Source organism: Marmota flaviventris, chromosome 1 (genome assembly GCF_047511675.1).
Source record: "Marmota flaviventris isolate mMarFla1 chromosome 1, mMarFla1.hap1, whole genome shotgun sequence".
Classification (NCBI taxonomy): Eukaryota; Metazoa; Chordata; class Mammalia; order Rodentia; family Sciuridae; genus Marmota; species Marmota flaviventris.
Window position 1 is genome coordinate 220,479,802 of NC_092498.1, and position 66,715 is coordinate 220,546,516.

The window sequence follows — 66,715 nt, forward strand, 5'->3', positions numbered from 1 at the left end:
AGGCGGCCCCCCGCCACCAGCTGACCCTCTGGGTGAGGTACTCTTGTGCTCTGGCAGGCCTGGTTGGTGTGTGTGGCCCTCTGGTGGTAGTGGAGGGAAGGGCCAGGTGCATCCCAGAGCACCCTGGGCTCTAGGGCCCATCCCAGGGCTGCCCATTTGCCTCGGGAACGGGCCATGGGCCAGGGTTTTCCTGTTTCTCTGAACCTACCCCAGCCCCTGGGAGATGCCAATTTCCTAACTGACCGGGCTCCTGCTTCTCTGGGAACCTGAGAAGGGTGTCGCCCCGCTGGCCCAGCTGAAGGGCGGAGCTGTGCTCTGGGGTCCCAGCCAGGCACGGATCTCCCCAGAACTGCTCACCGGCCTGCTGTGGCTGCTGGGGCAGGCAACCCCTTCTTTGCTAAAGCTTTTTAGCTGTAGATGGACAGATGCCTGTATCGGGTTCATCGTTAGGTGGTGTGAAGGGCCAAACCCAGTGTCTCCACACATTCCAGGAAAGCGCTCTGCCGTCGGGCTCCACTTCCAGCCCAGGCACCCCTTCTTGAGGTCAGGGCCCCTCACTGTGGGTACTTTGTCCTTGGCAGCCTTTGGGGCCTTGGCTTGTGTGAGGCAGGAGGCAGAACACACCCTGGCCTTTTCCTCTTGAGTGGGTCTAAGCTGCCCGGGCTGGCCCCAAACTTGCGATCCTCCTGCCTGTTTCCTGAGGTAGGAATGCACCCATCAAGGCTCCTTTTCTGGGTGGGAGCACATTCAGGTGCCGTGGGCTTGTGCAGGAACTGGCAGGCAGACTGCCCCACAGGGAGCGGGAGGGAGGCCCAGCCAGGTCGCCCCTGAACAGAGTGCTGCCCCTCCTAGACCACACGGGCCTCACCACTGCGCAGGTGGCACCAGGCTCAGAGCACTTAGAGGAGACAGCAAGAGGGCTGTCCAGAGCAGCCATCAGCAGGAAACCTGCAGTTTTATTTTGTGGTTATGGGGACTGGACCCAGGGGCTTCACCACCGAGCTGCACCTCCAGACCTTTTGATTCTCAATTTTGAGATGAGGCCTCAATAAGTTGCTGAGACAGGTACAACCACTGCCCAGCTCCCAAGGTTGACCTGGCTTCTGGGTTGTTGTGCCCACACTCTCAGTACCTGGAGACTTGCAGCCCTACTACCTGCCCTCCCTGTTCCCTGGCCCTGCCCTGATAATTGAGCTGCCCATCGGCCTCCCTCACCTGTGACCCCTGCTCGATGCCCTGGGTTCCACCCACAGGCTCCTGTCACCTGCAGTCATCACAGCCAAGGTGAGCACGAGGCGGGGTGGGGTCAGTCTTTATTGTAGGGTTCCCACCCAGCCCAACACTGGAAAGGGTGCTGCTATCCTCCGCTGGAGCTGGGGAGTTCTGGAGTCCCATCCTCTGGCACACAGACATTGGGAGGGGGTAGGGGTCACTTGGGAGAGTGAAGGGGTCACTGTGCAGGTGAGTGGGTAGGTAGGCAGGCCCCCTGCACCATCAAGAGGTCTGAGCTGCCACTGAGCCACAGACCTGCAAACTTCATGAAGAAATCTCCACAAAGCCCAGGGCAAACACAGAGCACTGGCCTCAGAGAGGCAGGAGACTGGACTGGGGGCTAGGGAGGTCCACCCACCCACCCACACGCCCAGGCGTGGCCAGGGGGAGGCGGACACTCCAGGGTTCCAGTGACACAGTTAAATGGTGGACACCTAACAGAATTCTACGCACAGAACCTACTGCGTCTCAACTAAACGGGGCACGCTGCAACCTGTGACAGGCTCGCTCTGGCCGAGGGTTCTCTCAGAGCTGAGAATCTGGGATCTTGCAGACACGGGGATGGACTCCTGCTGGAGGCAGAGACGCAGACACGGGGCTCCAGCACACGGCTCCAGTCCTGGGGCGCCTGGAGAGGCAGGGGTCCCTCAAATACCAGCCCCGCCCTCACCCCGGGGGGTCCCTGGGGCCCCAGGGTCGGCGTGCACCTGCTCAGGTGGCGTTCCTCTGGCGGACATTCTTGCCCTTGTCGTTCACGTGGTGACTGCTGCTCTTCCTGGGGAAACAGGGCAGGGCCTCAGCCCATGGCGCCTGGCTGGAGACCGAGCCCTCCCCAGCCCACCCCTCTCAGAGCAGCACCCTGACTGCCTGGGAGGCACCCACCAAGGACCCGGGCAGGTCTGGGTACACACCTCGGAGCCCCCAACACTCCCCCAGTGAGCTAGCACTTACAGCGGTGCCGCGCCTGCGTCGTCATCTGTAGGCACAGCCAACGTGGGAGAGAGGAGACGGGCATCAGGAGAGGTCTGCACAGCACACCTGCAGCTTCCCTCGGGGCTCACCAGAGGGGCCAGCCACCCAGGGTCCCTCCCAGGCAGTGGCCGTGCAAGAAAGCTGGCACTCCTCACCTTGGCCAAGCACCTCAAAAGCACTGTGGCCTGGGCCTTGCCCGCACCCCGGCTAAGGACAGCAGCACAGCCGAGGCCCCTGTGGCAAGCATGCAGGCCCACACCTGGGGTAGGGTGTGCAGGGGCCACTCCCAGGTGGCAATCAGGGCGCCTGAGGCTACGCCATGCAGTCAAAGGCTCACCAGGGCCAAGATCCTCAAGGCCCCCAGCGGTCAGAGGTACCTGAGGCACCACTTACCGTGGAGGATGCCAGCTTGAGGCCGAGGGAGGAGAGAGGGGCAGTGAGGTGTGGCAGACCCTCCCCAGGAGCTCCCTGACCCCCAGGCTCCTGGGGCTGCAGCTCACCATCCAGGGGCTCATCGGGCTTCCGCCGCTTCTCGTAGATGAAGATGATGGTGACGAGCACCAGCACCTCAGCCACGATGCCCAGGAAGGGCCAGAGGGCGGCCAGGCGGCTGCGCACCCGCAGGGTGATCTCGGCCTTCTCTTGGCCCTCCAGGCTGGTGCCATTGCACACATAGGTGCCAGGGTCGGTACCCATGTCCAGGTCCTTGATGCGCAGCTCCGACTTGGCTTCTGAAGAACTCACGTAGAATTTGCTCTGGGAGCCGTTGGTGATGACCTAGGGGGACCTTGTCAGACTGGAGGGAGAGCTCTGGGTTCCCACCCGTGGTCCTGCAGCCCTGGGTCCCAGTTTGGGCCCTCACCTGGTAATGGGAGTTGACCATCTTGTACCAGGCCCAGTCGGTGACAGGCGGGTAAGACTCTGACTTACAGACCAGAGTGACCGCTTCCCCCTCATTGGCATGCTCAGACTTCTTTGCAGCCTTGATATGGGGAGGCCCTGGAGAGAACAAGGAGAGTCCGACACCCAGGCCCTGCAGAACTGTTCCTGGGCTCCTGACCCTGCTAACCCCCGCCCCCCCCCCGCCCCCACCGAAGGGCATGGCAGACTACCCTGGCCCAGGCCCCATACAGGATGCCCTGTGCCGAGCACTTACCCCTCACTGTGATCTCAGCCCTGCCCACGGGCTCAGGGAGGAAGACACAGAAGTACCTGCCAGAGCTGTCCTCCATGTTCACCCTGCAATTAGGTAGGAGTGAGTTTGGTCTTCATGGCCAGGCAGCCCTGCCCCCAGGAACTGGGGCCTTAGGGTGCCTGTGGCTCACAGAGGGTTGTCCTAACCCAACCACCACAGTCCTGTCAAGACTGTGTGCAGTGACCCGCCAGGGAGGCCCTCAGGAGGGGACGCAGACCAGAGGCAGTCAGGGACCCACTTAAAGAGCCTGCTGTAGCTGCCAGCCCTGCCTGCACTCATGGTCCGTCCGCCCCAGTAAGCCTGACACAAAAGGCCCAATTAGGGTAATGCCCAGCCATGGGGCAGGCAGAGAGGGGCCCCAGTGCTTGGCTTCTGAGGCCTCCACTTGTGCACAGGGCCCCCAAGAGCACCCTGAGGACACAGTGGCATCTGTATCCCCAGTGTTGGGGTGGTCGGCCTGCACTGCCCCCACACCTCCGAGGACACTCTGGGATCCCGGACCCTCTGGACCCCGCTGGGCACAGGATTGCTGGCAGCAGCCCCTTACTCACTCAAACACTGTCTGCAGGTCAGGCAGGACGTCCTCTTTCAGCACCTTGTCACCCTTCACCCACTGGTGGCCAGTGACCTGGGTGGTGCTGTGATTCAAGGCACAGGTGAGACGCATCTTAGAACCAATGTCCTCCACAGTTGTCATGATGGTGCCCGCTAGGAAGCCAAGTAAGCTGGTCAGCACACGACGCAAGGACCATACAAGCCACCAGTGTCCTCACTGCAGACCAAGGCCACTGCCCGATCCAAGGAGCCTCTCCTGCTGCTGCAGCGCTGACCCGAGGCACCTCTGCAGGCATCTGACTAGCTGAGCCGATGATACCCCCAACAAAGGCCTGGCCTTCGCAAATGAGGAAAGCACGGCTGTCCAGGGCACCTGCCCCGCTCTGGGGCACTGCTGGGACCCTCACCCCAGCAGAGCAGACCTCCTGGCTGGCTGCGACACACCCTTCAGGAATCGAACCTGAAAGCATCTAGAACTAGAAGCTGAGAAGCCCCCAGAGGTTCTGGAAGTCCCGCTCCTGGGCTGAGCACGGCCGTGTGGATGCTCAGTGTGGCCACGCAGTGGCAGGTCCCGACCCACTGGTCAGACGCACAAGGGAGACAGGCCAGCCAGGGTGCAGGGGGCCGGGCAGGCACTGGAGAGCAGGGCAGGCAGATGGATGGGACAAAACAGGGTGCAGAGACCGCAGGGCAAAGGGCAGGCCTGCCTACTCCTGCAGGCCACCCCAGGCCCGCGGAACAGCAAGCCCACCGTAACCGGAGAGTCCTGGGTCCAGGTAGGAAAGGCCTTGGTGGGGAGTGGGACGGAGAGCTGGGTGGGGGGCATCTGGATGCTACGGAGCAGGACCCAGGGACCGGGTGGCACAGAAGGACAACTGAGGCAGGCACCCCGGCCACTCACGTTCGAGGACCACCACGCTCGCCTGGGCACGGACCCACTTGACCCTGGGTGCCCGGGTCAGGTGGTTGCGGTCGGGGTCGTTGCTGGCCCGGCACTCGTAGGTGCCTGCATCCTCCGTGGTCAGCTTCTCGATGGACACGCTGCTGGCCGCATGCTGGCGGTAGGTGGCGTGGATGTGGACGCGGTCCAGCCGAGCGCCATCCCAGAGCTGGGAGCAGGTGTCATTGGGACCGTTCCCTTCAAACCACCACTGGATCTCGGGGACGGGGCTGCCCACAGCCTGGCAGTGCAGTTCCACACGGCCCCCCGCCCACCCCTCTTGGGACAGTGGAGACTTGATGAAGCCAGCTATGGGGAGAGGGTGAGTGCCGCTATTACTATGAGGGAGGAGAATCGAGGGCACAGGTCAGCGCTGGCTGGGACACCCACATCACAAGCCTGGATGCACAGCGGCCAGGGCCTTCTGCAGCGAGCCCTGCTTCCCTCCAGCTTGTGCAGGAGCTGGGCACAGCTGGGTGGAGAAGAGGACACCACAGGCCCTAGAGCCACCGGGGCTCAGCCTGGCACGTGCCCACCTGGGCCAGGTCCTCACCAGAGACAGCACAACGGCGAGGCCACAGATAGCTTCAGACTAGACCCGAGACTGGGAAGCCAGAGGCTGTGACTGAGGCCTGTCAGAACCCTTCTTATGGCCCTCCTAATGGGGTCCCACAGGCAGCACCCCACTTCAGCCTGGTACCCTCCATGGAGAACACCTGCACTACAGAGCCTCCCAAGCGTGCACAGGTCCTCTGCCCCTGCGCTCTGTTTGGCCTGCCGCGGAAGGCAGGCACTCCTTCCCAAGGACACACTCAGGATCTCGGCGGGGCAACCACAGCCAGGCAGGCATGGAGAACAGCCCGCCTGGTGGAGGGCGCGGGGCTCAGGACCAGCCACGCTGGCAGGAAGGGGCCTCAGTCCCCCCCCACTGGTCACCTGCAGGTTCTTTCTCTGAAATGGGACAAAGGGTCTCAGAACTGTAGAGTGGCAGGACACCGATGCAGGCTCTGATACTGCCTAGGGCAAGACTTCTGCAGACGCACAGGCAGGCCCTCTGCTCTGGGGCAAGGCAGGCAGCTGCCCCACAGCTCCAGGGACTGGGCAAGATGCCTGTCCACCTGAGTGGTTTCAAGGCCCGCAGGGCAGCAGATGCAGAGTCAGCAACTGTTGGCACTGCCTCTATTGTGAGAAGATCACCTCCGGGTAACCTACGTTCTGTGGGAGACGAGATTTCCCTGATTGCAGAACCAGCAGCTTGGGGCAGAGTGGGAGCAGTGAGCCAGGGCAGGAAACTCTGCCTTCCCGCCTGCGGGCAGGGGGTTCCTTGGCCTGGGACTGCTTCAGGGCTCAGCCTTCCTTCACCAAGGGCTTCAGGGCAGTGGCTCCCAAGCTACCACCTTGGCTCTTGGGCCTTACTCTTCCCTACCCTAGCCCCACCTCTCCACCAGGTGCTGTGGATGTCTGCAGGACTGGGCATGGCTGCCTGGTCTCTGGGGACACCTGGGCCTGACAGTCATGCAGGGAACCAGAGGGAACCAGAACATCTGCCCTGAGGGGCCTCTCTGCTTCAGTCTTGGAAATGTCGGTGTCTCTTGGGAAATGAAGCCAGGATTCATGCACAGTCCTGTCCACATTCCCTCCAAGTGGCCTCAGACACAAGGACAGTGCACCCTATGGCTGCCTTTCACTGGGCAGAGCTTTGGGGGTGATGCCAGCACCCAAGAGAGAAGCCAAGGGGAGCTTCTGTTCCTCCACTACCCGCCCGGAGAAGGCAAGTCTAGATCCTGCCATGTGATCTGCAACCCACTCCAGCACTCACCTTCATCTAAAAACAGCCACCCTCTCCCTGCCCACTTGCAATCGGGCAGGGCATAAGGCCAGGCCACTGCAGGGTAAGCCGTATATGGTAGAGGGCCCCTCCCAGAGAGCACAGAGTGGCGGCCCACGCCCAGCTTCCCTCCTCCCCCACAGCAGAGCTGCCAGGACTGGGGAGAACGTGCTGGGAGGCTGGCTGTGGGCATCAAATGGCTAGCATATCCCACCCCAGGTGCCCATCTTGGGAGGGTCCCAGTGCCAGCTTCTGAGGAGCAGGCTGGCCAGGAAAAGCTAGCATGGTCACTCAGAGGAAACGGGTGGAACCCCCAGCACCACAAAATGTAGGAGCATCCACTCTGTGCAGGGGGGTGCTCTGCACCCTGACCCTCAGGCTCTGAGTCACTTCAAGGGCAAAGCCTGAAAGTCAGATAAGCAAGCACAGACACATCCCAGGTGTCCCTGCACACCTCCCACACCACAGAGACTGCCGGGGCACAACAGCTCCCTGTGCCACTCAAGGGAGAGCAGGGGGTCTGCCAGCTGTTCAGCCTTCTGCTGGCATAAACCTGCTTAGGCTCTGGGCAAGGCGAAGGTCCTCTACCCACTTAGCCACCGTGGCAGAGCACTGAACCAATCCAGGCAGGGCCAGTGGGGCTTCAGCCCCTCCCCACCGCAGTTTATCTTCTGCATTCACCTTGTGGGGGCTCCTATCTGTATCACCCAGAGAGCCAGCCTCACTGGGGGACTAAGGCTTTTGCCTGGGAGGAGGCCAATAAAGGGCCTTTTTGATTACAGACAAGGAAACGCTAAAGTGGGTCAGAAGCACTGGTGAAGCTTCTGCTATTGGCAGCCCCCTTCCTGGCCCCTATCCAATGCCCTGTCATCTACTGCTCAGGCACTGCTGCCTGGCTACAGCCCTGACCCCCTTGCAGCAGACCTTGGGTTTTGCCTTCATTTCCTGTGCAATGGATCTTAATCTAGTGCCAAATAGGGGTCTCAAAAAAAGGAAGAAAATTCCCCCCATGAAGCAAGAATGCTGTCTTGCTCTTCTGGAAAACACCCCTTGGCCCTCTTCCCAGAAGGCCCCCGTGTGCAGCACTGAGCACCAATGCCACCAAGTCTACCAAAACAGCACTTTCTGCTTTAACCGGGGAGGCTGAGGCCATGTCCCTGCTGCCTTGAACACCTGACTCCCCTCCTAGGCCTCCATTTGCCCACTCGTCAAGGAGGAAAAGGACTAGACACCGTCTCACTCTACCTCAGGTCAGACAGCATTTGAGAAGGCAGTACAACCAGACTCAGGAAGCATGCATGTGTGCCAGATGGAGACAGGGTCCAAATCCCACCAAGAATGATAATTCCTCCAGGCCCAGAGCCGACAGTTCCAGGGCCATTCCTTGCACGTGGTCCCAGCAGCACAGGTCACAGAGGTGCCAGGGCTGTATGCATACCCAGGCAGGATGGGCCACCATGGATGTGCCCCACAGCGTCCAATCTGTGCACATGGGTTGGGCAGGCACTGGACCAGCCTGAAGCCCTGATTCCAATCCAGAGGGGCTCCTCAAAAGCCCTGAGTTGGGGGGCAGGGATGGTGGCTCAGCAGTAGAGCGCCTGCCACACAGGAGCAAGACCCTGAGTTCAATCCTCAGCACCACATAAAAATAAATAAGTGAAACAAAGATACTGTGTCCAACTACAACTAAAAAATAAATATAAAACAAACAAAAAACCCCGAGTCGGGTCTCCCTCCCCTTGCCAAAGGCAAGGCAGGTGGCCACCGCCAATGCCTGAGGCACTCTTCCAGGACTGATCCTTCCCCTACCGGGTCAGACAGGAGAGCTCACCTCCAAAACGTGGTGAGAGGTTTTGCACCCACACATCCAGGCAGGGATACTGGGGAGAGCGCTAATGGCACTGTTACCCCCAGGAACTTCCCAGGGTCTTTTCCTGCTTCCAAGCACCAGCAGGATCAGGGGCTTCTCATCTTGGCAGCACCCCTCCATTTTGTCCCCCTTTTGTTGAGGCTCCCTGAGGCACGAGGCCGCCCTTAGCCCAGGGCCCCCAAACCTCGCGACGTCACCCCTGAGCGCTGCTGTCCCTAGGGGTGCGGACCCCCAGCTGGAGACCTCCTTCACTCCATCTCCCCCAAATCCTGGGTTGCTGCCCCGGTACTACTGTCCCGTGAGGATCTCCAGCAGCACTTCTCCAGCCCCATCCACGGGGCCCAGGGCCCCCCACAATACCCCCTCCACTCCCATTCCCCGAAGGACCCCCTGAGAACCCCCAAGGTCACCCCCGGCGGGGGCCACTCCACTCTCGTCCCCCAAGGGCCCCATCAAACCTCGGGGACATCGCCCGAGGCACGGCAGTACCGCGAGAAACCCCAGGGTCACCTCTCCCCCGGGTCCTCGGGGTGGGGACTCCAGGCGGCGTCCCTCCTCCAGTCCCAGCCCCTCCACACCCCCCCCCCCGCCCCGGGACCCGCGGACCCGCCTGCTCCTCACCCGCCGCGGAGGCGCCCTGAACGCCCAGCAGCGCGAAGCCCAGCACCAGCAGCACCGCCGCCATGTCGCCCGTCGTCCCCGCTCCCGACCCTGCCCTGGCGCTATAAGTAGAGCGGGGAAAGCTGCCGGGCGCGCGCACGCCAGTGGCGTCACAGGGCGGGGCACGCCGGACGCCACGCCCTGCGCACGCGCGCACACGCACGTATGCCGGAGCCAGTCCGGCGGGCACCAGCTACGGAAGCCGGCGGCAGAGCAGCAGCACGTGACCCTGGGGGGCCGCCGGGGACTTGGGGGTGGGGCCCAGGGTGCCCGGAGGTGGGGCGCGGCTGCTCGCTTCCTGCTGCGTGTTTTCCTTACTTACTTATTTCTGGTACTGGGGGTTGAGCCCCGGGTGCTTAACCACTGAGAAACACCCCCAGCCCTTATTGTTATTATTTTTTGAGACAGAGCCTCACTTGCTGAGATTGGCTGTGAACTCACTGCCCCAGCCTCCCAAACCTCTGGGGTTATAAATATGCAGAGCTGTTCCTCAATAAATGGGCATTTTCTCCTACCAGGAGCCTTGTTCTTCTTTTGAAGCCAGATTTAAAATTAGGTAGTCAGTGTAGTTAGGTAAATCGGGTCTAATATCGAGTGAAATCTAAAATGGAGGCCATGCTGACCATGATTCCGGGAAACACAGGACAACTCATGGAATTTTAATGAAGTCCCGGAAAGGCCCTAGGCCAAAGTCCACCCCAGAGAAACCCAGGAAACAGCCCCCAACAGATTTGGAGATAGCCCATCCCAGAGAACTGATAAACCCATCCCCAAAAGTGATAATGAAGTCCTTCCTGCCCAGATTACTTGTTTGGCCCACCTGTGTCCTAACCCTTCCCCCTCGCATTCCATCATCAAAACTATAAAAATGGGAGACAACGGCACTTCCACGGGTTCCACCTCTTGGGTCCCCTGCTTCCTCCGGGAGAAGTCTTTTCTGCTGTCCTTTAATAAACTTCTGATTTCTACTCTGACCTTGCCTGGGCGTGCCTCTGGTGTTATTCTTCAACATTGGGGAAGCAAGGACTCGTCACGTCACCGGTCAACAGCGGTAACACTTTCAACAGGGATGCTCCATACCATGCTTGCTCCGTTATTTCTAAAGGTTTCAGGTTGAAATTGGTGAAAATGGCACATTTTTTTGATATAAGATAGAAGTACAGCTTTTGTGAATAATTTAAAAAGGTAAATTTTAGCTTATTTTTGTTTTTCTTGCCTTTTTTGGAGGTATAATTTATATCGTGTAAATTGCATCGAAAAAAAAAAAAGAAAAAGAAAGAAAGGCCGGTGCTAAGTTCAGTGAGAGGAAGGTCCCTTGCCTCAGCAGTAGCCGATTGGCCCTCAGATTAGACCCAGAGGGAGAGCAAATTGTTTCTCGGCGTGTTTCCTGTACAGGTTTTGGGCCATCACACAAAGGAAATTTAGATCTAACTGGCTTCCAGTTCTGTGTTTTCTTTGGGAACCCAACCCTGGGGACACCACGTGCAGGAATAACAACAGATGACAGAACTTCAGACAGCCATTAGGGTGGGCTCTACCTGGCCTTGTGGGAGTAGCTGCTGGTCCCCAGAGAGGACAGATGGCTGCAAGAGAAGGGACCCTGCATCAGAACTAAAACCCTTCTTTTTCTTTCTCTTCCTCCTCCTCCCCCCCCCCTTTTTTTTATGTGCTGGAATAATCCCAGGGCCTCTCACAGTCTCAAAAGCAAAAACTTCTGTTCTTCCAGGACACCAAGAAAGTGAAAGACAGTCCATAGAAAGAGGAATTATTTGCAAATCCTGCATCTGATAAGGGACATATCTAGAGCATATAAGGAATGTGATTCAAGGGGCTGGGGCCGGGGCTCAGTGGCAGAGTGTTTGCCTGGCATGTGTGAGGCACTGGGTCTGATCCTCAGCACCACATAAAAACGAATAAAATAAAGGGTTTGTGTCCATTAAACACACGCCCCGTGCAACACCGCCCCCCTCCATTCAATGGTGATTTAAAAATGGGCCAAGGGGCTGGGTGTGGCTCAGTGGTAGAGCCCTGGCCTAGCAGGCCCCAGGCCCGGGTTCCTCTGCAGCACTGTGAAGAATGCATAAGATAAAGGGCGCCAAGGATCTGGATCCCAAGGAACCCTACAGATGCCAGAAGGCACCGTGTGTGTGTGTGTGTGTGTGTGTGTGTGTGTGTGTGTGTGTCTGACTCAACACGGTCAGCCCACAGGGAAACTCCCTCAGGACTGTAGCCAGGTGGGATGGGGCTCACTGGCCACTCCCAGGAGGGCCGGGGTCTGAAAACCAGATGGTAGATCTGGTGAGAATTCAAAGCTGGGACTTTCACACTGCTGCCAGGGACACAGGCTGGCACAGCCACCGGGAGGCAGCCCAGAGGAGCCTAAATGCACTTCTGTTTAACCCATGTTTGTTTTTTTTTCTTTTCTTTTTCTTTCTTTGTGATGTTAGGGATGGAATCTGGGGTCTCCTGAGTGCTAGGCAAGTGCTAGCCACAGACCCCCACCCTCAGCCCCTGCTCAGCAATTCTCCTAGGCATGTACCCAAGAGCAGCGAAGGCCCGGTTCACACCCAGACTCCGGCACCCACATACACAGCAGGCAGCACCCAGCGGCCTGGAGCATCCCTGGGTGGGCGGAGGGACACTCTCAGGGCGGCCGTGTGGCACCTGGCCCGGCAGGCCATGTCAGAGGTCAAGGCCATGCATCCTGGGACCGACCGGGCCAGGATGTCAGAGGAGCAGGCCTGAGTTTATTAGAAGAGGTCGGAAAAGGGGGAGTGGGATTCTGGGGGAAGGGAGACCGTGGACCCTCTGGGGAGGAGAGGGACAGAAGGTGCCTCCAGCCCTCCTGTAGCAGGGCCCATCAGACCTTTGGGTCCCTGTGCCCAGAGCCTTACCCCAGGGAGGGAACTGGACTCTGAGGACAGGCAGACCTGGGTCACTTGCCTGTGCTGACCTGGTCTGATTGAAACTTGTCCTTACAGATTTGACAGCTGGGGGCTTGGGGTCTCATTCCCTGGCTGAGTCCTGGAGTCTGGTAAGATCCTGAGAGTCCCCTTTGGGGACTTTGTGCTCTTGCAGGCAGGTGCTTTGCTAAGGAATGTGGCTCCCAGGCAGGGCCAGAGTCGCCCCAGGCAGATGGCTTCCAGAGCACGTGTGTAGACTCACACCTTTAACTTCCTGTCCCACCATCCAGGTCTGTGTCACCTGCAGGTGGACCTTGAGGGTGAGAACCAGGCACTTAATGGGAAATGACCAGAACAGACCAGTTCAGAGATGGGACATGGGTTCGTGGGTGCCAGGGGATGGGATGGGGGTTGGGGGCAGCTCATGGGAACAGGCTTCCTGTTGGGGTGATGGGATGTTGTGAAGCCAGGTAGAGCTGAGCTGCCCAGCTGCCCTCGAACTTGCCACCCTCCTGCGTGGCCCCCAGGTCACCGGAACCACAGGTGTGGCCTCTGTGCCTGGCTGCGGGGTGAATCGGTGAGATACAGCTCGGATAGAAAGCTGGGAGAAGCCCGGGGGCAGAGGCCATGTCGGTGGCACTGACCCTGGAGGCCACGGCAGGAGGGTGGCAAGTTTGAAGTCAGCCTGGGCAACTTCGACCCTGTCTCAGACAGACAAACAATTAAAAAGGGCTGGGGGAGTAGGTCGGCGGTGGGGCACCCCTGGGCTCCATCCCCTGTACCAAGAAACAGCGGGAGATGTAATGAGGTATCGGTGCCGGCTCTTGCCAAGAGGTGGGCGACTCCTTGGAGGGGCACGTGAATTTGCTCAGGAGTGGCAGGGAAGGGCATGTCCACGGGAAGGGGAAGGCAGCACAGGCAGAGGCCCCTGGGGAGCAGTTGCTTCCAGGAGGAGGCTAGGCAGGGTGCGGGGTCTAGGGGCCCCGACTCAGGGCGGGGACTGTGGAGGTTCCCTGCACACAGTGAGGTGCAGCTCAGGAGCCTGGGAGCCTTGAGCTGCCCAGAGCCCAGGCAGGAAGCCTTCAGGCTGGAGAATCACAGGGGGTCCGGAGCTACGTGCAGGACGGGGAGGCCAGCTGGCATCAGAGCCCTGCAGGTCACAAACAAGGCTGGGCTGCGGAATTCCTGCCCTACCCAGCCTCCGGCAAGTCCAGCCCTGGGAGGTTTCAGGGCTGCCAAGAAGCCTTGGCCTTTGTTCTCCAAACAAAGCCCACACCAGGCCACCTCCAGGGCTTGCTCTGGCCCCTCCCTGGAGCCACTGCCCTGAGCCACTGCCCCGAGCCCTGCTCAGCAGGCCAGCACCTGAGTCCCTGCTCTGCTCTGTCCTGGCCCCTCTGCCTACCAGGGACAGACGGCATGGCAAGGGTTTTTAAGATACAAACGGGGACACCCAGTTAAACTTGAAATTCAAATTAAAAAAAAAATAAATAAATGAAGGTTGCATTTTGTTTTTTTACTCATTCCCTCCAGGGGCTGGGGGGCCCTGCCCGCTGAGCAGTGTGCTGCCCCTGGACTGCGGCCCGGGTCCAGGCCACTGGTGTCCAGGGCACTGGTGTCCAGGGCACACGTGCAGGGGCACCACCACAAGTCGTGGCTGCTTTTATTTCTTTATCTGTTCATGTGCGGGTCCTGGTCTGTGCTGAGGACAGTACAGTGGAGGGCAGCCCTCGCACTTTGCCCTTTCACTCCTGGCCTCCTGGCCATCGGGCTCCTGCTTCCTCCAGTGCCCTCAACCCTCTGTGGGAGAGCCAAGGGCCAGATCTGCTCTCTGGGGCCCACACCCTCCCTGGAGAGACGGGACCCCAGGTCTGGGTGTCCTCCCCGTCTCTGGCTTTGGGTGCAGCCTGTGAGGACTAGCAGGACTTCCTGGACTGGCCTCGAGAGGGGAAGGGCGCTCGCCTAGAGAGGCCCCTTTCTGCTTCCCTGTCTCAGGGCTGGGACACCATGGGACACCTGTTCCTGGTGGGTCCTTCTGCATTCAGTCACCTGCCTCCAGGGAGGGAGCTGGCCACGTGCTGCTGGACTTCCCCCACCCCCCTGCACATCTGCAGCCAGCCCCTGGCTCCTGGGCTTCTGTGTTCTGTGGTGCTGGGGACGGAGCGTGCCCGCCAGGGTGACTTTGAGACAGGGCCTTGCTGAGTTGCCCAGGCTGCCCTGGCGCTCAGACCCTCCCCCTCAGCCTCAGGCCTGGGTGGGCTTGGCGTCCCCCCTCGTGCCCCCTGTGGTGGGTTTTTTACTACCAACATGGAGCTTTTCATTTGTTTATTTATTCATCAGGTTTTTGCGTAGTGGTCGGTGGACAGCATGCCTTTATTTCATGTATTGCTATGTGGTGCTGAGGATCAGTGCTCAGCCCCAGCCCCAGCCCCAGCCCCAGCCCGGAACTTTTATTTCCAACTGATTTCTGTACAGGAAAGCGAGGAGCCAGGAGATGGGGAGCGGGAAATGAAAGGCCAGGCAGAGACACACGAGAGTGTATTGTCAGAGCTGACAAATCAAGGCCATCTCTGCATCCAGGGGGGGCGGCGCAGAACAGGCTGGGGTTCCTGACTTTCATGGGGCAGCTCAGGGATGGGAGGGAGCCGGGCGGGTCCCAAGGAGGCAATGTGAGGGAGGCTGAGACGCCCTTGGGCAGGAAAGAGTGCCAGCAGTGAAGGGTGGGTGGCCACTTCAGATGGCCCTGCAGATGCTGAGCAAGGGCCTTAAAAAGAGTATGAGAGTGACCCTTCTATAAATGGAAACACTGCGACTAGAAGAAATGAGGATGAAACCAGACCAGTGTTTTTTTTTTTTAGTTGTAGCTGGAACACAATATCTTTATTTTTATTTGTTTGTTTATTTATTTATTTTAGAGAGAGAGAGAGAGAGAGAGAATTTTTTAATATTTATTTTTTAGTTTTCAGCGGACACAACATCTTTATTTGTATGTGGTGCTGAGGATGGAACCCAGGGCCTCGCGCATGCCAGGCGAGCGTGCTACCACTGACCGCTGGAGCCACATCCCCAGCCCAATTTTTATTTATTTTTTTAATGTGGTGGTGCTGAGGATCAAACAAGTGCTCTACCAATGAGCCACAATCCCAGCCCCCAAACCAGTATTTGATGTGAATCCATACTTTACGCGAGGAATCCGGCCAAGAAGTTTTTAGCTTTGCATCTGACCCTTCTGAGATCTTTCCATCAGCCCTGATATTGCCCAAGAGGGCTTGGCGTGGACTGATCCCATGAGACATGAAAGCATTCTCTGACTGTCATCTCACTGGGCTCCAGTTTATCAAGGTAGGCCCTCACACCCGCGCCGACTGCGGCCGCTTCTTCTTCAGTAGACACAGGACAACACTGTGCCTGCTTCAGCCTCTCGGTCAGACCCACACCACACTCAAGAGTCAGTGAGTGTCAGCACCAAGATCAGAGCCAACTGGGCAAAAGCAGCCACCTCACACTATGGAGCCCACTCCAGCGCATGGTACCTGCCACGTGCTTCACAGCCCTGACAGGCGGAGCAGACCCAACCCGGGTCCCAGCAGGCAGACACCTTCACAGAACAGCTCCGTGTCCGAGAAGATCTGTCCCTCCGTGACGGAAACGACGTGGGTAGGAATATAAGCAGACACATCACCAGCCTGTTTCTGTGACTGGTGAAGCAGTCAAGAAGCTGCCACCAAAAGACCCATCATCACCAGGACTGGCCTCCGGCCAGACCCGGCATCCACGGAGCAATCGCAGCCTGTTGGGTAAGTCTCAGAGATGGGCAGAGCCTGCCTGGCCTCATCTCTGGGACATGCTCTCACAGAACAGCCAGAGGGAGGGCCGTGTACTGAAGAGGGGCAGCTCAGGAGCAGCAGTGAACACCTCCGTGATGCACCTTCACAGTGTCTGCTTCTGAGCCTCCTCACCAGCGGGCAATGGTGGTTTGCAGCCTGGGTACGATACCGCTGCTTCTTCCTATCAGAGCCATCGTTGAGACCTTTCTGGCTGATGACCGTCAGTGGCACACAGTGCTCTCCCGGTCTGCCCATCACCAGTCATCAGCTCAGGTTGACCATGGCCAGCTAGGGCCAAGCTAGGCCAGTCTGCCTGGTTCCCCTGCAGAGATCTGAGGGATGATTCCGGGTGTTTTCGGCCCCTTGCCTACAGGTCTGGAACCATCTGGGCCCTTTCCATCTGTGGGCTTCCCAACGGCACCTCCAACAGGACCCAGGGGCTCCTCACCAGCTAGAACACCCAGAATGGCTCCTGCCCTCTCTACAGTGTCTCCTTCAGTGAGCTCGTCATCCCGAGCACATCTCCACCAGCAGTGCCTGTTTCCAACTGGAGAGACACACCCTGGAAGCCTGAGGAAAGGTCTACCATGTCTTCTGCTTAAGCAGTCTTCACTTGAGAACCCCGAGCAATACAATACCCCGACACCAATACTTCAGATGCGCCCAGTTTCTTCAAGGTCAACAGAGGTGTGGGCTCAATGACAGAGACTTCTCAGCAGTGCCAATCTTGGAGGCAGAAATGAAGGAGGATCCCAAAGCATTTTGGGAGACCAGCCTGGCCCGCCAAGGGAGGGTGCAGGCCACAGCCATGAGGACATGCATGGGCAGCGTCTTTGGTTTCTCCTCAGGTGGTTCCTCTGCAGCCGTGGCCTCTGGACTGACTCTTCTGTGTGCATTTGCAATAGAGTGGGGGGCTTTGAATCCCAAGCAATTTCCAGAGGTTCTAGAGGATTTTCAGTGATTGTGGGGAGGAGTATGGATTTTATTCTGAGGGCACTGGGGAGCCCTGGCAGGTCTTGGAGCAGGGCAGGATCCTTGCCTGATGTATGTTGTGACTAGACGGCTCAGTTGTCAGGGGCCTGCGAGAGGCAGGAGTCAAAGCAGGGAGAATCAAGCAGAAGAGAGAAGGACCTGGTGGGCTGCATGGGGCCCCCAGACACCTGTTCCTAGAGCCTGAGCCCATGAGTCTGTTTTGCAGATGTAGTTAAGTGAAGGGTGAGATCCTCCCAGATTGAGATGGCCCCAAATGTAATGACAGCTCGAGAGGAGACACACACACCAAGGAGAAGGCACAGGAGGACCCAGGCAGAGGCTGGAGCAGGGCAGCCATTGGGAGCCCTGGAGAGCCAGGAGCCGGGAGGGAGGTGAGCCTCTGGGGGCGCCAGCCCAGCCCCAGCCGCACCTCCTCGAGGGGCCTCTAGGACTGACAGGGAAACCCAGAACCTGAGGCCCCGTCCGACACTGGGGCTGGCAAAGGAAGCTGAAGGCCGGGACCCCACCTCGGTGCACCTCGCAGAGGGGAGCAGAGGCGGCTGGCTCTGCAGGGGCCAGCTGTGTCTGACACACTGCCTGCCGGTCACCTCTCCAGCCAGCCGGGCCCAGGCAGGCCCCTGGGCCAGGCTGCCTGTAATAAGGGCCCGAGTCTGTGGTCTGGAGTCAGCAGCATGAGGCTACTTGAGACGGCAGCTTTGGGACACCCATTGCATCTCCTCCCAGGTGAGGTCCTCCGGTCCAGGTGGAGGCTGGGTGTCCTCTGTGTGCCCTGGGAAACAACTGGGAGGGTCTGGGTCCCAGGTGGGGTGGGGCCAGCACCTTCCTGTCCCCAGGGCAACAGCCCGGGGAGCAGCTGCACAGTGGCTCACCTCTCTCTAAGCTCCAGGCCTTGAGCTGGGGGAGGAGGCCAGAGATAAGCAGCCTCTTGGGCGGTGGCAGGCGCAGGCCTGGCCCCACTGATCTGAGTCCAGCTGGCGCTGTCCCAGACTGGGGGACAGGAGGCTGTGAGGAAGCCTTTCCTGCTGCTGGTCTCCCGCCTCCACCTCCCAGGCTCTCGAGGGCCCTGCCTGAGCATATCCTGAGCAGGCCAGGGCCACCCGAGCCTGGCTCCCTGGGGCAGGGGGGCGGGGGGGGGGGGGTGCAGGTGCAGGGGAGAGAAGCACAGGGAGGGCTGGCCGGCGGGCAGTCCAGGGGAAGCACCTGAGTCCCAGAAGCCAGGTAGGCTCAGGACAGGCTGCTCCAGATGTGACTGCAGGAGACAGGAATCTGTGAAGCCAAAGGCACAGACAGACCTGCTGACTCTAGGGAGGGGCCCAGGGGAGGTCCCGGGGACACAGCTGAACGTCCACTGCAGCTGGATTCCTGACCAGCCGAGTCCTGCCAGCACGGCACCAAAGTCCCTCTCCTTTCACAGAAGCAGGCCTGAGATCAGCTGGCGCCAGCTAGCCCCCTGCTCCCCCGGGCCAGCCCTGCCTGTCCCACTGGGCGGCCCACGTCTGTTTCTGCTTTTTTGAGCCTTTTTCCATGAAGCCAGCTTCAGGACCTGGGTGAGGACCTGGGTTCCAGCCCCAGCACCAACCGCTGCAAACAAGATCAGCTTCCTGCGCTTGGCCTTCAGAGCCTGCTTTATGGCTCCTGATGTGGCCACAAGCCAGAGAGGCCTGGAGCCTGGGAGAGAGTAAGTCCTGCCCATGCCTGGACCTCTGGGGTGAAGTGCCCAACCCACAGATAAGGCCATCAGGCTAGGCGCAGGGGCCACACCTGTCATCCCAGCAACTTGGGAAGCCAAAACAGGAGAAGCCAAGTTGGAGGCCAGCCTCAGCAAGTTAGCCAGACCAAAACTGGGGTTAGGTGTGGCTCAGGGTTAACTACCTGCCTAGCCGGTCAGAGGCCCTGGGTTCCAGCCCTAGCACCAAAACGAGACAAAACCCGTAGAGCATGAAGCACTGTAGTTTCGACCCTCGACACTTTGGCATGTTTCCGGTGGTTCTGCCGAGACCTCAAACGGAGGAGCAGCTCTGAAGAGCTGCTTCTGTGAAAGGCACACGTGCCTCCGAGGAACAGCAGCGCCAGGTGCTCAGAGGAAGCTGCTGTGGAGATGGCCCTGAACTCCTGGCCCAGGGGACCCTGGGCCTCAGCCTCCCACACATGCGCACATGACCCCTGAGGCCTGCATGCCCCCCACCCTCAAATGCCCCAATCTTTCCTGTAGCTCAGGGTGGCACAAAGCTGGGTCTGTGCCTTCGTGGACCCTTGTGTTTCGGTGGGACTTAGGCATGTGCACATGGAATGGCTTTTCTCCTGTTAACGCACTTTACGGAAATTTGATTCATAGCCCAAAGAGCCAGGAAGAGGAGGAGAAAGTGTGTTTCTCTCCTGGAGTGGAGTGAGGCTCCAACATTGCTGCAGCGTGGATGGACTGAGGACTGTGCTCAGTGAGAAGCAGACGCACAAGGCCACAGTGTGTGAGCCAGTGACAGGAGATGTCTGGGACAGGGGAGTCCAGAGATGGACGTGGCTGGAGGGATGGGGGGGCCGCTCCTGGGACCAGGCTTCCTTCTGGGGTGAAGAGTGTTCTGACCAGATGAGCTGCAGCTGCACCCCGAGAGGGTGTGCAGGCTGCATGGCTGGGCAGCAGGGCCTGTGACTTGTACACAATCACGGCGTGTGAGTCAAGTGCAAGTGCAAGACTCCGGGGAACACCTGCCCAGACTCCCTACCCGCAGTGCACACAGCGTGCTGGCCGGTCAGCACTGCCCCCTGCTGGCTCAGGTGCCCCCACCCTCACGCCCTCCTGGGAGAGGCTTGGGAGGTACCCCTCCCTTCCCAGGTTGCAGCTGCGGTGGGGTGGGCCTTTGTCTCCCTACCCACTTTCCTGGTGCTGGAGTGCACCCAGGGCTCACACGCGCAGGGAGGTGCTCTACTGCTGAGCTGCACCCCTGCCCTTGATTTATGTATTTATTTATTTTTGTGGAGCTGGGAATTGAACCCAGGGCCTTGTGAATGTGAGTTGTATCCCCACCCCCTCTTTTATCTTTTGAGACCCGGCCTTGTTAAGTGGCCCAGGCTGACCTTGAACTCCCATCCTCCTGCGATGACAGTGTGGCCCCTGCACCTTGCATACCCAGTTCAGTTGGAATGAAGAATCACTGTGAATCAGTCCTGGTCCTGCAGATGTGCCCAGTCTCCAACTGCTACGTCCCTCCCTGAACCCTAAGGGGAGGGTCTGCCACCGAGAGATCTGGTCAACTGGAGTGCCACATCAGAGGCCAGGATGGCCAGTGGCTGATGACCCTCCTGATCCAGGACACATAGGGGGCCATGGCAGTAGCCACATGAGGCTTGAAGATGTTGGTTCAGGTCTTAGAGCTAAAGGACAGGATTCAATCCACCCAGCCTTGACCTCACACCAGAGACCCACCAGTCACCCTGCTGGAGGTGACAGAGCCCATGTTAGCATCTGCACCTCTGTCGGGGAGCAAGGTCCAGTGGGGCTTGAGAGGCACCAAGGGGCCACTCCCAAGCCAGGAGCATTCTTCTCCCCTTCTTTCCTGCCCCATGGTCTTGCACATGCCCTGGCCTGTGCCCTGGTCCCCTTTGCTGCTCCCTAATATGTGACCCCGGCCAGCTCGTTTAACCCCTCTGGGCCTCAGTTTCTGCATCTGAGAAATGGGGTCAATGCTAGTCCCACTTCCAGGATCCCCAGAGAACAGGCTAGGGGCTGGCCCAGCTGCTTCCCTGGCCACAGGCCGAGGTGGGTGCAGTCAGGAGCCTGTGGGCCTTCTGTCAGGCTGAGCTGCCCCTGCCCGCTACATGGTCACCTTGCAGTAGGCTTGGTTCAGAGAGCCGGCCACTGAGCAGAGGACGCGGGGCAGGGGTGAAGCTGCCATGCCAGAGAGGCTCCTGTTGCACATCCAGGCACACAGCAGACAGGGCTCCAGCTCCTGCAGTGTGTGTCTGGGCCAGGTGCCCACCCTGGTGGTCAGCCTCCAGCTGGTCACACTGCACAGCACTCCTGCTCTCACCGCCTGGTGCTCTCTGGCAAGGCCAGGGGCTGGACAACACTGCTGGGCCGCACCTCCCTGTCCAGCAGTGGGGAAGAGGAGCAGGTGAGTGGGGCCACAGGCAGACGAGCTGTGTCAGGCCTGCCACCCCAGCACTTCAGCAGCACGAGGGCATTCTCCAGCTGGAGCCGGCACACAGGCAGGGTGCTGGCGGCCACCTTGGTGTGGAAGGTGAGGCGTGGGCTACAAAGGTCATGCAGCCCCAGCACAGCCTCAGTAGCTGCATCCTGAGGCAGCAGGAGCCAGAGTGTGGATGACAGGCCCGCCTTGTCCGTCCCCAGCAGGTCCTGCGAGGGTCCTACCTGTCTCCACAGCATCCAGGAAGCCGTTCCCCACTCCTGAGCATCCAGAAGTGCCACCCTCCATGCCCCAGACCACCCCGGGAACTCCCTCGCCCAGGACTGCACCTCTACAGTTATTTGTTCCAAGGTGAATGTGTGCCAATCCTCATAAATCTGCCTAAATTAGAGAAACAAGCTTTTTTCTGCAGGACTTGCAGGTGCATCCTTGGTGCTACATGAAAGAATGTGGCCAGTGGGAAAGGGCAGCACTGAGACCAGGGGCTCCCATGAGCAACTGGATCAAGTTGCACCTGGATCAAGCCACACCTGAAGTTAGACCTCCTCATTGACTTGTCAGTTACATGAGCCAACAGATCCTCTTTTGCACTTGAGTTTGGGGATTTTTATTACTGGCTACTCCAGAGGCAGGGCAGCACCAGGAGGGGTTTATTTAGTGGCTTCTCAATGGCAACAGGGACCAGTTTCTTGTGTTTTGCCACTAGGCAGGTAGGTCAGCTCTATCCTGGTGGCCACAGGTGTCAAACACATTCCTAAACTTGACAGGTGGCCCAATTCAATCCAGTTGGAAGGCCCAGACCTTCCTGTGCTTCTTGTTCCAGCTGAAACACCCCAGGAACCTGCAGCCCAAGCTGTCTCTAGGGAGGGGAAGGGGCACCCTGGTTTGCTTGTGTCTCAGGATGCCCTGCAACTGGATATTGGGACTCTGGGATGTCTAGGGTGGCAGAGAGGTGGGGTACACAAGGACCCCCCCAACACAGGTGGGTGCCAGCTTTCTGCAGTGAAGCCATGTGTAGGCATGACTGGGGGTGGTGGCCTCTCAATTCCCAGTAATTTTGGTGTCAAATGTGTTGCCTACGGGCAAGGGGAACAGATATGGTCAGGTTAAGGCTAGATGTACCCTGCCCCACCCAAAGCTTGGAGGCCTCAGACCCCAAATTTACCATTCTAATGAAATTCCCAGTGTCCCTTGAAACTGCAGCAGAACACACAGGGGTCGCCCGGTCCCCCATTCCCCATCACAGGCTCCACTGCCCAGACCCCATCAGTGGCCATGTGTAGTGGAGCACGCCTGTAATCCCAATGACCCGGGAAGCCGAGGCTGGCCTCAACAGCTGAGCAAGACTCTATCTGAAAATAGAAGATAAAAAGGGCTGGGGTGTAGCTCCGTTCTAGAGCACCCCTGGATCCAATCCCCAGTACTGCTCTAAATATCCAACCTCCTCATGACCCCTCAGGCCCATGTGGCCCCTTCTTCGGGCCCACTGAGGTCCTGCTGCTCCTTCTCCCACAAGGGACTCGGCCCTGCTGGAGGGCTCCCCTGGATGCCCGAGGTCTGGCCTCCTTACCTGGGGTCTCCTGAACCTTCTCGTGGAGTTCCCCAACACCAGGTGTCACGCTCCACCCCTACTTGGCTCTCTTCCTTCCCAGGACTGGTGCAGACACTGTGTCACACAGGAGTGCGAACAGTAGCCCCTTGTCCTAGAGTCAACATGAGGGTCGGCCCCGGTCCATCCTGTTTCCATCAGGCCTAGAGAAGTACGCACTCAAGGAGCACGCAGCAAAGGGTGGGTGGTGGGTGGGTGGACGGGTGGACGGACGGTGGACGGGTGATGGGTGGGTGGACAGATGACTTATAGAAGGATGGTGGGTGCTAGATGAAAGGATCCCTGTGTGCACCCATCCAGTAGGTCTCCAGCTCATTTAAGAGCCACTCTCCTCCAGCCACCCTGCTCCGCTCAGCCCTGGCAGCACCAGGTGTTGGCCCAGCCTGTGGTGTGGAAGCAGCTCTGCCCTTCCTGCAGGGTTGCTTCATTCCGAGCCTGCCTCCCAGGCCTGTGGGGAGGGTGCAGAGACAGCCTGGTCTCCCAGGACAGGTGGTTGGCAGCTCTTGGGGCCCAGCCCCCTTCAGACAATGAAGATGCTGTGGTTCTCACCATGGAGAAAGCCAGTGGGCATCCTGTCACCAAGTGGCCAAGCAGAAGCACCAACCCCTGCCACATGCATGGCAAGAACACGGGGCCTCGGTGCCTTCCTGCCCAACACAGCCTGGGCGTGGGGAGACTGGAAGGATGGTGTATCACCCAGATCCCAGGGGAGGTGAGAGGCCCTCGACTTCTTGCAGCAGCAAGCCCTGAGCAGGGGCTGAGTTCATAGCATCATGCAGCCATGTTGGCTGGTGCCAAGACCGCGGTGTCCTGGAGCAAACACTGAAGCACAGCAGCAGGAGCCGCCGGAGCCGCCGATGCTGCAGAGACCCAGGTTCCTGCACAGCCCTGGAGGGCAGCACGCCTCGGGGCGGGCTGTGGACACTGAGAGCAGGCCTGAGCTCCAGGCGGCCCTGCAGCAGGTCAGGAAGGGAGGATGCCTCTCCACAGTGGCTCTGCTGGGTGCAGAATCCCCACCCAGGGGGCCAGGCCTTTCATCATCCAGAGCTCTGCAGCCCCCCAACATGAGACTCCTACTCAGGTCCTCGGGAGCCCCTCAAGGAAGTTGGAGAAGGCACTCTCCAGCACGGCCTGCTTTGACGTCTCCGGACGGGCCGTTCCAAATCAGGACCTGCTGCGGCATCCCTTCTAGAGCAACCCAGGGCCTCGAGCATGCGAGGTGAGCGCCCCAGCCCATTCTGAGACAGGGCCTCACCATGTTGCTATGGGTCTGGCCAAGTTGCCTACTGCCCTGGGACCTTTGATGCCTGGGCTTCCCATCTGGAAACCCAAGCTCTTTCCAATCTTCGGCACCCCCTCTACCCACTACCCCCTTTGGAGTGCCAGCACCAGGCCTGTCTCCCATCTCACCTGCCACAGCCCTGCCCTGCCCTTGCACACAGCAGACATCTCTCTACCTCCAGCCTCACCTCACCCAGAACATTTTAGAAGGGGTTTCTAAAGGACAGGAACTCAAAGACAAAACGGTGAGACTACCAAACTTCCTTATGGTTTAATCCAGTGCTCCAATCCCCACCTCGAATGTGCCGTCAGGCTTCAGTGCGACTCCTCCTTAGTGCTGGGGATGGAGCCCAGGGCCTGGTGCAGCTGCACCAAGGAGCACTCTGCCTGAGCCGCACCCCAGGCCTCTCCTTTCTCTTGTGGTAACACACACAGTTCACCATCTTAGCCGTTTTGTAGGGGAAAGCTCTGCAGTGTGCCCACCACCCACCTCCAAGGCTTCTGCCCAAACCCAAACTGTCCTCTTGTTAACACCCACCCCCAACCCCTCCAGCCCCTCCCTTGTGACTGGCTCCCAGTGGTAGGGGCAGCAGGCAGGGGAGGCAGCAGGCAGGGGAGGCAGCAGGCAGGGGCTGTGCCTGGCTGCAGCACACCACAGGGTCAGATGCGGCAGGGCCTGTACCTGCCTGTCACTCAGCCACTCAGAAGGCTTGAGGACTATGTTCTAGACCAGCCTGGGCAACGGGGTGAGACCCAGCTTCACATGATTAAAAAGTGCTGGGGACACAGCTTTATGGTAAAGTGCCCCGATTCAATGCCCAGTACCAAAAAAAAAAAAAAAGAAAGTTTTGAACAGGAAATTCATAGGCACAGTGGCCACCTCCATCACCCTAGCAACTCAAGAGGCTGAGGCAGAAGGACTAAGTTTGAGACGGCTTGGGCCACTTAGTGAGACACCCTGCCCCATTTTGTGCAGTATTAGGGACTGAACCCAGGACCGAGAGCATGCTATGAAGCACGAGGCCCTGGGCCACCCCCAGTACTGTCCAAAATAAAACCCAAGCAAACAAAAGAGCTGAGGGCTCAAGTGGCAAAGCTGCACCCACCAGCAGTGTGGTCCAGGGCCTACCGCACTGTGCCCACTTGGCTTGGGCCCTCCTGGGAAAGAGCCAGTGTAGCCCAGTTTGGTCCAGGCATATACCCTTGACCTTGGGCATCCAAGCAATTCCAAGGTCAGCGAGTCCAACTCCTGAGTCCAGCCATTCTGGATCTTTCAGTTGCACAGACACAAGACCAGCAGTGTCCCACTTGCCACCAGTGTGAGGCACCCTTGGGAAGCACCAGAGTCCACCCCGGGCCCTGAGCATCCAGGAAGGGCCATTTCATAAGTGCAGAGGAAACTGGCTTCTGTGGATGGGGCCCTTTCCCTTAAATGCAACTAGGGGGTTCCCTGGCTACCCCATTTCCTGGGCTGCAGAGGTGACCATCAAGCCCAGGGACATGGCTCTGCCCAACCCCACCTTGGCCCACTGTGGAGGCACAAGGGACCAGCAGTGTGATGACCTTGGCCCTGGTGCCTCCCTGAAGGAGGAGTGGTCTGCCTTCTCACAGGCAGTTTTATTTAGATTTCAAACAAACCACAGCAGAAAGGAGGTGACCTCAAAGCAGTCCGTCCATTCAGGAGCTAGGACCCCAGCCTCGAAGCTGCTGGATGGGGCCCGCCCAGGACCCTGGCTGCTGCGGCTCTGCTGGCTCTGCCATCCCAGGAGGGGGCCGGCAAGCCGAAGCCCGCTGCTCTTCTCTGAAGGAGGAAAACCCAGAACCGCACGGGGAAGGAAGGACACCCAAACGCGACGCCCAGAGCAGGGCAAGGCAGTGCCGTGAGGTAGCCTGTCGAGAGAGCCAGCGTCCGTCCCATGAGGTAAAATCTGAGAGTTTATTCGGTGGACGAGGTGTCAGGACTCCTCGGTGCCCGAGTCGTCCTCGTCGTCCCCGAAGCAGCTGTCTGCCTCCTCCACCTCCCCGTCCTCGTAGTAGTCCTCGTAGAACAGGTCCGCGCCCTCCTCGGGCGCCGGCGCCTTGGTCTTCACACAGTACTCGGCCAGCGTGGTGGGCACCTTCACGCCATCGCGCTCTGCGTCCACCTTGGTCCCCAGGACCTGCTTCCTGGGGGGACAGGATGGATGAGGGGCTGCTCTGATCCTGGCCCACCCCCCATGGCACATCAGGGCTACACTGCAGAATAGGAAGCCAGCGGGAGCAATGCCAGGGACACCGGGCACAGCACGCAGCCTCTGCCCACAGAAGCTGGCTTCAGGGCCACAGCCACAGGGAGACTCGGTGGCCAGCCTCAGCTCTGTGCTGTGCTCACGCCAGGCCACACCCCGGGTTCTGCACGCCCTGCACTACACACCACCCAACCCACCCGACCCCAGGACGTGGTGCCAGGCAGGAGCATGGCTGCAGTGCCAATAGTGGGACTGGACACCCTGGCCATCAGGAAGTGCCAGGGCTGCTCGGGGTGCAGGTTCACACAGGGAACGGTGTGGCACAGCAGATGCTGACCCCAGCCTCTGGCCTACAGCTCGCAGAGAAGACGCAGACGCACAGGAACAGGGACCATGGGGGAGGAACTGAGCCCGGTCTTGGCCACCTGTGTCTGCATGTTGGGACAGACATCGCACCTGGCTCAGGCCTCTCCCGTGGGCATTGCAGGAGGGTGGGAGGGCACTGTGCCAGCTGCTCTGGGCCTTCCCGGCACCAGCCAGGGCTCTCCTGCCTGTCCTGCAGAACCCAGCAGGACACAAGCTCTTCTGAGGCCTAAAGACGTAGTTAGAGCCAGCAGTAGGCACAGAGCAGCGACTACAGTCCCAGGTGGGCATGAGTGACCCACGGGGTTCTGAGGGATGAAAACAGACTGGCTCTCATCTCTGCTCTGGGACTGTGTGGGAGGTGGCAGGGAAGAGGTGCCAAGAGTACGGGCACCTCTGAGGGCAGGTGTTGCAGGGGTGCCTCTCAGACTGCCAGGAGAGGTTGGTGGCTACCACAGCAACAACTGTCCAGTTCATAAGGAGCACGTGGCAGCACGTGGCACCCATGCGAAACACCATGGGTGCAGCATTTCAAGTTCAAGGCATTCTGCTCACAGGAAGTGCCAGGGCAGCGGAGAGGACAGACCGAGCACTGGGAAGAAGGGGACAGAAAGGAGGAGCCCTTGTTGTCTCCTTGTGTGTGTGTGACCACCCGGGGCCAGCTACAAGCGCAGAGTGTGGCGTCTTGCCTGGCTAAGGGCAGCAGCAGTGCTGGGGTCAGGTGGGCAGGCAGCTCTGTGTGGACTGTGGGGCAGCAGGCCTCTGCAGAGGAGCAGGTCCAAGTGCCAGCCCACCAAGGGTCAGTGTGTTTGAGATGGTGCCTCACTGAGCCAGACCACTCCTGGTCAGTGGGGACAGGTGTACATACACCTGGCTCCAAAGAGTCTCATCACATGAAAGTGGCACCTCACAACCACACCAACCAAGGTGCCTCCCTGCACAGCGCCAGCTTGTTTTCTGTTCTGGCAGCATTGGGAATAGAAGCCAGGGGTGCTCCACTACTGAGCTGCACGCCCAGCCTTTTTAGACAGGATCTCCTGAGTTGCTTAGGGCCTCACTAAGCTGCCCAGGATGACCTGGAATTTACAATCCTCGAGTCTTGGCCTCATGTGCCTCTGGGATTACAGGCGTAGGCACTGTGCCAAGCCATTTTTTTGGTGGTGCTGGGGCTTGAACCCAGGGCCTTGTGCATGAAAGGCAAGCACTTTACCAACTGGGCTGTATCCCCAGCCCCAAGCTACTATTTTAAATTAAAAAGCAAATTACGTGTTTGCCCAGCAAAAGTGAGGACCCTGGTTCAATCTCCAGCTCCATAAAACACAAAGATAAATAACGAGTTGAGGGCTGGAGCTGTGGCTCACTGGCAGAGTTCCTGCCTGGCATATATTAGACACCGGGTTCAATCCTTAGCACAGCATAAAGATAGATAAAATAATTACTAAAAAGAATAAGTTGAAAAGTGTTTCAAGTGCTTTCTTTGGCAGCAATGTACAATAAAAATGGAACGACAGAGGAAATTAGCACACTTCTTGTGCAAGGATGACACACAAGGGAGGCATTCCATATTCCATTTTTTTTTTTTTGGTAGTGCTGGAGACTGAACTCAAAGCCTTGTGCATACAAGGAAAGCACTCTACCAACTGAGCTGTAGCCCCAGCCCCGCACTCCATATTTCTGAGAAAAGAAAAAAGTATTTGGAAAAGACACAGAAAAGGATTAAGTCAATCAAAAAATGAGCCAGTAGGGCTGGGGCAGCTTGGTGGCAGAGCACCTGGCCAGGACGTGAGGACCCATGTTCCACGAACACCAAAGCAAGGACTGAGAAACCGTGCTGAAGAGTGACAACAGACAGCAAGAAAACAGACAGAGAGGAGGCCCCGCGCCCCATTCACCTGACAGGTCCCCACAACTCCCCAAGAAACTACTTCTTTTGCAGAGTCACCTCTTGACTCAGAGGAAATCGGAGCAGGCAGAGAGCCACTGGGACACAGCCCCACATGGCAAGCTGTCCGGGGCTGTAAGTGCCAGCGAGCAGCAGACCGTAGGCCTGCTTGGCCTTCAGCGAGTACGCAGCACCAGGCTTGCCTGGCGGACCCACCCACAAGGACCACAGCAGCAGAGGCCACTGTCCCAGGGAGAGTGCTGCCCTGGGAGGCTGCAGGAAGGACCAGGCACATCAGGGCTGAGTCACAAAGCAATGAGACACTAGGAACTCTTGAATGCTGGGGATGGGGCCTTCCCACTGTATGCCACAGCGCACACAGAGACACACACGCTATGTGGACCACGTGTACATGTGTGTTCACACGCCACACTTTTCTGGGACACAAAGAAGGAAAAAATACCACCATGTTTTCAAAAACAAAGAAGAGGCCAGAAATTGGGCTGAACTGGCTGGGCACTTCTGACTGGGGTTGGTGTCCCCATCTGCAACTGCTGCCCCTGGGCAGAGGTGGCCTCCAACAGGCTAGAAGGCAGGAAGCACTTGTCAGCCTTGTTAGCAGAAGCAGGTGGCCCTACTCTGGGGTTCAGAGCCCCGTGCTCACCGGATGATGTCCGTGTACTCCCGGTCCTTCCCCTTACTCTCTTTCCACTTTCTGTACATCACAGAGGCATCCACATTGGCCGGTGAGAAGGTGTTGGGCTCGTTGAGCAGGGAGATCACACTCAGGAGGATGGTCCTAGGGGGACGAGTGGACTGGAGTGCGGTGGCTGCAGAACCCAGACTTCCATCTCTCTCAGGCCCCAACTACTGAGGCCTCAACCCAGGAGCCCCTAGAGGCCCCCGTGGGCACTGTCTGATCTGCTCACACTTCAGGGCACCACCAGGCAGCAGGAGCTGGAGTGGATAGGGGCTGCTTCCAGACTGAGGGCTGCCCTCAGAGACACACAGCATCAGGAGCCCACCCTCAAGCTGGGGCTCCCAGGGTGAGCAGCAGATGCCTTGGGATCTCCCCAGGGTCTGGTTTCTGGGTGGACAGCACAGTGCCACAGGCACTAGAGACACAGACGCCTCTTCCCACGTGTCCCCAGGGCCAGTCCAGGGCACAGGTGCCACCAGACTTGCATGGTGGGCCTAGCCTCACCTGACGTTCTGTGTGGGGTTCCACCGCTCCGAGGGCAGCTCCCCACTCTGTGGGTCATCAACAGGTGGGTGGAGAATGGAGATGCATACGTCCCCTGTCTGAGTGAGGGAGATAGCGGGTTAGCCCTGGCCAGGCTCCCACTGCCTGCTCCACCGGAGGCGTGACCACGGGGAGGCAGAGGCCTGTGCGAGGCTTGTGTGCGCTCACCTCATAGATGTTTGGGTGCCACATCTTGGTCAGGAACCGAAAGGCTGGTGGAGAGTAAGGGTAGTCAATGGGGAACTTGAGGCGAGCCTGTGGGGTGGGAACAGCAGGGGTGGCTCAGTGCGGGCTAGGCCCTGGCAGAGTTCCATTTCAGAGGACACTCTCTGGGTGTCTGGGGAGTGTGTCCCATGATGGACAAGTGACTATCTAGGCCAAGGAGGAACAGGGCTCACTGTCCAGTCTCTTGTGGGCCTAGGGTCAAGCCAAAGGCCATTGTCCACGATAGGCTGCCTCAAGCCTTTCTGAGGTTGCCTGGGTGGATCCAGCCCCACGACGTGCAGGTGAGAACGTGGGAACGCCAGAGGCTGGCAGGGCGCCAGGTACCCGGAGACTCGCGGCCCCAGCCCAGCATGGCTCGTCTGTCCTCTGGGAGACTTATTCCTCGTCACTGCCTCTCTGAGGGCTACTCAGGCCAAGGGTCTGAGCCACCGGCACCAGTGCCAGAGCTGCTCACCTGTGGCCAGAGCCCTGATGCTGCTCCTGCCTCTGGTTCTCAGCAGGTAAGAAAGGAATCGTTGATGTTTGTTTGGGGGGGGCCAGCATCTTGGGGGTGCTGTGAGCTCCAAGAGGTGGACACTAGGCCCCTAGAAATCTTATGGAGAGGGACGCCTCCATGTCCAGGGAAAACATGCTGAGGCCAGAGTGACCTTGGAACCTGGGTCTGACACCTGCCCAACAGTTGCTCAAGACTTCAAGGCACCCCTAGACTCCTGCCAGGTTTCTACGCCTGGATTTTGAGCCTCACCCAACTCATCCCCTGCACCTGTTACTCTCAGCATCTCTAGAGATCCCTTTTACCATTTCACACATCAAGGGTCACAGAAGGAGAGACCCTGCCTAAGGGAGGAGCCCCCCCTCCTGGTGCTAGAGCTTTGCCTGCAGCACGCTGAGAGGAACGCCCCACAGGAAGCCACTGGGAAGCAATGGTGGCCCCCTACGACTTCCACATCCCCTTGACAAGTCTTTGCCCACACCGCAGCCAACCATGCCCAAGACAGGGGCGCCAACCTTAGTCCCACACTGGCTTCTGAGGACAGACCTGTGGCAAACATGATCCTAGCCTGACACCTCTTTCTCTAGAAATGGGACGATCCCCCTAAAGCCAACCCTGGAGGCTCTGCCCACCAGGCCCTGCAGCCATTTGGTGGGTAGGGCCAGAGACCCAAAACCTTTGCTTCCTGACTGCAGCCTTGCCTAGAAGCCTGGCCTGGCCTCAGGGCGGGGGAGTTACCCCATTCTGGGTGCTGCCATAACTATGAAGTGCTCTTGGAGACTTTTCAAACTGGACTGCTCCATGGGTGGGGATGCAGGAACACTCAAACCTGTTCCCCTACCCACCCCTGCCCTAAGACCTGGGACCCCAACTCAGCAACTGCCCCCAAGTAGACAAGGCAGGTGCCCTCACTCACTGGAAACAGACCTGTCTTGGCCTCACCCGGCAACTGGGACCTGGGCTTTGGTTTCTCTCTGTTTGTATGTGACAGTGGGGACGGATCCTGGGGCCCTGAGAATACCAGAGCAAGCATTTTACCACTGACCTACGTCCCCGCTCTTGCTAAGCTGCCCGGGCTGATCTTCCCCTTGCCCTTCTCCTGCCTCAGGCTCCATCCTGAGGAGCTGGGAAGACAACCGTGCACCACCACTCCCGGTTTCTGCTCCCACCTTAGGTAGGGAGACCCCAGTCTTGCTCCGCTGGCTCCAGAACAAGGTCCTGTGACCCTTAGAGGAATCCAAAGCTATGACTGGGCTCAGATCGGTTCGGTGGAGAAAACCGCCCTGACTGTGGCCCATGTTCTTGTCACATAAGGCAGAATCTGACAGTCTGGGGGACAGCCCTCGGCTCCCTGCTCCCAGCAGCAAAAGCACCCGCTCATCCTTAAACCACCAGAGGGCAAAAAAAAATGCCCGGAGAGCAGCCCGAGAGCGCAGAAGCCGCCCGCTCGGCGGGACCTGCGAGGCTGGCGGCGTGCAGCAGCCCCGGCTTCGCAGCTCGCCTGGGCCCGGCCGGGCCTGCGGGCGCAGCACGGGGGGCGCGCCGCCGAGACCCGGTTACATAAGGCAGGGCGGGGCGCCGAGCCGGCCGCCGCTCACCTTGAAGTAGCCGCCCTCGTAGTAGGTGTTGGGAGGCCCGAAGATGGCCACCTCCCAGTTGTACAGGTCGCCCTCGTCCACCAGCGTCACCCGGAAGCCCTCCACCGGCTCCTCCTGCAGCCCCTTGAGCTCCAGCAGCAGCGCCTTCTGCGAGCTGGGCACCAGTGGCCGGGCCATGGCGGCGGCGGAGGCGGCGGAGGGTCCCGGGGCCGGGGGCGCGCCGGGACGCGGGGCCGCCGCGAGCTCGCGGGACGGACCGGTCTGCGCGCTGGCCGGGGGGGAGCCGCCGCCTTCCTCCGCTACGCCGCCGCCGCCGCCGCCCGTGGCCCCCGAGCGCTCCACCCGCGCCGCCGCCGGCGCCGCCGCCGCCCGCCTCGGCCTGACCCGTGCGCCCCACCCGCCGCGCCTGCGCGCCGACGCCGGGCCCCGACTGCGCCTGCGCGCCCGCCCGCGGGGCACGCCGGGAAGCGCAGTCCGCCGCCCGCCGCGCAGGCGCTCGCGCTGCCGCCCGGAGCAGAGACGCCCCGCCGCCGAGCTCCGCGGACGCCTGTGCGCGGGAGGCGGGCTGCTCCTTCTGGCGCGGTCGTCGCGGCTCTCGGGGCCTTTTTTGTGACGTCCTGGCGGGGGTGGGGCCGGGGGGCGGGGGCGACCCTCCTGCTTTTCGGGGCTGGAGGAGGCGGGGTGCGCGGAGAGGGCAGGCGATCCGCGGGCTTCCTGCGAAGCCGGGCCGAGGGTTCTGGACCACCTTCCCATTGGGCATCCTCTTGGCAGCTTTGGTTCTGCACTCGGTTCACGCCAGGGCCCACCTGGTGGACCCCGGCTCCCGACCGTGACGGAGCCTGGCCTTTCCTTACCCCGTCAATGGAGTCTGAGCCCCAACCTGATGGAGCCTGACCCCCTGACCCCTCGATGGAGTCTGAGCCCCCACCCTGATCCCCCACCTTGAGGGTCTCCCCTAAAACCCCCGTGGAGCCTAGGCTCCACCCTGACACCCCACCTTGGCCTCCACCCAACCTGGTGGAGCCTGGACCATGATTGGTGGTGCTCTCCTCTTTGAGCCCACCCGAGTCTTGCGTGAGACGACGACCAGAGGCAGCAAGGAGGTACCTGGAGGAAGTGCGCATGAGGGGAAACAGCCTTGCAAAGACCCTGAGGTGGGGCAAACCGGGCTCAAGAGGCCAGCAGACCCCTGACCCTGGGCTCCACTGACCCTGAGCTCTGGCCTGCTGGGTCCTCTTCAGATACCTCCTGGCTACCTGGACTTTGGTCTGGCCATGGCAGCTTAGCAAGCCTCTGGCAGGGAGGACCTGCTGCCTGGGGCCTCTCATGACGTGGCTGGCACAAGTGCTGCGCATTGGGCAGCTGTGGCAAGCCTCAGGCCGGGTGGGGGCGGCTCCCTCGTGTCCTGTCCCTGCCCTCTGAAGCTGCCATGTCAGCTGGAAATGGGAAAGGAAACATCAGAGGTGAGGTAGGCAGAGGAATCTAAGGAAGCCCTGGTCAGTGACAGCTCCACGTGCTGCTCAGAGCTGCCCTTGGCCCTCCTCCCAGGCCCTTCTGCCCCACAACCTGGGAGGTGGGGGGTGCCCAGTCAGTGCTGCCTGCCTGGTGTGCCCTCTTGGGCGTGGAGTGTTCACGGATCCCATTCTCTGAGGTAGGCTGTCCTTGTTGTCACAGAGTTGGTGTGAGGCAGCTCATCAGTAGACAATAGTTGGAGTTGACCCTGGCTCTTCCTTTGAGTTGTCCAAATCTCCCCACACCCCTTGCCCCAGGGCAGGCAGGGGACCCCTGGAAAGACTGCTCCTGGCCCTGGAACATCCTGGAGTGATGAGGGGGGGGGGGGCATTTTTTGCCACAGCACTCTTCCCTTGGGGTGGGCACTCGAGGTTTAGACTGACACCAAGCCCGGGCTGCAGGGCCAGGTTGTCCAATCAGTGTCCCAGCTCCCAGTTGCAGGGACTGGCTTGGGCATCTGATGAGATGCAGCTTGGGGACCTGCCTTGGGAACAGAGAGCCAAGTTGGAGGGCTTCTTCACCATGTGGCCTGTGAACAAGGTGAGCTGCAGGAAAGCTGAGCCCATGGGCAGATGATGCGAAGAACCCCCTTGGTGTTCCTGGATTTGCCATGCAGGGGCAGCAGGGGTTCTGAGGTGGCGTCAGCGAAGGACCCTGAGCTGGGTCACCCTGGTCATTGGGACCCAGGGTCACCACAGGGTCCTCATGAGAGGAGGCAGGAGGGCCAGAGTCAGAGGTGCTGCACCACTTGTGTGAATTTGTGGTAATTTAACTCCCTTCCTCCTTCCCTTCTTCTCCTCTTGTGTACAAAACTTAGGTGCTGAGGATCCCTGCCTCAGGGGGCTCTGGACAGAGGGTGAGCAAGCTCGTGAACAAACCGCTTGGGGTAATAGTATTTCCTGTGTGTAAAAAAGCAGAGCTGACACAGTGGCCACACCTGTCACCTTTGACCCTGGAGGCTGAGGCAGGAGGGTTGCAAGTTCCAGGTCAACTTAGCAACTTAGGGAGACCTTGTCTCAAAAAAGGCCTGGGGATGTGGCTCAATGGCAGAGCACCCACCTGTCACAAACCCTGGCCCAGGTGGCTCTGTCCCTGTGGGCAGTGACACAGTAGGCACTTTTCCCTGAGACGCAGGGTTCAATACCACACATCCACAAGGGCAGGGGCAGCAAAGGCAAGAAATAGCAGGAAAGAAGTGGGAGAGGGAGGAACAGCAGGCCAGGGCTGGAGAGCAGGGGCAGCAGCGGGAGGTGTGGCCGGGGCTCAGGTAGGCGCCTCCTGGCAGGTGACCCTGGGGTGGACCAGCATGGGGGTGAGTAAGAGCCCTGTGGGTCTGAAGTCCTGTGTTGCACAGCAAGGTGGAGACAGGCTAGGGCAGAGGGCGGGAGGGGACAGGCTAGGGCAGAGGGCGGGAGGGGACAGGCTAGGGCAGAGGGCGGGAGGGGACAGGCTAGGGCAGAGGGCGGGAGGGGACAGGCTAGGGCAGAGGGCGGGAGGGGACAGGCTAGGGCAGAGGGCGGGAGGGGACTGAGGCAAATAGCAGCTGGGCTCTCTCAGCAACTTCTGGTGACACAGTGGCTGAAGAGTCCCACCAGCTGCTCCCAGATCAGTGCCCTAGCACTGTGTTCCCAGATGACTGTGTCATGCTGTGTCACACACCTGCCCCAAGCCAATCATGGAAGCCAGGGGACACTGGAATGCTCTACTTGGCCAGTGGTGCCCAGGTGGCAGGGGAGGGGTGGGCTGGTGGGACAGGAAGCATGGGGCCACCTCTCATGCCCAGGATCCTGGGGCAGTCCCAGGGTGTCCCTATGCAGACACCAAGGAGGTGCTTGACTCTGGGGCTGTTAGAAGTCATATCCACGTGGGGCACTCCCGAGGACAAGAGAGGCCCCTCTTGCAGGACACCACAATGCCTTGGAGATGGCTGGATGGCAGGGAGGCTGGCCTCAGTGTAGTCTCCTGGGTGGGCAAGCCATGCTTGCCTCTGGGCGTCCCAGTCCTCTGAGAGCTCACGCTTGGCTGCCCTCTCTGCTTGGCTGGGGGTTCAAGTGGCTGCAAGTGCTTGAGCCCAGGCGGCTCCGTCCCTAACATGGGGGCACAGATTGCCCCAAAGCCTCCTGCTATGGAGTTTGCTGGGAGCATAGGCTTCAGAGCCCGAGTGGGAACAGGACCCTGGTGCTGCTCTGCTTGGCAGCAGGGCTGCCACCACTCCCGACACACTACTCACCCGCCATCCAACCTACACTAAACTTGGACTGGGGAGCGGCTGGGGCCACCCGCCAGTCTGAGAAGACAGATTCAACAGACCCACTGCGTAGGCCTCTCTCAGGCAGAGTGGGGTTGTCAGTCCTAGGTAGGAGGGAGGTGGAGGCCAGGCTCTGGGTGTGTGGGGTACAGATGCCTGAAGTCATGAAGTCTTACAGGGAGCTGGGGGGACCGCTGGTGGAGGTGGCACGGTGTGACTCTGGAGGGCCCCAGCCTGTTGGCCCTTGGTCTCCTCTCGCAGCCGCCTTCCTCCAGGCAGTGAGGGATAAGGAGGGGTGGAGATCCCACTGCCATCCCTCGGTGTCGCTGCCAGCTGCCCTCTTTGCTGGATGGCTAGGGAAACTGAGGCCCAAGAGGAGCCACTGGAGTGGGCAGGGCTGTGGAAGGAGACTCAGGCTCCAGAGGAATGGGCTGGCTGGGCGGCCGGGTGGTGGGCCCACTTGGCGCACGCACGCACGCACATGTGCATGCACACAGGCCTCCACAGACTTTATTTCAGCTGAGCAGGGCTTGTGAGTGTGGGTGCACAGCTGTGGGGGTGCAGTGTCCTGGTGGCCATGTCTTAGTGCAGGGGTGGGAATGCTCTGTCCTGGGCCAGTCCCACGCCTGTCCCAGGAGCAGGGCAGCCATGCAGCAGGCTCAGCCCACTGGCTTGACCTTGGCGATGAAGAGGGTGGCTGCCTTCTCCAGGAACTCCTCTCGGGACATGGGGGAGCTGGGCCTCCGGCCGGTCGCTGCACGGTCCAGGGCCAGCGCCAGGCTGTCGGGTCCCAGGCGTGAGCCGGCCTCCAGGTAGCATGCAGGCCCAGCAGTGTGGTCACCAGCCCCCAGGGCCCCCTCAAGGGTGTCCAGAACGGCCTGGCCCACACGGCGGTCAGCCACTGCCAGGCCTGGGGCCTCAAGAAGCCGGAAGAGGGCTCCTGCCCGGGCCACGAAGTCCAGCAGCACAAAGCAGGTAAGCATGCCTGCACGGAAGACGCCCCGCGGCACCGCCTCATGGTCGCGGCACTGGATCTTGCGCAGCAGTGGGGCCACCACCTCCTCCGGGGCCTCGCCGTCCCTGCAGATGCGCTTCAGCAGCTCGCTGTAGGTGCGGCCATCCAGCCCCGGCCTCTTCCTGCGGCCGCCGGCACTCAGGCACTCGTAGGCCACGCTGACATTGTTGTTGAAGGCTGTCCTGTGGGTGGGACAAGGTTGGGAGCTGTGGCCACTGCCTCCTGGGCCGATGCTGGCCTGCCCAGATCCCTCGCCTCTCCCAGGTCCCCTCTCCCCAGGGGTGGCCGCCTAACTCACCCTGTGAGATCCTCCTTGGTCCCCTGTTTCCCACCAGGGCAGGTGCCTGCCACTGCTCAAGCCCTGGTGTTCAGAGCACAGCCTTCTGCTGGATGACTGGCAGGCAAGCCATGGGCATCATGGGCAGGCTCTGGTGGGTCAGAGGCCTTGTCCCTACAACCCCACAGGCAAACGTGTGTGACTGCCCGTGCCTATTCACAGGAACAGGCCCCCCAGGTGCTCCATTGCTCACCAGCAGCCTGAGGCCTGTGAGCCTGCACAAGCAGAGCCCCCACAGCGGCCATCCTGTGGGTCCCAGAGGTAGGGGACACTGTGGTTCCGAGCAGGAAGAGAACCCCCAACAGGAAGCGGCTGGACACAGGCCTCATGCCTTGGGGCACATCATTCCACCTCCCCAGCATCAGTGCAGCAGGGGCTTGGCAAGTGCTGCCGCCCAGGTCAGGGTTAGGAATGGGCATGCCCTGCAGAGTGCTGGCAGGGATAGCCCCAAGGCAGAGCGGGGGCCAGACCAAGCCTCCTAGGGCTGGGTTCTCGACCTCCTGGCTGGCTGCCATCTGCGGCCCTGTGTTGGCACTGTGAAGCGCTGGAGGCCAGTGGTGTGCAGGCTGCCAATGCTGCCTGCACAGCCTCTCAACAGCCCTGGAGGCACCCAGCGCTCGCTCTTCTCGCAGGGACGGCACAGTGACCTCATGACAGGGCTTAGCAGGCGGGGTGAGGGGAGTGGCAACAGGGCAGCCCCGAAGGACCTATCTTCCTGCTGGGCAGTGGCACAATCTGAGGGAGGCCACTGCCAGCCCCATCCCACCCTTCTCAGGGCCCACCCCGGGCTAAACACCCAGAGCTATACCATCCCTGCTGGGAGGCACAAACTCCCCGGGGCAGCCAGAGCCTCCGGCTGAGCTGCAGCCACCCGGTGTGGGGTTTCTGGTCCTGCATGTGAAGGGGCTTCCTGGCCCCACATCCAGCCTGCAGCTGGTTTCCCTCTGCAGGCCTCAGGCACAGGTCTCCTGCCCTCTGCCTGCCCACCCACTCTCTTGCACTGACTCCTTTCCCTGGAGGCAGTGGCTGGGGGGCAGGAGCTGGGCCCCTGTGGCTCCTGGAGCACCACTAGGCACTATGGGCATGCAGGGCTCTGCGGCTGCCACACCTGCCTTCCAGGGTGCCCTGGGCAAGTCCCTGCCTGTCAGGACCTCACCCTCCTCACTAGGAGGGTACCAGCCTGGTCCTTGCATTTCAGATCCTTGTGAGGATGGAGCAGACTGTGCCACAGACCTGGGGCCGTGCCCAGTGTGTGGAGTCCCACCCGTCTGTGGCTCAGGTGATGTTTGAGCAGGATCCTGGCCCCAAGTCCAGGAAGCACACAGCAGTAACCACAGCAAAGGCTCCAGCCCCATGACCAGGAGGCACTGAGGTGTGACTGCAACCAGTGAATCAGGGTGACACCCAGGAAGGGGCAAGAAAGGGAGGAGAGGCACCTCCTTCCAGGCTGCCTCACTCCCCCTAGGAGTGTCCTGCTGCACCACCCAGAGATGACAGGTGCACAGAGCACGGCACCATTCCCCTCTGCTCTGCAGTTCAGGTCGGGCAGCCAGCCAGGGCAGCTTGCAAAGCTTGCCCGCACTTGCTAGGGAAGAGAACACATTGTCTCGAGGAGGAGCAGCAGCGACACTATTTTCACCTTTGACCAGTGGCTCTCAGTGGAGACCCTGAGCCATGTCAGACATGTGTGGTCACAACGGGGGAGTGTGTGGTATGGGTGGGTAGAGGCCAGGGGCTCTGCTCTGCACCCTGCCGTGTCCAGGGTGCCCACCATAGTGGGCTGAGGCTGGGCCCTGGCCAAGACTAGCCAGTCCTCCACGAGTACTTTTCTGGTGACAACATGTTCAGGGACACTGTGCAAGAGTCCCTCTCATCAGCAATGAGGTAGCCAAGGAGGCCCCATCGGCTGAGCTGACCGACTCCTGGCTCTGCCCTGTGGTGGCCAGCCATGTGGCCTTCAGACACCACTACATTCTTGTGCTCCAGGTGGCCTTGCTGGCCAGCAGAGAGGGCTGAGGTGACTTCTCCCAGACCTGGCATCTTCAGCTCAGCCTCAGTACAGGGGGACAGCATACAGCTACCTGGCCCTTGGCTTCTGCTCCTTGCCACCAGCCAAGAGCTGCTGCCTGCTGTCTGAGGAAGGGAGGCAGCGGCCGTGGAGTCTTAGGGAGGACAGGAGCAGGCCTGGACCCATGAGCACGATCGGACGCCATGGGAGCCTGTCTTATTCATTCACTCCTGGCTGGTCCCTGGGAAGCCAGGTGACTCCAGGGCCTTCATATCTGCCACAAGCACCCACTGTCTGCTTCCTGTGCCCCTGCCACTCTGACTGAACTCCAGCCAACAGCTGTGACACTTCCATTCTGGGGGACCAGGGATATCATATCATCCAGAACCTCAGGTAGGGGCCTTAGTTGAGAACAGGTCCTTTGCAGGTGTAATTCCTAAGATGAGGTCATGCTGGAGAAGGATTGGCTGTAATCCAACACCTAGTGTATTTACAAAGTAGACGGAAGGCCAAGGGGGAGGACAGAGGGATGGAGTTATTAGTCACCACCAAGGTGCACTACAGACTAGAGCAACCACCAAGCTGGAAGAGGCAGGAAAGACCTCCTCTAGACCCTCTGGAGAGAACATGGGCCTGATGACACCGTGGTTTCAGACTTCGGGCCACCTCAACAATTGAGAAAATTAATTTCTGTTTTAAGTTACTAAATTTATGGTAATTTTTAACAGCAGCCCTAGGTTATTTTTTTTTGTACCAGGGATTGAACTGAGGGTCACATAACCGTGAGCCACATCCCCAGCCCTTTTTAAAATTTTGAGTCTGGGTCTTGCTAAATTGTTTGGAGCCTCATTAACTTGCTCAGGCTGGCTTTGAACCTATGACTCTCCTGCCTCAGCCTCCAGAGCTGATGAGATTACAGATGTGGGCCAACATGCCCACCAGCCCTAGGAGATGAACATAAACATCTTCATCTGTGACAGCTGTGCTTGACCTGAGCCACCACATACGGAGCCCTGCCACTGATCAATTTCCTCCTTGAGGCCACTTCTCCTGGCTCTTCATCTCTGGCTTTGCCTTCCCACCCACCCTTTCTGCGGGCTCGGCTCTTCTCTCCTGAGGCCTTCTCAAATCCCCCAGTCTACGACGGCCCCATCCCAGCCCTGTCTCAGGCACTCCAGTCCACCTTCCCGCTGTGGGCTCCTCGTGCCAAGGAGCCAGTCCTACTCCCCCCCACTCCCATCACTCCGCCTCCTGCCCACCTGCTCCTCCTCCCAGCCCCCACCCCGTCCAGCTGCGCTCAGACTCCCAGCTTCTCCGGCTCGGGCAGGGCTGCCCTGAGGGGCGCCGGAGTCACCGTGGGGATGGACTGAGGCGCACTGCGTGCTGGCACACCACTCCTAAGCCATCACGCAAGGCCCGCCTCAGCCTCTGCTTCTGGGTCCCCCAAAACACCGCCCTCCAGCCCCAGACAGTCGCCCAGGGCTGATGCTGCGTGTTAGACAGCTCCCCAGTCTGCTGCAACCCTCACTCAGGAACTCGGCCACCTTGGGAGTTCAGAACCGTCCCATCCGGGACACAGACCAGTAGCCCCGGCTCGCCCCACTCCAGGCTTTCCTCCCGCGGGCCACGCTCGGCTTTAGTCAATCTCCAGGTCCAGTTATTCGTTTCTGGCTTAAGGGATACGGTACCCTCCGACCTAGAAAGCCCCCAGCGGCAGCAGAAACGTGCACCAGCCCGCAGCCGGCACTGAGGGCGAAGTAGCAGCTCCACCCCGCCCAGGAGGCGAGGACTACAACTCCCAGCAAGCTCCGCGCCCGGAAATATAGCGCAATACCAGCCCACCGGCTCCGGCCAGGAGGCCGCGAACTACAACTCCCAGAGTGCCCCGCGCCCCGCAATATGCCGGGAACTGTAGTCTGGCCGCCGCCCCGCCCGCACCTCTGTGAATGGTGAGCCAGGCGAAGGTGCCACAGCGCGCGACCCAGGCGCTGCTGTTGCAGCAGGAGCTGTCCCGGGGGTTCTCCGGCGCCGCCGCTTGCCGGAGAGCGCAGGCCCATGTTCTCGAAGTAGTGCGCCAGAAAGGCGATGGGCTCCTCGGGCCGCGCCTCCAGAACCTTTAGCAGGGCCGCGCGCAGCATCTCGGTCACGCCGACCTGCCGCAGGAAGTCCTCCTCATTCTCGGCGGCCGCTTGCGCCCGGGACACCGACGGCCGGCCGTTGTCCGTGAAACTGGCCGCCGGTGCTACCGCCGGCCGCCGCTTCTCCACAGCCGCCATCTTCACTGAGGGCACTGGGACCGGAAGCGCCGCCATGTCCCACGTGCCCCGAGTTTCCTGGGCGGCCATCTTGGTTAGGGGCAGGTCACCCTTTTCCTTGGGTCCTAGTTGGTATTCTCCCTTTGCTTCTCTCTGCGTGTATCGAGTTGGTCTGGTTTCGGCCCGGAAACTGAATTTTGCCAGATTCTAAAATGGTTGCTTAGCAAGGCCTTGGTTTCTGGCATGAAGCCGTATAGCTTGCCATCTTGGTAGTGGGTGAGTCCTTCATTAGCATGGTCTCCTAGCAACCGTTCTCCTCGGATACCAGCAAAGTCCAACCTATCGTGCGCCAGTATGGACGCTCCCTGACTCCAGGACTGAGCGTCCACCCCAGATCCTTTTCTGAGTTTGTCGAAAGCTTGGGGCTCGGGCTGAGCTCCTCCCGGCCTTTGGCCTGTCTCGGTCTTAGTAGAGCACGCCATGTGGGGGACCCCACCTCGGACATCCTCCAGTTGTGTTGGAGGTCCACGCGCTCCTACCCGACCTAGCAGCCTGTTCACAAGTCGCGGACCTAGGCCGTTACTCTTCCTGACCACCAGAGGGGGCGTTCTACCGCCGCGTCCGTTGTGGCTTTAAGCACTTCGGTGGCCCCCTGGGCACTCTGGCCAGGGTCCCTCCTCCCCCGCCTGGCATCTGAGGCTCTTGGCAAGCTGACCTCATTTCCAGTCGCTTCCCCGCCCCCATCTCCAGCCTCTCCAGCCGTGCAATTTCCCTCGATCAGCCCCTTGTCCTGATCTGCCCAGGCGACCCCCATCAAGTACTTTCCAGGTTCTCTGGTGAAGCTGCATTGGGCCTCCCCCAGCCCAGGCCGCAGGGGCTTCCAGCGCTCTGCCCAGAGGCGCGCTTCTCTTTGGGGTCAGCCCGGTGTGCGGGACAACAGGGGTGGCGCCAGGCTCGCCGCACCACAGGAATCACCAGCGGTTAGACCAAGTGGCCTTTATTCTTCAGCTCCGGGCCGGGGGTGGGAGGTGGGCGGTGGGCCCAGGGCGGGTAGCTCAGCCAGCTGGGGAGGGGGCTTCCTGTGAACTGACCACCAGTGTGGGGGGCAGGGTCGGCCCTCTCCTGCCCAGGGCGGCCGGTGCCGGGAGAGGCGGCGCTGCCCGCTTAGTGGCGCACCGGCAGGAGCCGCAGAGAGACGGGCTGGCGGGCGGTGGTGGCGGGCAGGGGTCGACAGCGTCTCCACAGGCGGTAGGCGAGGGGCGGCATCAGCAGCAGCCCCAGCACCAGGCTGCCAGTCCACAGGGCGGCGGGCGGAGCTGGAAGAGCGGGAGGGGCTGTCAGGAGGGCAGCCAGCGCAGGGGTCCCGGTGGGTTCCCAGCGGCCTGCACGCGAGCGCCGTCTGCACGTGCCGTGCGGCTGGCCAGCGCGCTGACCTGTACCCTGCCTCGGGACTAGTGTGGAAATGCGGAGCGTTAGAAAGAAAAGCAGGGGCTGGGTGTGGTTCAGCGGCAGGGCGCGCGCCCGGCACGTGTGAGGCCCTGGGTTCCACCCTCGGCACCGCACAGAAACCCATGAATCAAGGTCTGGGTCCAACTACAGCTAAAAAACGTGCGTAAAATATCAGATTCAGGCTCTTATATTTATGCATTGAGATGATAAGGTCGGGAACATCTTGGGCCCCTTGAAATATACTCATCACACTCGTTTTTGCTTTTTGATTCTCCACAGGGGTGGGACCCAGGGCCTGGAGCACAGTGGCCACCCCTGGCCTCAGCCTGGAAGCTGCAGCCAGGGGAAGCCCCTGGACAGAGCCTGGCACTGCGATTTCTCACCCAAAGTTTTGATCCAGAGACTCTGCCCCTCCCGGCTCCTTCCCGGCCATCAGAACTCACAGGTTTTGGGGATCACCTTCTGGATGGGCACATAGAGGCTGACCACTTGGCCACCCGGGTCCAGGCGACACTGGAAGAAGCCCTCGGTTCTGGAGCCGTCTGGAGGCAGGCTCAGCCATGCCTGAGCCCCTGCCTCCCTCCTCTTGTAGGCTGCCAGGCCCCCAGGAGCCAGGGTCCAGTGCACGGTCATGCCAGGGCCACAGGCCGCCTCACACAGCAGCTCCCAGCTGACCTCTCCATCCAGTGCAGGCTCCAGAGACCAGTGGATCTCTGGGCGGCAAGTCCTAGTGGAGCTGTTAATCCTGGGGGTGCCGGTGGAGCCCTGCTGGGGGGTGGCCTGTGGGGAGGTGGTGGTGGGGGGCTCTGATGAGGTTGGGTCTGGGCGCTCCAACGAGGTCTGGCTGTGCAGGACTGGAAACAGAGTGACCGTTTCTTCTTACTTCCCGAGCCTCATCTCCCCCTCTGGACCACCCACTGCTCCCTCTGGGCTGGACCTTGGGAGCGGGGCCCACTCCTGGCAGCCCCGCCCTGAGCTGCTGCCGCTCCCTGTGCCTTGGTTTTCTCAAGTGTAAAAGGGGCGAGGGTCACCCCACCCCCTTGGGCTGCAGCAGAGAGTAGCGAGGGCACAGGTGCTCAGGACACCTTTTAACATGGAATAGGAATGGGGACAGGGTGTGGACTGAGGCTGGGACCTTGTAGGATCTAGAGAACTCCTGTAGCCAGGCACCATGTCTCACCCCAGTAATCCCAGCAGTGCGGGAGCTGAGGCAGGTTCCAATCCAGCCTCAGCAACTTTGAGAGACCCTGTCTCAAATTAAAAAATAAAATAAAAAGGGCTGGGGATGTGGCTCAATGGTTAAGTGCTTCTGGGTTTCTATTCTTGGTATCAAAATCCAAAAACCGCCAGGCACAGTGGCACATGTCTGTGATCCTGGCAGCTTGGGAGGCTGAGGCAGGAGGATCACGAGTTCAAATCCAGCCTCAGGAAAAAGTGAGGCACTAAGCAGCTCAGTGAGACCCTGTCTCTAAATAAAATACAAAATAGGGCTGGGGTGTGGCTCAGTGGCCAAGTGCCCCCGAGTTCAATCCCCAGTATCCCCCCAAAAATAAAAACCATCTCTGTGTGCCCCCTTCATATGGCCTCTGGCTTCTACTCCATTTCAGAGCTCTGGGTTAGAAACCAGGACCCAGGGGCACTAGGGAGTCAGGGGTACAGGTGGAGAGTGCACCGAGCTCCCCTAGGGATGTTTCCGGGGCTTGGAGATGTGTGTAGGATTCACCCTAGAGACAGGGCATTGCCTGTGCTCCTGTTGTGGCTGCTGAGGATATCACTGTGGATGAGACAGATGTCCCTTGGCAATGCCCATGGTGGGGACAGATAATGGGAAAAAAAAGCATAGGATGTCAGGTGTTAAAAATGTGGTGGAGAAATACAAGGCACAGGAGAAGGAGCGCCTGGGTGCCTGTGGGGGTGGGTAGCTGGGGAGCCTCACTATGGTCACCTTGGACAAAGATCTGGGAAAGGTGAGGAGGAGCTGGGACTGGTCTGGAAAGGTATTGTGGGCACAGGGGACAGCCTGTGCAAAGGCCCTGAGGCTGCAATGAGCTTCACTGTTGTGTTGGAGGAACATGAGGAGGACCATGGCTGGAGCAGAGGAGCAAGGGGTGTGGAGGGCAGTGTGGCCAGTTCTGCCCGGGGAGGGTGGACCTGAGCTTTGACCCTGACGAACATGGAGGGACGTGGGCAGAGCAGGGATGGATCCTGAGGCTGGCACAGGGCAGGAGCTGTATCTGTTGAATTAATGATTCTCTCTGGTGGCCACAGGGTAACAGACTAAAGATGGATCCCAGGACAGACTGTGTGAACAGCTCCCAGAGGCGGAGACACACAGGTGGATGAATGTTGCTGTCCAGGCTGCAGAGGGGTGGGCCTTGGGGATGCCAGGACCCAGGAGGCTCACCTGGAAGGGCCCGGCGGTGGCTCAGCTCCAAGCCAGGGAGCCGCATGGTGGCCTGGCAGTGGAGGGTGGCTGGGGCGGGAGTCCCCAGGGGAGGCAGCAGCCAGCGCTCTGTCACCCGGAACAGCAGGTCCTCTGTCTCCTGGGGGTCCTCCTCCTCCTCCTCTCTACCTAGGGCCTGGACACCCTCCAACTCTCTGTTTCCCAGGAGCAGGGAGAAGGACAGTGTGTCAGGGCCAGCTGGGGAGACGCTGTGGGCAGTGCAGGCCACCTCCTGGTTCCTTCCAGGCACCAGAGTCGCTGGGGATACAGCCAGCTGGTCTGGGAAGGCTGTGGGCAGAGGGGGTGCCTGCTCAGGGCTCAGAAGCCCCCAGGTCAAGGCTGGGCCAGATGTGAGGGACTGTGGGGAGGGCACAGCTGGGCACTGACCACACTCCTGCTGCGTAGGATGGGAAGGGCTCGGAGGACTCAGATGAGGGTCTGGGTGGAGCGGGGGCGTCAGAGCAACGGTTTAAAGATGGGCCTGGGGGAGAGGGCGAAGCCTCACCGTACACCAGGAGTCGCACGGTGCGCTGGAAGCGACGGTTCCCGCAAGAGCCCTCGCACACGCGCGTGCCGGCTGCCGACAGCGAGGCGTTGTGCACGGAGAGCACGCTGCTGCCTGCCTCCGACAGCACCGCGCCCAGGCCGATGTCCAGGCCGCGCCACCGCACTCTGGCCGCCCCGCCCGCGCAGGCCAGGCTGCAGGTGAACTGCAGCGACTCGCCCACGGCCACGGCCACCACGGGCTCCGGGGGCTCCACCTGCAGGGGCTGACCTGCGGGGACGCAGCTCTTAGCCCTGCGCGGGTCTCCCTGCTGCCCGGCCTCCACCTAGGTCCGGGACTGTGGGGTCGGAGGGCGGCCCCAGTCCCCACCCCTCCCCTCCCCCACCTCAGTCCCTCCCTTCCCCCTCCCCTCCCTGCTCACCGTGCCCTGGCTGGAGGAGCCCCAGGGAGAGGGCCAGCAGGAGGGCGAGGCGCTGCTCCATGCTCGTCCCCGCTTCTGCTCCCCTCGAGGAAACGGTTTAAATAGCAGCGTCCCCGGCGGCTTCCCGCCTCTGCAAACCTGCTTCTCCGCCCCCTCCTCCGCGGCTCCCCGGGGGGTTTCCCGAGGGGCTTTCCTGGCCTGATCCCCGGCCCTAGAGGCCGCTGAGAGGCCGGGGCTGGGGGCCAAAGGTGGGGCGAGGACCCCGGGAACCAGGGCGGAACAGATGGGGCATCAAGGTTGGGTCCTGGTCCAGACTGGCTTTATGGACGGGAAGGCGGAGGATGGAGGCCTGCAGAGGGTCACGGTGGAGGTCAAGTGCAAGGGAATCGGTGCTGGAGCACGTGACACCCTCCTGACCACTGGTCAGATCTGCGCCTTCACCTCTGCGCGCAGCTTGCAGGGCTGTGGAGGGCAGTGTGGCCAGTTCTGCCTGGGCAGGGTCTCAGGGGAGTCCTGGGCTGGGGCCTCCTGGGGGTGATGCTGCTCCAGTGTGGGATCTCCTAGGGCTCGAGGCCTGAGGCTGTCACAGAACTATTAGACCTGCTGATTTCTGAGTTCCCCAGCTCCATCCTTCCCAGTGGCCAGGGTCCCCCCCCCCCCCCCCGCAGGCACAGGGAAGCCTGGGTGCCAGGATGGACCCTGGCCTCAGCAGCCTGAGTTGCCTTTCACTCATCCTGGACTCATCCCCCTTTCTGCTGAGCCTGGGGCACTGTCCCTGTTCCTCTGCTAGTCCTTCCAGGCCTGGTCTTCCCCACAGGGACTTAGAAGCCCCTCTGGCATGCCCAGTCTCCAGGCTGCCCTGCCCTGCCTTCCCTCCGAGCCTCTGCGTGGCCCCAGTCCCACTCCTTCAAGTTCTGCCCAAAGACCCTGGGTCCTCTTGCCTGCCGGTCCCCCTTCCCCAGGTGCTTTTCTGAGAGGCCCCCTGGGACCTTGTCTGCCATGCCCCACCATGACCCCATCTGTGCCCTGCAGGAGGACAACACAGCGTCCTGGCCTGGCCTCCACTGATCTTGGGGTGTGGCCTTCAAGAGAATTCTGTCTTCTCAGCACCCATGTCAGAGGCAGAAACTGGGAGCAGTGAGGGTTAGCACGTGTGGACCTGGCCTCTGCATCACCCCCCTCCCTGCACAGTGCCGGGAAGAGCCTTTCAGGAAGGTGGACTCCAAGGAGCTGGCCCTTCCCGGGAAGCTGGGCTCTTAACCCCGTCGAGGGGCCACAGGCATGGTGAGTGGGCCGCTTCCCAGCCCTGACCTGGCTTCCTGCTGCCCTCCAGCCCAGAGTGGTGGGGAGGGGTCAGGGCGCCAGGCAGGCTGAGGCCCCAGGGGCGTGTCCCCAGCTCTCTTCCCAGCCCAGCCCTTGCTGGACGACCATGGTGCTCAGATCAGACTTTACCTGTGGACCTGAGCCTTTCCTGTCTACAGTGGCCAGAAGGACAGGTGGGCTAGGCCCAGGGGAGGCTCTGGGCAGAGGGCCACAGTTGGGAAGGGGGAGAGTGAGACAGAGGAAGACACTGAGAGACAGAGATACGAAGAGAGGCAGAGACAGAGAGAGATAGGCAGAGATAAAGACACAGAGACAGAGCTGGAGATGGACACAGAGAGAGACAGTGATCGACACACAGGCAGAGATAAGAGAGATACAGAGACACACAGAGAGAGGCAGAGAGCTAGGAGACAGAGATGGACACACAGAGACACACAGAGAGACAGAGGCAGAGACAGAGAGAGGAGGAGATGGTGAGAGGCAGGGATTTGGGGCAGAGTTCTGGGAGGCTCAGGGAGGTGTGAGCAGTCAGAGAGCCCTGGCTCCAATCCTTGTTGCTTGGTGAGCTGGGCACAGGCTGAGCTGTGTTTCCTGCCACACCTGGGCACCTGGGCCTGGGGCTGCTTCCTGCAAGTCCCAGGCACTGACCCCCTTCCTGACATTGTCCTGTGGGAGGAAGTGCTCATAACTGGGCAGGAAGCCTCCTTCCATGGAGGGTCCAGCCTCCCCAGAGACCCAGCGTCCTGCTACCCTGGCCAGGGTCTGGGAGGAATGTTCCAGAAGAGAGCCTTGCTCAGCAGGGAAAAGCAGAGGCAGCTGAGTCCAGGGCCAGGAGCCGCACACACTCAGGCCCCCACCGACCCTCTACTCACTTTCACCTCTGGCAGCTCTGGTGGGGCCCCCACTCTGTGCGACTCAAGGAGGGTGGGGACCTATGGCAGGGTGGCGTGAGAGGACGTCATTTAGTAAATACCTCAGTGGGCTGCGGCCCCGGGACACCCCCAGGCCTCCACCTGCGCAGACTGCAGGAAGAGCTGGGGTTCCGACTCCACCCCAAAGGGGCCTGGCTGAGCTGAGCCACCCCAAGGGGGCCTGGCCAGAGGGTGACACGGGCTGAGGGGATGACTATGTGGGTTGACGCCACGCTCTTCCTGTTCTGGGAAGCTGACTTGGCCTGGCAAAATGGGACGGGCCTGGAGCCTCAGAGCCAGGGCCCTCCACCTTGGGCTGGGGGCAGCGAGAGGAAGAGGCCTGGAGACCTCACAAGCCATGCTGCAGCCGAGGCCTCTGCGGAGGCTGGCACTGGATTCGGGGAGAAAGGGTCTGAATGGCTGGCTCTGGCCCCTGGAGGAGTCCTGAGTCCTAGGCAGGCCACCCAGGAGGAGTCATGGGATGAGGTGACCACCCCTGCTGGGTGGGCAGCAGGCCAGCCTCCCTGCAGGCTGTGACCACCTCACTCCTCCCAACCTGGCTGGCTTGTCCACTGCCTGGGGCTGGCTGGGCAGACAGCACTGACCAGGCAACCCCAAGGGTGCCGGATGTTCTGGTCTAGGGTTGTCCCTGCCTCAGTCACTGGGCATGGGCGGGTCTTGTGGTCTGAGCTGAACAGGAGAGGCTGGGGCACCTCGGGTCCCTGCGCAGGAGTCACCCCCCACCCAGCTCTGGGGAGGGGCAGGCAGATGTGGCTTGGAGCTAGGTTTGGGTGAGGTTCTACAGGGGGTGCTGGAGCAGGGTGGACCTCAGAGCAGGTGGGGTCACAGGTGGGCTTGAAGCACCTGAGTAGGACCTGCAGCCTGACCTCCCAAAGGCCCCGCCCCGTCCACCGAACTTATTGTCCCTGACCTTAGGACCTGGTGACCAGCTCGTGCTGTCCTCCAGCGGGAGCCCCTTGCTGTAGCAGCTGGCTGGGGGACCTCAGGGCCTTGGGGAGCAACTGTGGCTGGCTGGTTGTGCTGGGGTGAGGATGGTCCCCAGGACTGCAGGGAGCAGAGAGCAGGCACCACCGACTGCTGCGCAGTCAGCAGCTGGTCAGTGGCCCCAGGCCAGTGGTGGGGTGTTTTTCATTTAACCTGCAAGTCAGTCTTAGGACAGAGGACCCAGGACTACCTGCTGGAGCCGGGAAGGTGCAGAACTCCTAGACCTAAAGGCTGAAGCTTTTCTGGGGCCAACAGTGTCCTCCAAACTCATGTCCACATAGAGCCAGCTAACATGGACTTGCTTGGACATGGTGCTCTGCAGGTGTGGCGAGTTAGTGACTAGCCTGGTGCAGTGACCAGTGTCCTCATACGGGACAGACCTGAGCTACGCATCCCAAGGTGGCATGATTCTCAGGGTGGACACAATGAGGCAGACACACCTCCTGCTGGACATCCACAGAGAGCAGAGGCAGCAGAACCCACCCACAGTGCCTGGGTCCAGAGTGCTTCCGATTTCAGTTTCTAAGTTTGCAATATTTAATTAATAGACTTTACTGGTTGAGCATTCCTAACTCAAAACTCTGAGATACGGAATGCTCCAGAAGCTTTGATAGTTTGGATTTCAGAAAAGACACTATTTGCAGTAGCATCAAGCCGACAAAATGCCTATGGACGCCCTGGGGCAGGATGCGCAGGCGCTGGGCTAGAGGGGGTTGCTGCCAGAGAAGTCACACTGAGCAAGGGGGCTGACTCAGGTCCTGAGGCTGAAGGTCCACCCTGGGTGACGTCCATTCTTCCTCAGTGGGTCGTGCAACGTGGACCAGAACGCCACAGAGCGTTCTGTGAATGCAACACACGGTGTTCACTCGGGGGCAGGAGCCTGTGTGGTGTCCCAGAGGGACGGGCCCCCACATGTGGGCCCCCAGTTCTGTTCCAGCCCTCCATCACTGCAGGGCGGGGTGACACCCCTACTCTGTGCACTACTGCCACCAAGCCTGAGTGACCCTGGCCAGCGTGGGGGTTTCCTCAGCACACCCGGCCCATCCTCTCTGCGCATGAGTGGGAAGCCCAGGCCGCTGGGACTTCTGCCCGCCCTGGTTCCACACTGCCTGGGGTGAGGCCTGGCCGGCAGGTGCTGGGTAAACCTGTGAAGCACCCACCTGGCCACCTGGCCCGCCCCTAACAGGACCACAGAGGTCGAAGGACAGCGAGTTACCTGGACACACTCAGCTGGGGAGCTGGGGAGTCCCTGGTCCCAGTCCCACTCAGCCCTGCCCCTTCAGCTGAGCCCCTCCCCAGGGAAAAGGCAGGAGCCGGGGTCACCATCTCTCCCTCCCTGTGGCCTCAGCTTGAAGCCATTTTTCTCCTCTGCCACTGGCCGGAGCCGGAGATGCCCCCTGACGCCAGATTCTCGGCCTCCCACCATCCAGGGAGGCCCCGTGCTCGTGCTCCTTTTCCTGGGAACACACTTCCGCCGGGCTCCCTCTAAATGCGTCCAATCTCCCGTGTCGCCTCAGGGCCTGGCCTGTCCTGTCTCCTTAGCTGCCCACCCCTGACCCCCTGGCTGGTGCCTCTGGGTCACAGCGTCTGGAAGACAGAGCTCCCCGCTGACGCCACAGGGCGCCCCTCACTCCTCTCCTCACGTGCCCAGGGGCCCCAAAGGCAGCATTAGGCCTCCCTGGCTTCCTCGGCTGTCCGCTGGGTTCTTCCCCCGCAGACTGAGAGCTGCTTCCTCAAATCTCAGCTGTTTTTACTGCAGGAAGATGGTGGAAACACTTTCCAACACTGCTGGAGAGCAGTGGGCGGAACCGCCAGCCACGCAGGCCCCGGCCCAGGAACAGGTAACCCTCCGGCCTGGACCTCAACCTCAAGCCCGCCCCGGGGCCCCGCCCCTCCGCCCCGGGGCCCCGCCCCTCCGCCCCACCCACGGCCCGCCCCCAGCTCCCAGCAAACCCTGCGCCGCCGCCGCGGTGGCAGGACTCCAGCTCCCGCCATGCCGCGGGCCCAGGGTACTGGAGTTCGGTATCCTAGAAGACACCGCGCGCCTCGGGGTCCGCTCTAGCGCTCCGTCCGTCGCACTCGCCTGCGGAAAGGACGGGTCCCCCGAAGGTCCACGCGCGATTTCCCCCTGGCTCCAGCACAGGGTTCACACCCTGTCACCCCTGGATCTCGTCTTGAAGTACTTTGGCTGTCTTTGCGCGCTGGGGCAGGGGCTGGAGACCGAGACCCCCCCTCAGTGCTGAACGGCCTTGCCCCGGACTGCAGGCCATGGACGCTTGCTGTATGCCTGCACCAGTGGCGTCGCCCGAGACCAGAATCGTGGACCGCGTGCTGGTGGTCTCCCCGCACCAGGGGTTTACATCAGGCCTCGGGAGCTGCCTTGTGGCGCGAGGAACTGGGACCATGTTGCCAAGGCTGGGGCCCTTTTGCTAGGGGCTGAGATTATGTTGCCAGGGCTGGGGTCCTGTTGCTACGGGTTGGGTCTGTTGCTAGGGACTGGGACTATGTTGCCAGGGCTAGAATCCCGTTGCTAGGGCCTGGGGTCAATTACCAAGGCTGGGGTCCTCTTATTAGGGCCTGGATTTGCTTTGCCAAGGCGGGGTCCCTGTTGCTGGGGACTGGGATGATGTGGGTAAATCTGGGTCCTGTTGCTAGAGCGCTAGGTCCTGGAGTGCCAAGCTGAGGGTTCTGTTGCTAGGGACTGGGATTATGATGGTGGGGTGCTGTTAACTAAGGGCTGGAGTTGATCTTTGCTGCTAGGGTTGGGTGCAGCTGTCAAAGAACTTGAATGCTTTCTTTAGGGTTTGGATGGTATTTCTGGTAACTGGCACAGTGGTGCTGGAAGGTCAGGGTCCTGTTTGACTTTTGGTTCTAATGTCTTAGAGGCTAAGGGCAGTTGCTAGGGACAGGGGTCATTCATTAATCCACATTTATTGAGTGCCTGCTGTATGCCAACCATTGTTGTAGGTTCCAGGTTACAGCAGAGCATGTGCTGGGCAGACCCGTCCTTGAGGGAGGACCTTAGACCTTGTGTTGGCTTTCCATTACTGTAACAGAGGCATGAGACAATCAGATTTTTTTGTGTGTGTGTACCAGGGATTGAACCCAGGGGTGCTTAACTGCCGAATCACATCTCCAGACCTTTTTATTTTGAGATAGGGTCTTGTTAAGTTGCTTAGGGCCTCACTAAATTGCTGCGGCTGGCTTTGAACTCACCATCCTCCTGCCTCAGCCTCATGAACCGCTGGAATTACAGGCGTGTGCCCCCACGCCCGGCTGTTTTGGGGGTCCCATCCATGCTAGTGGACCCTTGGGCTTTGGGCCTGTGGTCGGGCAGCACCTGCTGGTGGAGAGTGAATGGTGGAGCAGGCTGCCCAGTTCATGGCAGGAACAAGAGAGAGTGAGGAGGACGCTGAAGTCCCATCCCCCATTGGCCAAAAGACCTCCGCTAGGCCCAAATCTTAGAGGTTCTGTCACCTCCCAGTAGTGCCAAGCTGGGCGCTCACCCTGTAATACCCGGGCCTTTGGGGACAGCCATGTTCCAAGCCCCAGCAGAGCCCCAGTGTCATGAGCAGGCAGTGGTGAGCTGAGAAGGCCCAGCTGGTCCTCTGTGGCCCAAGCACAGAACCGCGGGGTGCAGTGGCAAGTTGCCAGTGCCCATCAGCCTGGCCACTGAGCCCTGTGGAGGGCGCAGCCAGCCTGCCCAGCTCCACCCCTGCAGCTGGCGTGGAAACCCAGATTAGCCAAGGACTGCCGGGCGAAGGGAAGGACAGGGCAGGGCTGGTGACATGGCATGGGGCAGACTTGTGGTGGACGGGTCATTGCTTAGGAAAGGGTGTGCACTGTGAGGGCGTAGTGAGGGGCTGGAGCTGACCCCAGAAGAGCAGAACGGCAGGAGGGCCCCAGGACGGGAGGAAGGCCTGGGTTGCAGAGGCCTTGGGCACAGCCCCGCTCATCCCTGGGTCTTGGCACATGAGGCCTTCCTTCCCTGGACCCCAGCGTCCTGGTTTGTGAAGTGGGGACCATCGGTTAGGGCCTGGTGCCCAGCAGGCTGTGACAGCCAGTTGCTCTTGACCTTGCTGACATGCCTGGGTGGTGGGGAGGAGCCCAGCAGGTTCTCTCTGTCCTCAGGGGAAGGACAGAACTCAGAGTCCAGGGGAGACCCCATTCAGATCATCCCATCTGCCCCTGCCCCACTTTGCTTAAGCAAACCCCCGAAAGCCCCTTGTCTGCAGGGCTCTGATACCCTGCCCCTCACCCCGCCTCACCCCAGGCACTGCCTCAGGGCCTTTGCATGGGCTGTGCCCTCTGCCTGGGGCTCCCTCTTCTTTTCTGCAGTTAGATAGCCTGAGGGCTCCTCCACTTCCTTCTCCTGGCTGCTAGACCTAAAATCCCACCTCTGGCTCCAGCCCTCTGATGGCTGCCAGGTGGGAGGGTGTGGATTCTCCCTGGGGCCTCCGCAGCCACACCTGGATCCAGCCCAGGGAGGCCCGCCAGGCTCCTCATCCTCAGGCCCTCAAGCAAATAAATTGGTGTCTCTTAAAGCCACTCAGTTTGTGCCCTTTGGGACCCTAGCTGCCCCTGTGGCCACGCCCTCCAGGCCCAGGGCCCTCCGCGGGTTCAGCAACTGTGTCCCACAGCAGGAAATGGGAGACCTGGTCCAGGCGCTTGTGCGGCCTGCTGCCTGGGCAGCTGTCTCCTGGCCGGGCCCCTGGGGCAGCCTGTCCAGTGGGGCTGTGCGGACCTTGGCCGCCTCCACACCCCCCTCACTGCCGGGCAGTGTCTGTGGACCACGGGCTCCCGTGTGAACTGAGGAGACCCCGGCTGCAGGGAGTGCAGGGCTCTGGGGAGGAAGGGCACCTCCACCCCTGGGCACCGCAGCCTGGGCCAGCAGCGGGCAGGGAGGGGACCACAGTCTGTGGGGCGCGGAGCTGGGGCCGCAGCCCCACAGCCACCTGGTGACCATCCCACCTGCGCCCTCCTGGCACTGCAGACCCTGCCCACAGCCACGGGCCAGGCTTCTTCCCCACCCCAGGCCTGCCCCAGCAGCAGGTGGTGTTATAGGGGCAGCAAGGGGTCCCAGGGAACCCAGGGGCTGCCGGCTGGACGCGTCCTGTGGCTGGGTCGGGCGGTGGGGCAGTGTGTGGCCGGTGAGCGGCCCTTGAGCCTCCCTCGACCTGGCCTCCCCCACAGTGGCAGGAGTGCAGCAGCGTAGAGGTCACCAGGGCCCTGGGCAGAGTGGCCCTGGGTTAGGACCACTGGTCTGAATTGACGGCCAACCTGAATGGGTGGTATGGCCAGGAGAGTGGTCGGGGTGACCAGGGGTGACTTTAGAGGTGAGCCTAGGGACAGCTCTGTGCTGGACACTGTGGGGTGGGGTCAGTGTTTCTGTGCAGTGCCCAGGTAGAGCTGGACTGGTGTTGTGCCAACTGGCCTCCAGGAGGAGGGGTAGGAGTTGAAGACACTGGCCAGGAGACGAGAGAGATGGCCAGGGGGAGGGTGACGGCCAGGGGGTGAGGGAGATGGCCAGGGGGTGAGGGAGATGGCCAGGGGGGGAGGGAGATGGCCAGGGGGTGAGGGCGATGGCCAGGGGGTGAGGGCGATGGCCAGGGGGTGTGGGTGACGGCCAGGGGGTGAGGGCGATGGCCAGGGGGTGAGGGCGATGGCCAGGGGGTGAGGGCGATGGCCAGGGGGTGTGGGTGACGGCCAGGGGGTGAGGGAGATGGCCAGGGGGTGAGGGAGATGGCCAGGGGGTGAGGGCGATGGCCAGGGGGTGTGGGTGACGGCCAGGGGATGGGGAGATGGCCAGGGGATGGGGTGATGGCCAGGTGGGCAGGGTGATGGCCACGTGATCACCATGGTGGACCATCTTGGGCAGGCAGGGTGCTAAGGGTTTTCACAGCCGCCTGCCCAGGGTGACCGTGGACCCAGGGCACTGGGGGAGGGGCGGTGCTAGGGAGCCCTCTGTCAGGAGACCCTGGGCCTCGCACCACTCTGTCCACCTTGAACGTGGCAGTCCAGTCTGGGACATTTCTCACGTCCCTCTCCGACTACCCCACCTGTCCGTCAGACTCCACACCCTGTGGGCCGTTGCCTCTCCTGAAACCGTATCCTCCTTTCTCTGCCCAGAAAACTCCTATGGATCCTTCTCACTAAGCCACAGTGAAGTGTGTTGTCCCTGAACAGAGGAGACGGGACCCTGTCTGTGGGGTGTGCTCCCCGGGGCCCAGTGGAGCTCCTTCACTTTCCCGTGGCTCTGGCATCCACGGCTTGTGACCTCTGCCTCCCATGTCTTGTGGCCTTCTGAGTGTCTCAGTGTCCCAGATTTCTCTCTCTCTCTCTTTTTTCTGAAGACACTCCACACGTCGAGGGTTCACAGTGATCCCCATTTTCATCGAGCCTGGCCGCAGGACCCTGTTCTGGGCGGGCAGGTTCCTGCTCGGGGACCTGCGGCGCTGGCACTTGTGCAGATTTCTCTTTTCAGAGCTGAACATCAAGGTCTCTCGCACCTGCACTGAGCTCCTCGTCCACGCTCCGCCAGAGGCCCATTTTCCTTGTTGGGGGTGCGTTGTGGGGGTGCCCAGGGGTGGGTTCTTTTCGACATGACCACACATGCCTGGAGTTCCGTTTACTGTTTCAGTGACCCCAACCGCCCTCTTCCCCAGTTGTGCTGCCCCCGTCCACTCATTTGCTGGCTTGGTTGTGTTGGTGCTGTGTGGATGCCCATGCAGGAGGTCCATTTATACACGCACAGCGCCATCTGTTGAACGCTTTCCACATTCTCCACTCCCCTGCGCACCACCCAGCCGCCCTCTTCCCTCTGCACGGAGCTTCCCTGTGATGTCCAGTCCCCTGCCTGTCCCCTTCGTCTTGCTCCACTTGCACCGTGAGAGAACACTTGGCCCTGGCCTGTCCCAGCCTGGCTGATTTCACTTAGCATCATGTTCTCCGGCTCCTCCCAGTTACTGCCACATGCCATGACTTAATTCTTTTGGCTGAGTAGAGAACCATCTGTGCCACATTTTCTTTATCCATTCAGCTGTTGATGGCCACCTGGGCTGGTTCCACAGCTTGGCTATTGTGAACTGTGCTGCTATAAACATTGAGGTGGCTGCGTCACGATAGGGTGCTGATTTTGGTTCTTTTGATGAATACCCAGGAGTGGCATAGCTGGGTCACATGGTAGTTCCGTTCCTAGTTCTTTGAGGACTCTTCATTCTGCTTTCCAGAGTGGCTGCACTGATTTGCAGTCCCACTAACAATGAACAACTGTAAATTTCCCCCAGATCCTTGCCAGCGTTTGTTATTATTTGTGTTCTTGAAGAGTGCCATTCTACCACAATGACATGGAATCTCAATGTAGTTTTTTTGTTTGTTTGTTTTTGTTTTGGTACTCGGGATTCAACCCAGGGCACTCAGGCACTGAGCCACATCCCCAGCCATTGTTTATGTTTTATTTACAGACAGGGCCTTGCCAAGTTCCTGAGGCTGGCTTTGAACTCATGATCTTTTAACCCCTGTCTTTGATCCCCACTGTGAAATGACTTTCCAGAGGGTCCATCTTCACGGTTCATGAGCTCTGCTGTCACTTCCTTATCCACGAGGAGGCCATAGTTGTATAAGGGTTCATCTTGTGTTGTATGTCTGTGAGTTTGACAAACAAATAACAGGTTGTTGCGGCAATGATCCTGGAGACAACCCGACCCCTGGTTACCCCTCCCTATCAAACCTGCTGGCTAGTGCTGCCGCAGTCTGGCTGGGCACACAATCACGAGCCACCACACAGCTTGTAGATTCAAACAGCAACTCTTTATTCCCGAACTCACACCAGCCGTCTACAATCACGTTCTGGGGAAATCCACGTTCTCTGCCCAAATCCACCTCCACTGGGCTTCTGTCTCCCAAAAAATACTGTCTAAATCCCGTGAGAACTCAAGGGGAACTCAGGCAGCAGGATACGCCCTATTCCCAGCGGGAATAATCTTAAACCTTAAACCTGGAACCTAAACCAGGAACGCCCTAAACACGATTATCTTAAACCCAGAACACCCTAATCCGCCTTGGTCCTTGAGCAAGGTCACCTACATTCAATGTCGCTGCAACATGTCAGCAACATGGGGTACGCTGGCAAGGAAATTGTCATACCTACTTGGCTAATGGCTCCCAGCATCTCCCCCCTTCTGATTAATTAAACAACAAGCAATGTGGCTTAAGGACCGTGCCTGGTAGGTTGTCCAATTCAACATATGGTTCTTACCCGTCATCGGAAAACTGACCTTTAGGCGTCAGCCTCCTGTCTTAGGTTGATACCACTGCAACTGAATCATACCCGTCACTGACTACCGGTCCAGCATACAGCCATACTTGTGGATAGGTCTATGCACCAGTGGGGGGGTGAGGTTCTTTGCCTCACCTCTGTTGGCCCCCAAATTTGGCCTTGGTGCCAGTGGGGGAGTGAGGTTAATGTGGCTTAAGGACCGTGCCTGGTAGGTTGTCCAATTCAACATATGGTTCTTACCCGTCATCGGAAAACTGACCTTTAGGCGTCAGCCTCCTGTCTTAGGTTGATACCACTGCAATTGGATCATACCCGTCACTGACTACCGGTCCAGCATAAGCCATTGGCCCCCAAATTTTAGACCATCACTAGCAGAAGGGAGGAGGATACAGAAATGCCACGACACCAAGCCAATTGACGGCTCCTTGGGAAAAATTGCATCACTGGTGACACCATCAGCAAAGATATGTCAGCACTACCACAATTAACATGGGGTGCGCTGGCAAGGAAATAAAAATTGCATCACTAGTGACACCATCAGCAAAGATATGCCAGCATTACCACAATTCGCTGCACCAAACGATAGTTACATAGTCCAGGCAAGTTCTGCAAGCAGTTCAAAGTGGAGGAATCTATCAATATGTCCATTTCCTCCCAAAATCCGTTTCCTCCCAAAGTAAGTTAACTCCTTGATTGAGCATTACTTGTTGAGTTATATTCATTGATGCATCAGTTTATACAGTTTACTGTGATAGCTATCATAGAAGCTGTAGTCTGGTTTTATCTTTGTCTTCACCGGCACTGGGATGAAGATAGGAATTCTGGCAATGATGCTAAAGAGACATTATCCTGAAAAGAATTATTAAATATAATGAAAAAGAAAGGTGAAAGTAAACAAACAGATCTGTTAACCTACTTTAAAAACAATCCTTAACAGCTTTTTACCTAATTTAAATTAGTAAACAAACAGATCTGTTAACCACCTTTAAAAACAATCCTTAACAGCTGTTTACCTAATTTAAATTAAACCATTTAAATCACGTGAATAAAAAAAAAATAATAATTCGGATCCATTTTTTCATGAGCGCTCCTCATATAAGAAATATGGACATACGCACATATACACATACAACACAAAACACAAATGCGCACACAAACGTACAACACATAAGAAAATAGTAAAGGCCTTGTAGCTTTACCTAGGTGAAATCTCCATTGCAATGTTTAAAAACTTCACAGTCAAAAAATAAAACTGATCAGAAAAACATTAACCTAGGTTTGTATGAGCTCAAAAAATAAAAATAGAAGCTTATGATGTGGAAAAATGCAATAATAAAATAGCTATTGAAAAAAGCATCCTGGTTAATCACTGTCGCAGATGTAAGAATGGCCAACCTGGAGTTCTGGATATCAGCTGTTATGGATTTGAGTTAAATCATCTTCTTTTCGATCTGTAGAAATTGTTTTAGTTAATCTCTCTGGAATCCAAATCGGTTGCTGTTCTCCCTGTGGAAAAACACAAACAGACCCCCGACTCCAGACAATCACTGGGTCAGGACCTTTCCATTGTCCTGTTAGAATATCTTTCCAAAGTACTTTAGGCTTATGTACATTTTTTGGATACATATGCCTTTCCGCAGCACTAAGTCCTGATGAATCCAAATTTAAAAAGTTTAGAGTAAAAAGGGTTATTTTAAGTTTATCTATGGGGGATATATACCCCTTTCCAATTCCCTCTTTTTGCTTTAATAAGTATGTCTGTATCTAATAGTTGTCTTAGCTTTTTGCATTTTCTATCTGTGTAATACCTTACTTGACATTTTCAACCATTTTCTATCTTATTTCTATCTTCTAGTTTTTTTTTCCCCTAAGGTTTGTATTTCTACCCTTAGTTGCTTATTTTCCTCCTAGGTTTTTTTTTTTTCCTATTTTGTGGGTTTAAAATTCTTCCTACATTTTTTTTTATCTTCCTACATCTTTTCTATCTTTTCTCTTTTTAACTTTCTATACTTCAGTCTTTAAAGTTTTTCACTTTAAATTTTTAATCTTCTTTATCTAAATATCTTTTATCCTATTATCTTCCCATTTTTTTAAGTAATGCCTTTAAGATTAACTAGGCTTCGAATGATGAAATAAAGCAATCTTTTTTCCGCCATGAAGGTATCTCGACCACCTTCAATTTAACCTTTTAAAGCCTTTTAATTATCATCTATACTGTACTTTTAAATGTACTTTTTCACCACCTACAGCTTCACTCTTTTAAACGAGGCTTAGATTTTGTTTAAATCGCTTTAATGTTAGTTTACATGGCTGCCCTTCAACCAAAGGCTTTTTTTTTTTTTTTTAACTCCATTGAGAAGCTTTGTCTCAATCTGCCATGTACAAATACCTTTTTCTTCTTTCTTCCTTTCTCAAGCTTTTAAAGTAAGTCTAGTTTCCTCAAAATCTTTTTAAACGGCATTTTACAACTTTTTACTTTACCACACAGAGATTATCTCATCTAGAAACATTTCTTTTTCCTTTAACCTTTTATATTAAAATATATTTCCACATCTTGAATCTTTTTCTCTCTTTTTTAACCGTTAACCCTTTTTATAAATTCACATTTTGAAACAACTCTTATAAAATTTCTGATTTAGACAAATTACTCCACTTTAATAAGATGAAAGACTTTCATGTTTTTTATGATACTATAATACTATAATTGAAACCCAACTGAAAATTTTTCTACTCTTTGTATATAAATTACACATGATAGAATCTTAACACTTAGTAAACTTGTTTTAGCAAAGACACAGACACAAAGCAATATTAAACATTTTTCCATTTACCAATTTATGAAAACACACATAATGTTTAAATATATTACCTTATGGAACTTAATAAGTAAAGAGTACTTGATTTCATATTTAGTGGTTGATATTTTAACACTTTAGCTTTGTAAGTTAATCAGATATCTGTAAAAACCAAGATTTTAGATAAATGTAGTAAACAGAACTAGCCATCTTTTTCTTAAAGAAAAATCCTTCTACAGGATACCATGATGGTCCCATTGATATACTTAATAACTCTTCTTTAAAAAGCCATGGGCTACATTTTTATATTGTATCAACATATGCCCTAATTGTTCTTGGTCTCACTGGGGTGCCTCCTTCCTCTAACAATTTCTCTTGCTCGGAGGCGAACAACTTCAAACCTTGAGTCAACCATTTTCCCCAGTTTGCCTGAGAAAGTTCTAGGAACAGGCAACTTGAAATAAAAACAAAATAAATCAAAACAATAACACATTGTTTTTTGAATTGGTCACCCATTCTTTCGCTCTTCCTCAGGGGTGAGAAATTTCACTTACCTTTAAGCTTCAGAAGTTCCCCGCACGGGACGCCAAATGCCACTGTCTGGCTGGGCACACAATCACGAGCCACCACACAGCTTGTAGATTCAAACAGCAACTCTTTATTCCCGAACTCACACCAGCCGTCTACAAACACGTTCTGGGGAGATCCACGTTCTCTGCCCAAATCCACCTCCACTGGGCTTCTATCTCCCAAAGAATACTGTCTGAATCCCGTGAGAACTCAAGGGGAACTCAGGCAGCAGGATACGCCCTATTCCCAGCAGGAATAATCTTAAACCTTAAACCTGGAACCTAAACCGGGAACGCCCTAATCCGCCTTGGTCCTTGAGCAAGGTCACCTACATTCAATGTCACTGCAACATGGGGTACGCTGGCAAGGAAATTGTCATACCTACTTGGCTAATGGCTCCCAGCATAGTGCTGTTGGTGAAGCTGCAGCACAGAGCAGGCACCACTGCCGGGGATCCTCATCCTTCCTGGGTTGTGCCTGTCAGCCTCCCAGCCTCCCTCCCAACCTCCCTTCTAGCCTCCCACTCTCTGCCTCTGGATTTCTGCAGCGGCTGCCCCACCCCAGGTCTCTCTCTGCATGGTCTGTTCTCCCCACAGGCGTTAGAGGGCACTCCAGCACCTGATGTGCATGTCCCTGCTCTGTTCCCAGTCCTCTGTCTGGCATCAAAATGCATTGTCGGTGGGGTGGGGTTGGGGCTCAGTGGTAGAGCGCTCGCCTAGCATGTGCGAGGCCCTGGGTTCTGTTTGTTAGACCAGGATGCAAGAAAAGACCACTGACTCCAATTAAAGTCAAATTAAAGCCAGCTTATTATTCCAACCGGCCGGGCTGCCTCTCCCAACAAGAACCTCGGGGACAAGAGCCCCACAGCTTTCCTGCAGCCCAGCTTTATAGCCCAGAAAGTCACACATGGGGTGTGTGTGTGTGTGTGTGTGTGTGTTATAGATGACAAAACTCTGAGGAGCATAACACAGAGGCTAGTTTACGTTTTTGCTGGCCCCAACGTAAGAATTTATGAAGGTCATTAGAGCCTCAGAGAGGGTCATTATCTGGCCAGGGAAGGCCAAGATTGATGGGGCCTCACTACAGTTTCAGAGAGGGCTGCTGTCTGGTCAGAGAGCCAGGCAGGCGTGAGTTCAAGGCCCGGGCAGGCATTCCAGGCAGGTTCAGAATTTGCAGTAATTTATAGGAAAGCCGAAATCACCTCTCAATGGCTTTGTGGCGAGATGGCTCCCAATATCAAGAGAAAATCAGGCTGGGTCTATCACATCCTCAGCAGTGCATAAAAATAAATAAATAAAACAGAGGTGTTGTGTCCAAGCACAACTAAAAAATAAAATATTTAAAAAAGATCACTTTGTGGGTGGGTAGAGTGGTGCACACCTGAAGTTCCAGACCCGTGGGAGGCTGAGGCAGGAGGATCACAAGTCCCAGGCCAGGCTCAGCGATTTAATGACACTGACTGAAATAAAATATAAAAACGCTGAGGAAGTGTCTCCCAAGTGTATCACGTCCTGTCTGCTACGCGCCCTGGGTGTCCACCCTGACCCTGGAGCCTCCCAAGGCCACGACACGATGGGGAAATCCAACTGTAGGGGATTGCAGCTCAAGGAAAGGTTGAAATTCCATTTCAAGAGGGCGCAGCAGTACAGAAGCCATTGGGACGGGGAAAAACAAACGTGAACTGCCCAGGGTCCGCGAGCCTCCGAGGGACCGACCCAGTGTCCACCGTAGTGGAGGAAGAGACCGGGCTCCCAAGGCACAGTCCTGGAGGACACCTACTGGCCCAGCTCCAGTCTGCCGGAACACAACAGCCGTCCACCTGTGCTGGGCTCCAACCCTTCACTGGAGTGGACAGAACCCTCACTGTCCCTGTCCCCCTCACTGCTATGCCCTGTCCCCCCCCCCACTGCTGAGCCCTGTCCCCCTCACTGCTGAGCCCTGTCCCCCTCACTGCTGAGCCCTGTCCCCCTCACTGCTGTGCCCCGTCCCCCTCACTGTCCCTGTCCCCCTCACTGCTGTGCCCTGACCCCTCACTGCTGTGCCCTGTCCCCCTCACTGCTGTGCCCTGTCCCCCTCATGCTGTGCCCTGTCCCCCACACTGCTGTGTCGTGTCCCCCTCACTGCTGTGCCCTGTCCCCTCACTGTCCCTGTCCCCCTCACTGCTGTGCCCTGACCCCTCACTGCTGTGCCCTGTCCCCCCCACTGCTGTGCCCTGTCCCCCTCATGCTGTGCCCTGTCCCCCTCACTGCTGTGCCCTGTCCCCCTCATGCTGTGCCCTGTCCCCCACACTGCTGTGTCCTGTCCCCCTCACTGCTGTGCCCTGTCCCCTCACTGTCCCTGTCCCCCTCACTGCTGTGCCCTGTCCCCCTCATGCTGTGCCCTGTCCCCCACACTGCTGTGTCCTGTCCCCCTCACTGCTGTGCCCTGTCCGCTCACTGTCCCTGTCCCCCTCACTGCTGTGCCCTGTCCCCTCACTGTCCCTGTCCCCTCACTGTCCCTGTCCCCCTCACTGCTGTGCCCTGTCCCCCCCCTCACTGCTGAGCCCTGTCCCCCCCTCACTGCTGAACCCTGTCCCCCTCACTGCTGTGCCCTGTCCCCTCACTGTCCCTGTCCCCCTCACTGCTGTGCCCTGTCCCCTCACTGCTGTGCCCTGTCCCCCCCCCACTGCTGTGCCCTGTCCCCCTCATGCTGTGCCCTGTCCCCCACACTGCTGTGTCCTGTCCCCCTCACTGCTGTGCCCTGTCCCCTCACTGTCCCTGTCCCCCTCACTGCTGTGCCCTGTCCCCTCACTGTCCCTGTCCCCCTCACTGTCCCTGTCCCCCTCACTGCTGTGCCCTGTCCCCCCCCCACTGCTGAACCCTGTCCCCCTCACTGCTGTGCCCTGTCCCCCTCACTGCTGTGCCCTGTCCCCTCACTGTCCCTGTCCCCCACACTGCTGTGCCCTGTCCCCCTCACTGCTGTGCCCTGTCCCCCACACTGCTGAGCCCTGTCCCCCTCACTGCTGTGCCCTGTCCCCCCTCACTGCTGAACCCTGTCCCCCTCACTGCTGAGCCCTGTCCCCCTCACTGCTGTGCCCTGTCCCCCCCTCACTGCTGAACCCTGTCCCCCTCACTGCTGTGCCCTGTCCCCCTCACTGCTGTGCCCTGTCCCCCACCCTCACTGCTGTGCCCTGTCCCCCCCCCTCACTGCTGAGCCCTGTCCCCCCCTCACTGCTGAACCCTGTCCCCCTCACTGCTGTGCCCTGTCCCCCTCACTGCTGTGCCCTGTCCCCCACCCTCACTGCTGTGCCCTGTCCCCCCCCTCACTGCTGTGCCCTGTCCCCCCCCCTCACTGCTGTGCCCTGTCCCCCCCCTCACTGCTGAGCCCTGTCCCCCCCTCACTGCTGAACCCTGTCCCCCTCACTGCTGTGCCCTGTCCCCCTCACTGCTGTGCCCTGTCCCCCCCCCCTCACTGCTGAGCCCTGTCCCCCTCACTGCTGTGTCCTGTCCCCCTCACTGCTGAGCCCTGTCCCCCTCACTGCTGTGCCCTGTCCCCCTCACTGTCCCTGTCCGCCTCACTGCTGTGCCCTGACCCCCTCACTGCTGAGCCCTGTCCCCCTCACTGCTGTGCCCTGTCCCCCTCACTGCTGAGCCCTGTCCCCCTCACTGCTGTGCCCTGACCCCCTCACTGCTGAGCCCTGACCCCCTCACTGCTGAACCCTGTCCCCCTCACTGCTGTGCCCTGTCCCCCTCACTGTCCCTGTCCCCCTCACTGCTGAGCCCTGTCCCCCTCACTGCTGTGCCCTGACCCCCTCACTGCTGAGCCCTGACCCCCTCACTGCTGAACCCTGTCCCCCTCACTGCTGTGCCCTGTCCCCCTCACTGTCCCTGTCCCCCTCACTGCTGAGCCCTGTCCCCCTCACTGCTGAACCCTGTCCCCCTCACTGCTGTGCCCTGTCCCCCTCACTGTCCCTGTCCCCCTCACTGCTGTGCCCTGACCCCCTCACTGCTGAACCCTGTCCCCCTCACTGCTGTGCCCTGTCCCCCTCACTGTCCCTGTCCCCCTCACTGCTGTGCCCTGACCCCCTCACTGCTGAGCCCTGTCCCCCTCACTGCTGTGCCCTGACCCCCTCACTGCTGAACCCTGTCCCCCTCACTGCTGTGCCCTGTCCCCCTCACTGCCCCTGACCCCCTCACTGCTGAACCCTGTCCCCCTCACTGCTGTGCCCTGACCCCCTCACTGCTGAGCCCTGTCCCCCCCCCACTGCTGTGCCCTGTCCCCCCCCCCACTGCTGAGCCCTGTCCCCCTCACTGCTGTGCCCTGTCCCCCCCCCTCACTGCTGAGCCCTGTCCCCCTCACTGCTGTGCCCTGTCCCCTCACTGTCCCTGTCCCCCTCACTGCTGTGCCCTGACCCCTCACTGCTGTGCCCTGTTCCCCCCCCACTGCTGTGCCCTGTCCCCCCCCCTCACTGCTGAGCCCTGTCCCCCTCACTGCTGAGCCCTGTCCCCCTCACTGCTGAGCCCTGTCCCCCTCACTGCTGTGCCCCGTCCCACTCACTGTCCCTGTCCCCCTCACTGCTGTGCCCTGACCCCTCACTGCTGTGCCCTGTCCCCCTCACTGCTGTGCCCTGTCCCCCTCATGCTGTGCCCTGTCCCCCACACTGCTGTGTCCTGTCCCCCTCACTGCTGTGCCCTGTCCCCTCACTGTCCCTGTCCCCCTCACTGCTGTGCCCTGTCCCCCCCCCACTGCTGTGCCCTGTCCCCCTCATGCTGTGCCCTGTCCCCCTCACTGCTGTGCCCTGTCCCCCTCATGCTGTGCCCTGTCCCCCACACTGCTGTGTCCTGTCCCCCTCACTGCTGTGCCCTGTCCCCTCACTGTCCCTGTCCCCCTCACTGCTGTGCCCTGTCCCCCTCATGCTGTGCCCTGTCCCCCACACTGCTGTGTCCTGTCCCCCTCACTGCTGTGCCCTGTCCCCCCCCCTCACTGCTGAGCCCTGTCCCCCTCACTGCTGTGTCCTGTCCCCCTCACTGCTGAGCCCTGTCCCCCTCACTGCTGTGCCCTGTCCCGCTCACTGTCCCTGTCCCCCTCACTGCTGTGCCCTGACCCCCTCACTGCTGAACCCTGTCCCCCTCACTGCTGTGCCCTGTCCCCCTCACTGCTGAGCCCTGTCCCCCTCACTGCTGTGCCCTGACCCCCTCACTGCTGAGCCCTGACCCCCTCACTGCTGAACCCTGTCCCCCTCACTGCTGTGCCCTGTCCCCCTCACTGTCCCTGTCCCCCTCACTGCTGAGCCCTGTCCCCCTCACTGCTGTGCCCTGACCCCCTCACTGCTGAGCCCTGACCCCCTCACTGCTGAACCCTGTCCCCCTCACTGCTGTGCCCTGTCCCCCTCACTGTCCCTGTCCCCCTCACTGCTGAGCCCTGTCCCCCTCACTGCTGAACCCTGTCCCCCTCACTGCTGTGCCCTGTCCCCCTCACTGTCCCTGTCCCCCTCACTGCTGTGCCCTGACCCCCTCACTGCTGAACCCTGTCCCCCTCACTGCTGTGCCCTGTCCCCCTCACTGCTGAGCCCTGTCCCCCTCACT

At 59.2% G+C, this 66,715-nt stretch overlaps 5 protein-coding genes and 1 pseudogene across 8 annotated transcripts; all 6 read right to left on the reverse strand.

Annotated features, from left to right (window-relative positions):
- Positions 1-1,296: 1,296 nt before the first annotated feature.
- Bsg (basigin (Ok blood group)) lies at positions 1,297-9,363 on the reverse strand. Of its 3 annotated transcripts, XM_071604887.1 has the most exons (10): positions 9,254-9,338; positions 4,896-5,243; positions 3,991-4,147; positions 3,401-3,483; positions 3,107-3,243; positions 2,745-3,021; positions 2,638-2,652; positions 2,224-2,248; positions 1,980-2,047; positions 1,297-1,900 (listed from the first exon to the last, which is right to left on the reverse strand). In XM_071604887.1, the coding sequence occupies exons 1-9, from the start codon at positions 9,315-9,317 to the stop codon at positions 1,984-1,986; spliced, it is 1,170 nt and encodes a 389-aa protein (XP_071460988.1). In that variant the 5' UTR covers positions 9,318-9,338; the 3' UTR covers positions 1,297-1,900; positions 1,980-1,983. The 3 variants fall into 3 exon arrangements, with proteins under 3 accessions (XP_071460988.1, XP_027808198.1, XP_027808199.1); XM_027952397.2 differs by lacking the exon at positions 2,638-2,652 and having other exon boundaries at positions 9,254-9,332; XM_027952398.2 differs by lacking the exons at positions 2,638-2,652; positions 4,896-5,243 and having other exon boundaries at positions 9,254-9,363.
- A 2,490-nt stretch (positions 9,364-11,853) lies between these two features.
- On the reverse strand, positions 11,854-16,829 carry LOC114105799 (ATP synthase subunit alpha, mitochondrial pseudogene; annotated as a pseudogene).
- Positions 16,830-20,257: 3,428 nt separating this feature from the next.
- Positions 20,258-23,334, reverse strand: Gzmm (granzyme M). The gene is given in 5 exon segments (XM_071605801.1): positions 20,258-20,480; positions 21,038-21,303; positions 22,017-22,184; positions 22,187-22,230; positions 23,313-23,334. Coding segments are annotated over 5 exon segments (723 nt in total).
- Positions 23,335-25,603: 2,269 nt separating this feature from the next.
- Cdc34 (cell division cycle 34, ubiquitin conjugating enzyme) lies at positions 25,604-32,310 on the reverse strand. Of its 2 annotated transcripts, XM_027952554.2 has the most exons (6): positions 32,077-32,310; positions 29,929-30,015; positions 29,722-29,819; positions 29,182-29,316; positions 28,984-29,102; positions 26,123-26,210 (listed from the first exon to the last, which is right to left on the reverse strand). In XM_027952554.2, exons 1-5 carry the CDS (start codon positions 32,251-32,253, stop codon positions 28,991-28,993), a joined length of 609 nt encoding a protein of 202 aa, XP_027808355.1. In that variant the 5' UTR covers positions 32,254-32,310; the 3' UTR covers positions 26,123-26,210; positions 28,984-28,990. The 2 variants fall into 2 exon arrangements, with proteins under 2 accessions (XP_027808354.1, XP_027808355.1); XM_027952553.2 differs by lacking the exon at positions 28,984-29,102 and having other exon boundaries at positions 25,604-26,210; positions 32,077-32,307.
- A 4,010-nt stretch (positions 32,311-36,320) lies between these two features.
- On the reverse strand, positions 36,321-41,492 carry Tpgs1 (tubulin polyglutamylase complex subunit 1). Its single transcript, XM_027952673.2, has 2 exons — positions 41,135-41,492; positions 36,321-37,033 (listed from the first exon to the last, which is right to left on the reverse strand). Exons 1-2 carry the CDS (start codon positions 41,470-41,472, stop codon positions 36,496-36,498), a joined length of 876 nt encoding a protein of 291 aa, XP_027808474.2. The 5' UTR covers positions 41,473-41,492; the 3' UTR covers positions 36,321-36,495.
- A 977-nt stretch (positions 41,493-42,469) lies between these two features.
- On the reverse strand, positions 42,470-46,330 carry Madcam1 (mucosal vascular addressin cell adhesion molecule 1). Its single transcript, XM_027952366.2, has 5 exons — positions 46,270-46,330; positions 45,849-46,118; positions 45,305-45,631; positions 43,344-43,754; positions 42,470-42,767 (listed from the first exon to the last, which is right to left on the reverse strand). The coding sequence occupies exons 1-5, from the start codon at positions 46,328-46,330 to the stop codon at positions 42,616-42,618; spliced, it is 1,221 nt and encodes a 406-aa protein (XP_027808167.2). The 3' UTR covers positions 42,470-42,615.
- Between the last annotated feature and the right edge of the window lie 20,385 nt (positions 46,331-66,715).

Excerpts from the sequence above, each read along its gene's own strand:
- Bsg (XM_071604887.1), bottom strand. The coding sequence starts at position 9,317 with ATGGCGGCGGTGCTGCTGGTGCTGGGCTTCGCGCTGCTGGGCGTTCAG. Across the intron at positions 5,244-9,253 it reads TCAGGGCGCCTCCGCGGCGG|CTGGCTTCATCAAGTCTCCA; the intron begins GTGAGGAGCAGG and ends CTCTCCCCATAG. Across the intron at positions 4,148-4,895 it reads GAGCGTGGTGGTCCTCGAAC|CGGGCACCATCATGACAACT; the intron begins GTGAGTGGCCGG and ends TTGGCTTCCTAG.
- Cdc34 (XM_027952553.2), bottom strand. The coding sequence starts at position 32,253 with ATGGCCCGGCCACTGGTGCCCAGCTCGCAGAAGGCGCTGCTGCTGGAG. Across the intron at positions 29,820-29,928 it reads GGCACCCAAACATCTATGAG|ACAGGGGACGTATGCATCTC; the intron begins GTGAGCGCACAC and ends TCCCTCACTCAG. Across the intron at positions 26,211-29,181 it reads GAGTACACGGACATCATCCG|GAAGCAGGTCCTGGGGACCA; the intron begins GTGAGCACGGGG and ends CTGTCCCCCCAG.
- Tpgs1 (XM_027952673.2), bottom strand. The coding sequence starts at position 41,472 with ATGGCGGCTGTGGAGAAGCGGCGGCCGGCGGTAGCACCGGCGGCCAGT. Across the intron at positions 37,034-41,134 it reads CTGGCTCACCATTCACAGAG|GACAGCCTTCAACAACAATG; the intron begins GTGCGGGCGGGG and ends TCCCACCCACAG.
- Madcam1 (XM_027952366.2), bottom strand. The coding sequence starts at position 46,330 with ATGGAGCAGCGCCTCGCCCTCCTGCTGGCCCTCTCCCTGGGGCTCCTC. Across the intron at positions 43,755-45,304 it reads CCACCGCCGGGCCCTTCCAG|TCCTGCACAGCCAGACCTCG; the intron begins GTGAGCCTCCTG and ends CTCTGTTTCCAG. Across the intron at positions 42,768-43,343 it reads GAAGGTGATCCCCAAAACCT|CTCCGCCCGCCGCCCTGTGG; the intron begins GTGAGTTCTGAT and ends CCGCTCTTCCAG.